At 43.7% G+C, this 60,964-nt stretch overlaps 2 pseudogenes; one reads left to right on the top strand and one right to left on the bottom strand.

Annotated features, from left to right (window-relative positions):
- Positions 1 to 8,431: 8,431 nt before the first annotated feature.
- On the bottom strand, positions 8,432 to 9,310 carry LOC138096102 (histo-blood group ABO system transferase 1 pseudogene; annotated as a pseudogene).
- Positions 9,311 to 29,879: 20,569 nt separating this feature from the next.
- On the top strand, positions 29,880 to 31,031 carry LOC138096101 (histo-blood group ABO system transferase 1 pseudogene; annotated as a pseudogene).
- The last annotated feature ends 29,933 nt before the right edge of the window (positions 31,032 to 60,964 follow it).

Raw genomic sequence — 60,964 nt, 5'->3', positions numbered from 1 at the left:
GGTAGCATCTATTCATTCTCGTTAGTACATGGAACCCCAAATATGGGTTGGAATCTGAAGTGAGAAACAGCAGCAACAGCAAAAGAAGGAGAGTTTGAAATTGTGCATCTTATTTCATGACTGATATCTGGTGTGGGGGATAGGCGTGGGAGCAGACAGGTCAGTCAAATCAGCGGTTACTAATGGGGTAGTCTCTGGAATCTGCAAGGGGAGAGTGGCCAGTGGCAATGGAACTACAGGCCCTGGCAACTACCAGGGCAAAGGAACAGGCAGGTTGAGTGGCACCGCTATCAGCGGTGGCCTCAGTTTTATCCTCTGACCTATGGTTTTGTTGGTGCTGCATTCTTCTCCAAGCTCAGGTCTTCAGCAATGACCTTACTGGAAGGTAGGATGCAGTGACATCCCATGACATGTCATGATCCCATGACAGCGGTAGTAGCAACAGCGGTGGCAGCAGTAGTGGCATTGCTGTGTTCTGTTTACAGAGCCCACAACTGACAGGTGAGGGAGGAGAATTTTTCCTTGACAACGTATGTGATAGTCCTCCTCTCTGAGTCTACTTTTGCTTCGGTAAGGCTGAAGAACTGAGTCAGTGGTCTTCATCAAACTCTTTCTCAACCACTCCAACTGTAGGAAGCAGACTGTGGCTGGGCCAGACAGGCCGGCTGCACTTGCATCACACTTGCAAAGAGGCCAGACGCCTCCAGTAGGGCTGTGTGAGCTGCTGATGGTAGGGCCTTTGGGAAATGAGCTCATAAAGCCTCTGGTGATATCTTACCTAAGCTTTCTTCTTGAAATAGAGGTTTCCCTTCAGAGGCTCAGGACTGCTCCCAAATATGTGACAACTTGTCAGCAGGAGCCTAGGTCCTGGTGGTATAATTTCATTGCTTTAAGGACCCCTTTTCTGAAAGTCCTGCATTTTGGAAACTTTGTGACTCCTTCCTCCTTAGATATTCCCTTCTTTCACATTCCCAGTGTCTTCAGCTCAGTCTTCTCTAAGTCAGGCTTTGGAGGGTGATTGGATAGCCCAGAAGGAGTGTAAGTTTGTGCCCCTGAGGGAGAACATTGACCATTTCTCAGTGGCTAGACTCTTTGAGATACAAGCGGACACCAGAGGCTTCTTCAGAGAGCCCTCTCCCACCCAATTCAGGACCCTCAGAGAGGAGCACTCATGCTGTCTCATCCGATACTGCCTCTTAAGTAACATGGATGGGCAGAGGCACTGGATCCACATAGAACTGCCTAAGAAAAGGGCCAGGAGAGAGACAGGGCAGTGGGATTCCCTCAGCCAGAAGGGAAACACAGGTGTAACCAGGGGTGGGGAAGGGGCTAGAGTGAAGCTTGCTGAGCAGGTTGCACACAAGGGGCAGTTCATGCACTGTCTGATCCCGAGAGCATAGAGTTGCGACTTGGGAGAGTTCTCTTAGCGACCTGCTCCTCCAGCGTAAAGCATGCACTGTTTGGCCTGATGCTTGAGACATAGCATTGGAACATGTGAGAGAGAAAGAGCACCAGCTGGGCACACACCAGCAAATGGCATAAGGAAAAAGTGCCAAAGGCAAAGGATGAGGCCCAGAGGCCAAACCCCAGCAGGACCTTCTAGCACTTTCCGACTTTCTGCTGCTGGTTATGAGTGTTTGGTTTGACAAGATTGTTCAGTACTGTGACTTCCAAGAGCCTGCATACCTGTCATCCCTAGGTATGTGTCCCCACGTCTGTGTGCACTTCAGTGCCTGACTCGAGGGCAGCAGAGGCCGCCTGTGCCTGAAGGTCCACCAGCCCTTTCTCTGTCATCACTAGTGGGTAGAGTCTGCTCAAAGCCAGAGCAGGAGAGGAGCCTAGATCCTGCCAGCGTGGGGGCCTTGTTTGTGGGAGGCTGGGGGAGAGAGACCAAGGTTGGGGAGATGGGAGTGGGGGTAGGGTGGGAGGGTGGGATGCTCAGCCTTAGCCTGGTCTCATGTGGTTACTGTGTACCCAGACATTGTGGGACAGCTACAGCAGGGCACATGCTGAGATGTGTGTGTGTGTGTTGGGGGGGCGGTGAATTTAACCCAGCTTCTTCCTTTTGGATGCCCCCAGTTAACTCCTGCAACCCTGCCTGCCCCCTCTGTGATGGTAGGTCAAGGCTCCGAATACGGCCTCCTAAGAGGCCACTCTGGCTCCATTCTAGCTCCTGGAGTCAGGTGTGCCTTTCCTGTGGCCATCCTGGAGAGGCAAGTGTCATGAGCCTCACCAGCTGGACTATGAAGGTTTCTCACACAGAAATGTGGCTGTTGACAACACATTCTCTCCTGGCAGGCAGTTTCTCTTAGTTTTACAAATTTGGCAAAACAGCATTTAAGCCTTAGACTGTTTTGCAAGTCACACAGGTGGTTAGTAGCTCAGCCAGAATTTGAGCTCAGGCTGTTGGATTCCAGAGCTCACAAACTTAAGCACCAGCCTATGATACCTCCTCTGCAGGTACGCATCATATATTTCCATTTTTGATACTTAATGTACAGTTACATCCCAAATGAACACCGTCACTGCCTATAACAAAGTCTTCTTGGGCTCACCTCATATGTCAGCCATTGGCCACACTGAGCTCCAGTCTCTCAGATGTAGGACAGCTCCTGTCAGTTGGTAACACATCCGCATGATGAAAGTTGTCTTTTATATGAGCCTGCCAGCAAACTCTACAACTGTGAGAGATCTCCCATGTGCATGGACACCGGGCACACCAAGTGGGTGGTGGATCCACCCTGGCCACCTACAAGCCTTAATGCCCCAAGGGAACCAGTCACTCTTATAATTTATGATTCCATACGCTAGCTTTCGAAGATAAGTTATGACCAACCTAGATAGCATATTCAAAAGCAGAGACATTACTTTGCTAACTAAGATCCGTCTAGTCAAGGCTATGGTTTTTCCTGTGGTCATGTATGGATGTGAGAGTTGGACTGTGAAGAAGGCTGAGCACCGAAGAATTGATGCTTTTGAACTGTGGTGTTGGAGAAGACTCTTGAGAGTCCCTTGGACTGCAAGGAGATCCAACCAGTCCATTCTAAAGGAGATCGGCCCTGGGATTTCTTTGGAAGGAATGATGCTGAAGCTGAAACTCCAGTACTTTGGCCACCTCATGTGAAGAGTTGACTCATTGGAAAAGACTCTGATGCTGGGAGGGATTGGGGGCAGGAGGAGAAGGGGACGACAGAGGATGAGATGGCTGGATGGCATCACCGACTCGATGGACATGAGTCTGAGTGAACTCCGGGAGTTGGTGATGGACAGGGAGGCCTGGCGTGCTGTGATTCATGGGGTTGCAAAGAGTCGGACACGACTGAGCAACTGAACTGAACTGAACTGAACTGAACTGAACTGAACTGAGATGAACAACTTAACTAACTTTTCTAGTCCACAAGAGTATGGTATAACTTTCCCTATACTTCAGTTCAGTTCAGTTCAGTTGCTCAGTTGTGTCCAACTCTTTGTGACCTCATGAATTGCAGCACGCCAGGCCTCCCTGCCCATCACCAACTCCCGGAGTTCACTCAGACTCATGTCCATTGAGTCGGTGATGCCATCGAGCCATCTCATCCTCTGTCATCCCCTTCTCCTCCTGCCCCCAATCCCTCCCAGCATCAGGGTCTTTTCCAATGAGTCAACTCTTCGCATGAGGTGGCCAAAGTATTGGAATTTCAGCTTCAGCATCAGTCCTTCCAATGAACACCCAGGACTGATCTGCTTTAGGATGGACTGGTTGGATCTCCTTGCAGTCCAAGGGACTCTCGAGTCTTCTCCAACACCACAGTTCAAAAGCATCAATTCTTCGGTGCTCAGCCTTCTTCACAGTCCAACTCTCACATCCATACATGACCACAGGAAAAACCATAGCCTTGAGTAGACGGACCTTTGTTGGCAAAGTAATGTCTCTGCTTTTGAATCTGCTATCTAGGTTGGTCATAACTTTCCTTCCAAGGAGTAAGTGTCTTTTAATTTCATGGCTGCAGTCACCATCTGCAGTGATTTTGGAGCCCCCCAAAATAAAGTCTGACACTGTTTCCACTGTTTCCCCATCTATTTCCCATGAAGTGATGGGACCAGATGCCATGATCTTCGTTTTCTGAATGTTGAGCTTTAAGCCAACTTTTTCACTCTCCTCTTTCACTTTTATCAACATGCTTTTTAGTTCCTACTTAGGTCTTTTAAAATACTTATTTTGTTGCACAGAGTCTTAGTTGCAGCATGTGAGAGAGTCATTTCCTAGGCAGGTTGATAAGGCTAGGGGTCCCCAAGGAGAGAGGGGTCTGGAATTCTCAAGGAGGAAGAAAGGACAAACTTTTTTCTTCTCTACATTCCTTAGGATTATATAACAACAATGTATTCTGCCTGAGGACAGTCTCTGGATTAAACCTTCTGGCTAATTCTGTTATCTTAAAATGTAAATTATGGGAGTAGGTCTGGTGAGGTCTTTACAACATCCAGACATTCTTTGGATTTACTGGAGAGTATATAACTTCATTGCCAACACTAACAAGTGGGTACTCTTTCTACCCCCTTCTGATGCCTATGTCAGAAGCTTTCTCTATCTCCTTTATACTTTAATAAAACTTTATTACACAAAAGCTCTGAGCGATCAAGCCTCGTCTCTGGCCCCGGATTGAATTCTTCTCCTCCGCGGGGGCCAAGAATCCCGGCGTCGTGATTCAACAACAACCTTTCACATGTGGGACCTTAATTCCCCAACCAGGGATCGAAACCAGGCCCCCTGCATTGGGAGCATGGAATCCTAGCCACTTGACCACCAGGGAAATCCCTCCCTATATTTAGGTCTTTTGAAAACATTTTTTTCTCAGATATTTTGTAGCAGGATTCCATAAATTACAGCTTGTGGGCCAAATTTTATCCACAGCATGTTTTGTTGTCCCAAAGAGCTTAAAATGGTATTAACATTTTAAAAACATTGTGAAAACCAAGCAAAACAGAGGAATGTGCAACAGAGACCATGCATAAACTGCAAAGCCTATAATTCGTATTTGGTCCTTTAGAGCAAAAGATTGCCAACCCCTGTTCTGTATGAATAGTTTTGGGTGCATAGTCTTGTACAGTGTTTGCAAATTTGTACTTTAGTACTTCATGAGGTCTTAAAAATGCTGTTGTAAATGGTATCTTTTAAATTTTAGTTTTCAATCATTTACTGGTAGTGTAGAGAATATAGAATTGGTTTATTTATTGCCAGAGTCCAGCTCCAGCAGCCAGGGATTCAACCTGAAGGGGTGAGCGGTGTTGGCGAGAAACTGAGGCAGCCTCTCAGTTTTTTTTTTGGACTGCCTCTTTATTTCAAGCTTATGATTCTCTTTTATACTTTTACAAAAGCATTAGGTCAGAAGTTTGATATTTTTAGTTCCCATAGACCCAGATTTATTTTTCTCCAAAAATCATTGTTGCCCCTCAAAAGGAGTTCCTTCCTCAGCAATTCTCTTATCTACTTTTTCTCATGTGTCCTTGTGGATACACTGTAACTCATGCTAATGTCTGGGCTGCATACCATATTCCTCAGTTAAATTCTTATCTTTCTAAGTCCTGTTTGCCCCTAGTATCCTAAGCTCACTATTTCTAAGAAAGGGCTTCTAGCTATAAATATCTCTAAAGTCCCTAATCTCTATAAGCTATAGTAGAATATGCTAACATTACAGCATCCCTTAAATCTTTAGCTTCTAACTATTTTAATTATTCCTAAACCTTAAATTCAGCGAACTCCTTTGCCATAAACACTTTCCTCACAAATAGGCTTCAGATAGGAAGCCCTCCCATGGTCTCAAGCCTCTGTGCTCACCCTGGAGCACTCTTTTGTAAAAGTCCTTGAACAAATGTCAATGATTAACTTTATGAATTATTCTTTGGGCACAGCTGCAGAAGGCTTTATGCCTTCTCATGCTCCTCTCAAAAACAATAAGCACCTTAATATTCTCTTCAGTCAACTCAGGCGAAGAAAGGAAAAAAACAAGTCAGAATCACAAACCTTAACTCCTTTATTCCGGGTCCGTGCCTACGGAACAAAGGGAGGGGGTTTAGGGCTGTGCCTCCATTTTTTTCAGTAATGCCTAATGTGGCTCCCAACAATATATTGATTTCTGTATGCTGGAAACTTGTTAAAATCACTCTGTACTTCTGGTAATATCTTTGTAGATTTCTCATGATTTTCTACATACACGTTCATGACTTCTGTGAATAAAGAGAGTTTTTAAAATCTTTTAAATCTGTATTTTATTACCTTTATGTTTTTTTTCTGACACCTAGTAAAATATCAAATACTGATGGAGAACAATGGACATGCTTTCCAGGTCCCGGATCTTAAGGGAAAAGTGTTCAATATGCTGTTAGCTGGGCTTTTTGTATAGTTGCTTCATCACATAAAGGAAATTCCTCCAATGTATGTCTGGCTGAGAGATTTTTTTGATAGGGGTTGGTACTACTCTGCACACACATTTGAAATAATCATATGGCTTCTTCCTCTTTATTCTCCTAATATGCTGAATTACATTGACTGGTTTTTGAATGTTAAACCAACCTTGATTCCTGAGACAAACCCCATCCAAAAGGCTGGTCATGCTAGATCACCCTCTTGTATTTGGTTGGATTTGATTTCCTAAAATTTAATTGAAGATTTTATGCCTATGTTCCTGAGAAATACTAATTTTTACATTTCTGTATTATGTTTTTATTTTAGGGTAATGCTGTCTTCATTGAATAAGTTAGGAAAAATCTCTTCCATTTTCAGAGTTTGTGTAACATTGGAAAAATATCTTAATTTTGTAATAGAATTCATGGTAAAACCCTATAGCAGTGAAATTTTCTTCATGGAAAAATGTTCATAGTCACTTGTTATCCCTCCAGTGACTGTCCAATCCATAGTAGTGATGCCTCCACTTATACCTGATAGTGATAATTTCAGTTTTCTCCTTTTATTTCCTGGTCAGTCTTTCTAGAAGTTTGTCAGTTTTGTTAATCTTTTAAAAGTCCATTTTTGGTGTTAATTTTTCCCTACTGTATATTTCTATTATCATTTCTTTAGTTCTGTCTACTTCAGATTTATTTTTCTATTGCTATACCCTTAAAATGGAAAATTAATTCACTGCTTTACAATGTTTTAAAAAATTTTGTAGCCCTATTTAGTGTGAAAAAAGCCCAACACTTCCTGACAGACAAAACTGGGCCTGTTCTACTTAGCTATTGATGAGGTACATTCTCTGCATCTGTTATTTGAGATTTATAATTGAAAGCAAAGAATCATACTCCTGCCAATTTAAGTAGAAAGATAATTTATTGGAAGCCTATCAGAATCCCTGGAAAGCTAGAGGACTGAATTCAGCAAATAGGAATGAGGGAGGCCAGGCAGCCAAAGCATGCTAAAAAACTACTTATTGGGTCTCTACTGTCCTTGCTTCTCTGGGGTAAGGTCTGGGTCAAGTCTAGGGCAGAGGTATCTGGTCATCAAATATAGGTCAAGTGCCTACATCCACACCAAAGCAGAGCCTGGACATGATGAATGACTAACACTCACTTTTTAAAAGAAAGGGATAGTACTGTGATGATATTTGATTTGGACTAAACTGTGAAATCACTGATTGTTGAAATTAAAGTTTTCTGGTGGTAGAACACATAGGTTGCTAAGTGCCAGGAAAGAGGACCTTGATTTTGGCATTGTGTTCTCCTCCTACCTCACACTACAACTTATTTTCAACTTCTGAGAATTGTTAGTTGCTCAGTTGTATCTGACTCTTTGCAACCCCATGGACTGTAGCCTGCCAGGTTTCTCTGTCCATGGGATTCTCCAGGCAAAAATACTGGAGTGGGTCGCTATTCCCTTCTCCAGGGGATCTTCCCAACCTAGGGGTCAAACCCAGGTCTCCCGCAATGCAGGTAGATTCTTTACCATCTGAGCCACAGGGAAGCCTAGAAGAGGAAGGAATTTGGCTTAAAGCTGAAGACTTTTTGCATCTGCTTGGCTAAGGCTGAGGCAAGTCCTGTGAGCCTCTTTGTGACAGCAAACAGGAGACTGTGTGCCTGGGGCCACCTTCCTTGTTCTGGAGAAGATGTCATCTCTGATCCCTTGTTTGGCAGGATAGACTGAGATTGCATGCCTCCTCCTTCCTGAAGGGTGTTAGGAGTACACTGTGAGAAGCTAAAGATGGGGGCAGCTCTGGGAACTTACCTTAACCCAGGAACCAGGCCAGCCAAAATGGTGGTTGGTGGTGGGAGGGAGGGCGAGGAGATGGCACTGGGCCTGAATACACTTGGGGAGGTGGTGCTAGGCTTCAACCAGACAGTAAAAGGAAGCAGAGTTGTACCTTTTCTGCTAAAACTGGTTTTAATGAAGGATGGCATGCCAAGAAGACTCAGGCTAGCTGAGCATGGCCCCTCTCTGAGCCATTCCTGGAAGCTTTGCTCATCAGTTTTTCTTCTTCATGACCCTAAATCTATACTGATGTATAGTGTGGACCAAATTCCACACCTGACTTGACTCCAAATAATTGAGTATTTGACTATTGCAGATATACTCAGGGGAAGGGATCTTGGTGGGTTTGTGATAAAGCAGGTATTTGTTCAGGTGGCTCTCATCATTTCACATGGCCTCGATGTGATTGGCCTGGTCAACAATCATCGCCTCATGGCAGGCCTTGGCAAGTCTGTAAACCTCTGGCATGGACTCCCCAAATAAGGCCCATATGTAACAAAAACCCTCCTTATCTTCAGGAGTATGGGCCTGTGATGGAGGCCGGCGTTCATATTCAAAGTATTTCTGAGTCAATCTGTAGAAGCCAGGATGGAGGGTGCCGAACAAGGAGGAGAGGATCTCCATGCCCACATCATCACTAAACTTCATGTCCACATTTGCACACACAAGGTAATCCACCTCCTGGTGGAAGCGCTGCTCAATAAAATTGCTGATCACCTCCATGCGGTGTATGGAAATCTTCTAACAGCGGGCATACCTCTGGACCTTGAAGATGACCATCTGCCGTCCTTTCTGAAGGCGAATAAGAGGAACGTAGGCTGGCCGATCAGTGAAGATATAGTAGTTCACCCTGTGTCTCACCATAAAGTACATCTCTGCCATTTCCAGGAACAGCTTCAGGTGGAAAATGTATTTTTTTTTTTTTTCCACAACAAACACAGTTAATCCAATGGTGATGTTCTGAAGCCAGAACTGCTCATTCAGGATATCAATGTTGAAAGTCCCATTCCAGATGATGCGAGCCAGCCAGGGGGTCATAAGAAGGACATCTTTCCTAAATGGTACAAGCATATCTGGCGGGGGATACACCATCCTTGATAATTTTACACTTTGTGGTGTGTGGTGTTCTTTAATAGTTATGCTTGCCTCAGTTGGGATGTTTTCCAGTTTCTGGTTTCTGGGTTTCAAGCAACAATAGCCAAGAAAGGCTATGATGAAAACTGTTAGAAGAAAGTTCACTCAATGAAACAAGTAGCATTTTTGTGTCCCAGCCCATATTTGTAGTACCTGAGCCATGCCTGCACGGCAGAAGAATGTCACCTCTTGTCCTCTCCACGATACGGGGGCACTCATCCCTCCTGACCTTCCACCCTCAGTGTTCTCCCCAGGGCAGGGTGAGGCGGAGTGGCCCCCACTCCCTGCTCACTACTCCAGCAGTGCAGTCCCCCCTGAGGCCTGACACCAGTGCAAGGGGGCACCTTGACCCAAGGGCATTTTTTGTGGTGCCCTGTGGAGAAAGATGGGATCCTGGCAGGACCTTTATAGACTCAGTTTCTGTCTGAGGTGCTGTCAGAGTAACCAGGTGGCAGGAATTAGTCTACAGACTGCTGGAACTTTCCTGTGTGTAGGAGAGAAGTCTGGGCATGTGAAGCAGCTTCAGGGCATTGGCTCAAGGCAGTTCATTGAGTAGGTCAAGGACAGAGATTGTGATGAAAGTGAGGCAGAACAGTAGCCACCAGAGTGCCTGGCCAGGGGGTCAGGGCTTGTGCACTGGCTTACCATTGACACTTACTGTCCATGAGCTAAGCACGGGGTTTCCTAAAGTCTATTAAGTCAAGATCAGACTGTCTTCATGATCACATCCACATAGGCTAACATGGACCAGCCTTTGGGAGGCCTGACTTGGGGACACATGATTCAGATGGAGAGGAAAGAAGACCTATAGATCAAGGATTGTTTTCCTTTATCCCCTTTATAATGACTTAAAATCCATTGAGTATTTACTTCTTTTTTTGATACCTACCTTCCACTAGTGTTAGAACTACTAAGCTTGATGAACATTGTCTTGTTTAATCCTTTCAGGTCTAGAGGATAGATGCTACATTATCCTCATTGTACCAATGGAGAAATAGGCTCAGGGAGGTGGGTCTTGGTCCACAAATACAAAGCAGCTGTACTCCAAATTATCCTGCGTTTTTACCCTCTGACTCATTTGTGCCTTCTCTGAGGTTTCTTTTATTGAGGTGGTTTTTGTTTGTTTTGTTTTTGTTGGGTTCTTTTGGTTTTCTTCCTTAGGGTTTACATGCAGCTGTCCCTCAGACTAAGGCCTGAAGACAGTGAAGAGAGGCTAAGATAGTGCTCCATGCTAACTCAGGCTCTGCACATTGCCATTTCACACACCTCCTCCCTCTGATATCCTAGGCAGCTCCAAATATATACCTCCCAGAAAATTAAGCTTCAGACACACTGTGGGACCAACCACAGGTTAAAAAAAAATGGTCTCATGGCCAATGAGGAGTACCTGCCACCTGACCATGGAATGGGCTGGCGCTCCTATATTGTTCTGTGATACCTTGCTCCCACCTTCCTTCAGAAGTGGGTGGCTGGGACTTCCCTGGTTGTCCGGTGGTTAAGAATCCACCTTCCAGTGCAGAGGATATTGGTTCAGTCCCTGAACCAGGAAGACTCCTCATGCCACGTGGCAACTGAGCCCGAGCTTCTCAACTACTGAAGCCCACGTGCCTAGAGCCTGTCCTCCACAACAGGAGATGACACCACAACAAGAAACTTGTGTGCCCCAACTAGAGAGTAGCCCCCACTTGATGCAACTAGAGAAAGCCCAGGCTCAGAAAATGAAGACTCAGTGCAGCAAAAAATAAATAATTTTAAAAAATTAAAGAAGAGATGTAGCTGGTTGGAGATGGGAGTTGTCCGGGTGTTATGAAGTCTTCTCAGTAGAGTTCTGAACATATTGGGAGGAAGAGTGTTCTGATTAGTGTCTTTTAATGGAGTCATCTCTTTATGATATAGATTGTGACTTTTGCTTTACTGTGCATAGAGATATAGCAGATTCCTGATGAGCACTCCTGACTGGAGGGCCCTCCCTAGGAAGTTTCAAAGAGGGTGCAGTGTGGCTTGTTTCTTTTATCCCTTGAGGCTTTGAAAGGTTGTTGTTGAACCACAAAAAGATACTGGGATTCCTGGGCTCCAGAGGAGAAGAATTCAATCCGGGGCCAGAGACAAGGCTTGATCGCTCAGAGCTTTTGTGTAATAAAGTTTTATTAAAGTACAAATGAGATAGAGAAAGCTTCTGACATAGACATTAGAAGGGGGCAGAAAGAATACCCCTCCTGCTAGTCTTTAGCTGGAAGTTATATAGCTGCTAGCAGTCTGCTAATTAAAGGAAGGAAATGTCTCAAAACTCAGAGAATGGCACCAGGCCCTTCACCCACAAGACACATTTTGAGATTATCTTGGTGAGTCATCCCGGGCCATAAAACAATTGATATGAATCTTGAAGAAAAGCAGATTCCCATACAAATATATAGTTTCATTAACATAGATTAAGAGAACAATGTATGAGTATAACATACTGGTTTGTCAAGTCAGTTCCGAGCCTTTAGTCTAATCAACTTGAAGACAGAGTCTGGGGTAAATGCATAGTACATTAACATAGCTTAAGACAAATATTTCCATAAGAAAAATGCATTGGTTAGCTCAAAGTTTAAGAATAGTTAAGTTCAGGTGGAACCAGGTGTCATGGCAACACAGAATTTTAAGAGAAACCTCTTTTAAAATTTGTATCGAGAAGGGAAAAAAAAAATATATACATATATATACATACCACTAGTTTGTTTCCTCCTGCCGCTTAAGAGAGAGATAAAAACATGTCTGACACTTGCAGCCTGTTTCCTCCGTTTGGAGACCCCTGGCCTTCCTGCCTGTTACCCTCTCAGCTTCACCAGGTTTACTAACCTCCTTTCTGAAGAATAAACGGTACTCAAGTGCATTTGTGTTAATGGAGCCACACTTGCAGGCATCCCAAGGAAACCACTTGACTGAAAAGAAGTTGTCTTAGCCATGTCCACATATCTGACTGAAGGATCCCACCAATAAAGCCCTGCAGTTCATTAGGAGAGAGCTTATTCCTTGAACTGGAGTTGCAGCATTCTGGAGAGGTATGAGGTACACTGGGGGTACAGTCTCTACCTGTGATTTTTGACAGGGACTGAAAGCCCTCAGGATGCTGTTTCACCTCTGAACTAGGTGGTGGTCTTATGGCATTGGGAGGAAGACAGCACAGCAGATGGAGTGTCTGCGCATTTCTGTAAACCATGATCTACAGTCACAAGCATTATCTACCATATTTCAGCCTCCTGGCAACCTTGAGAGATGAGAGGAAAACCTAGCGTCATAGATAAGGAAACTGAGGTTCAGTGTGTTACAGTGTATGCTAAAGACATACAGATGCTGGTCAGCAGAATCTGCTCCCACTGCCCATTGCTGGGGAGACAGGCTTGGCTAATTCACCATGTGCCTGCGTACATATTACAGTCACTTTCCTCTGAATTCCTCTGAATCCTATCTAAGGAGTGGGAACAATGCCCCACCCCCTTACACATTAAATATAATTATTTTAAATGAAAATGCCACTATCTGAAGTATTTAGGGACCTGAGTTTTTCCCTTTTCTTCTGTTGATTCTTGTTCATGGTGCCTTATTTAATTCTGTGTTTTGTGTTTTAAGTTTTTCTGAGCTCCTGCCATTGCAGAATTCCTTGGTAATTCTTGAAGATTTCTCTTGAGGCTGGATTGAGAGATTTCTTCCAGATTTTATACATATGCTTCTCTCAGGTGCTTCCAAAACCAGCGTCACCTTAAACTGAATTCTTAGCTTGAAGTTTGATTTTTTTTTTTGGGGGTGGGGGGAGGTTCCTCTCAGTTAATTTGTATTCAGATTCCAAATTCATCTGAAGTCCTACTAATTGAATTTCAAGGGAAATGTTTTCCACTATACTTAATATTACTTATGAAACAAAAGATTGGGGACTTTTTTGTCTCTTATTTTTTTCATTTTATTCTTAGATTAAGGGTATTGCATGCTGGGATTAGAATTTTATTAGATTTTTATGTTGTTGGATTTTCTACCTTGATGAGGCCCTAAGATGTCTGGTGCTGCCCATACCCCATTAGTTAATGCAAAGTAAAATCAGTTTCCCTGAAGCTTGACAAATTCCTCCTTGGAAGAAGTTATCCTACCTCTGTGGGTTCATGCTTTCTTTAGATTTTGGCTTCCTTCCTGTACGTCTTATCTTTTTGCGAACTCAGTGATGTACTCAAAACATGGAGAATCTAAATTATTAGCTAAACTAACAGTTAAACTAAATTAATAGTTTTCAATGGGAATGATATTCAAGGTAACCAGATAATCATAGTGCTGAAATCCAAATTCAGTACTGAATACTCTGATGTTTTCACTGTAGATAAGCATAACTTTGTGACTAACACTAGTTTTCTTCCAAGAGTAATTTTATTTTTTATCTTACTGAGCTATTATAATATTGACTATAAACAGTGATGCCAACAACTTACTTTGTTTCTGATTTCAAAAGGACTGCTAACGTTTTACCATCAAGTATGATGTCTGATATAGCTTTTAAATTAATTTATATTTTGTGGTAAAAAACATGTAATGTAAAATTTCCCATATTAACTACTTGTAGGTGTACTGTTTGGTAATGCTAAGTCTATTCAAACTATTGTGAAACAGATCTCTATAACTTTTTCATCATACAAAACCAAAATTCTATCCATTGAACAACAAATCCTGATTTCTCTCTCCTTCTGGTCCCCAGATAGCACCATTCTATATTCTGTTTCTATGAGTTTGACTATTGGGTTCATAAAGACTGGGAGAGATGACTGTTTTTTCATTGCCCAAATTTCAACAGAAGGTCACAAAGCATACAAAGAAAATACAGATCCTTGAATTACCTGACAAGGAATTTAAAATAACCACCTTAAAGGTGCTCAATGAATGAAAAGAGAACACAGAAAATTAAATGACATCAGAAAAATCGTGCATGAAAAAACAAGAATAGCAACAAAGAGAAACTCTAAAAAAGAACTATCAGTAATTCTGGAGCTGAAAAATACAATAACTACAGTGAAAAATTCACTAGGGAATTTCAACTGCAAACTTGATAAAGCAGAAGAAAGAATTTGTGAACTGAAACAAGTCATTTGAAATTATCAAGTCAGAGGAACAAAAAGAAAAAACACTGAAGAAAAGAATTGCCTAAGGGATTTAAAAGATACCATCAAGTGGAACAATACATGCATTATGGGAGTCCTAGAAGAAGAAAAGAGAAATAAAGGCACAGAGAGACTATCTGAAGAAACTGGCTAAAAACTTTCCAAATCTAGGGAAGAAAATAGACATATAAATTCAAGGAGCTCAACAAATTCTAAGTGGAATTAATTCCAAAATATATGCACCAACATATGTTATAACAAAACTGTCAATAATCATAGACAAAGAGAGAATCTTCAAAGCAGTATGAAAAAAAGTGACTTGTAATGTACATAGGAGCTCCCATAAGATTATCCGTGGATGATGAAAGAAATCAAAGATGACACAAATAGATGGAAAAATATACCATGTTTGTGGATTGGAAGAATCAACATAGTGAAATTAAGTATACTACCCAAATCAATCTATAGATTCAATGCAATCCCTATCAAAGCTACCAATGGTATTTTTCAAAGAACTAGAACGAATAACTTCACAATTTGTATGGAAATACAAAAAACCTCGAATAGCCAAAGCAGTCTTGAGAAAGAAGAATGGAACTGGAAGAATCAACCTGCCTGACTTTGGACTATACCGTAAAGATAAGAAAGCCTTCCTCAGTGGTCAATGCAAAGAAATAGAGGAAGGCAACAGAATGGGAAAGACTAGAGTTCTCTTCAAGAAAATCTGAGACATCAAGGGAATATTTCATGCAAAGATGGGCTTGATAAAGGACAGAAATGGTATGGACCGAACAGAAGCAGAAGATATTAAGAAGAGTTGGCAAGAATACACAGAAGAACTGTACAAAAAAGATCTTCACGACCCAGATAATCACGATGGTGTGATCACTCACCTAGAGCCAGACATCCTGGAATGTGAAGTCAAGTGGGCCTTAGAAAGCATCACTATGAACAAAGCTAGAGGAGGTGATGGAAGTCCAGTTGAGCTATTTCAAATCCTGAAAGATGATCTTGTGAAAGTGCTGCACTCAATATGCCAGCAAATTTGGAAAACTCAGCAGTGGCCACAGGACTAGAAAAGGTCAGTTTTCATTCCAATCCCAAAGAAAGGCAATGCCAAAGAATGCTCAAACTACCACACAATTGCACTCATCTCACATGCTAGTAAAGTAATGCTGAATATCCTCCAAGCCAGGCTTCAGCAATACATGAATCATGAACTTCCAGATGTTCAAGCTGGTTTTAGAAAAGGCAGAGGAACCAGAGATCAAATTGCCAACATCCTCTGGATCATGGAAAAAGCAAGAGAGTTCCAGAAAAAAACATCTATTTTTGCTTTATTGACAATGCCAAAGCCTTTGACTGTGTGGATCACAATAAACTGTGGAAAATTCTGAGAGAGATGGAAATACCAGACCACCTGACCTGCCTCTTGAGAAACCTATATGCAGGTCAGGAAGTAACAGTTAGAACTGGACATGGAACAAGAGACTGGTTCCAAATAGAAAAAGGAGTACATCAAGGCTGTATATTATCACCCTGCTTATTTAACTTCTATGCAGAGTACATCATGAGAAACGCTGGGCTGGAAGAAGCACAAGCTGGAATCAAGATTGCCAGGAGAAATATCAATAACCTCGGATATGCAGATGACACCACCCTTATGGCAGAAAGTGAAGAGGAATCAAAAAGCCTCTTGATGAAAGTGACAGAGGAGAGTGAAAAAGTTGGCTTAAAGCTCACATTCAGAAAACTAAGATCATGGCATCTGAGCCCATCACTTCATGGGAAATAGGTGGGGAAGCAGTGGAAACAGTGTCAGACTTTATTTTTTGGGCTCCAAAATCACTGCAGATTGTGATTGCAGCCATGAAATTAAAAGACTCTTACTCCTTGGAAGAAAAGTTATGACCAACCTAGATAGCACATTCAAAAGCAGAGACATTACTTTGGTAACAAAGGTCCATCTAGTCAAGGCTATGGTCTTTCCAGTGGTCATGTATGGATGTGAGAGTTGGACTGTGAAGAAAGCTGAGCACCGAAGAATTGATGCTTTTGAACTGTGGTGTTGGAGAAGACTCTTGAGAGTCCCTTGGACTGCAAGGAGATTCAGCTAGTCCATTCTAAAGAAGATTGGTCCTGGGTGTTCTTTGGAAGGACTGATGCTGAAGCTGAAACTCCAGTACTTTGGCCACCTCATGTGAAGAGTTGACTCGTTGGAAAAGACTCTGATATTGGGAGGGATTCGGGGCAGGAGGAGAAGGGGACGACAGAGGATGAGATGGCTGGATGGCATCACTGACTCGATGGATGTTAGTTTGAGTGAACTTTGGTAGTTGGTGATGGACAGGGAGGCCTGGTGTGCTGCAGTTCATGGGGCTGCAAAGAGTTGGACATGACTGAGTGACTGAACTGAACTGAACACTATGGTACTGGCACAAAGACGGAAATATAGATCAATGGAACAAAATATAAAGCCCAGAGACAAATTCTCGCACCTATGGACACCTTATCTTTGACAAAGGAGGCAAAAAAATACAATGGAGAGAAGACAATATCTGTAACAAGTGGTGCTGGGAAAACTGATCAATCACCTATAAAAGAATGAAACTAGAATGCTTTCTAACACCATACACAAAAATAAACTCAAAATGGATTAAAGATCTAAATGTAAGACCAGAAAATATAAAATCTTAGAGGAAAACATAGGCAGAACACTCTCTGACATAAATTACAGCAAGATCCTCTATGACCCACCTCTCGGAGTAATGGAAATAAAAACAAAAATAAACACATGGGACCTAATTAAACTTAAAAGTTTTCTCACAATGAAGGAAACTATAAACAAGGTGAAAAGGCTGGCTTCAGAATGGGAGAAAATAATATCAAATGAAACAACTGACAAAGAATTAATCTCCAAAATTACAAGCAGCTCATGCAGCTAAACAGCAGAAAAATAAATAACTCAATCAAAGAGTGGGCCGAAGAACTAAACAGGCATTTCTCCAAAGAAGACATACAGATGGATAATAAACACATGAAAAGATGCTCAACATCACTCATTATCAGAGAAATACAAATCAAAACCACAATGAGGTACCATCTCACACTGCTCAGAACGGCTGCTACCAAAAAGTCAATAAACAATAAATGCTGGAGAGGGTGTGGAGAAAAGCGAATCCTCTTACACTGTTGGTAGGAATGCAAAATAGTAGAGCCACTATGGAGAACAGTGTGGAGATTCCTTAAAAAACTGGAAATAGAGCCTCCATACAACCCAGCAATCCCACTGCTGGGCACACACACCAAGGAAACCAGAATTGAAAGAGACACATGTACCCCAGTGTTCATTGCAGCACTGTTTACAATAGCTAGAACATGGAAGCAACCTAGATGTCCATCAGCAGACAAATGGATAAGGAAGTTGTGGTATATATACACAATGGACCATTACTTGGCTATAAAAAAGAACGCATTTGAGTCATTTCTAATGAGGTGGATGAAACTGGAACCTATTATACAGAGTGAGGTAAGTCAGAATGAGAAACACCAATACAGTATATTAATGCATATATATGTAATTTAGAAAGATGGTAATGATGACCCTATATGCAGGACAGCAAAAGAGACACAGATGTAAAGAACAGACTTTTGGACTCTGTGGGAGAAGGTGAGGGTGGGATGATTTGAGAGAATAGCACTGAAATATGTATATTACCTTATGTAAAACAGATGACCAGAGCAAATTTGATGCATGAAGCAGGGCACTCAAAGCCAGGGCACTGGGACAACCCAGAAGGATGGGATGGGGAGGGAGGTGTGGGGGGGCAGTTCAGGATGGGGGGGCACATATACACCCATGGATAATTCATGTTGATGTATGGCAAAAACCACTACAATATTGTAAATAAATTAGCCTCCAATTAAAATAAATTAATTAATTTCTCAAAAAGATTATCAGTGAAATTCTCAGCAAAAATCTTTCAGATGAGAAGGAAGTGGGATGATATATTCAAAGTGCTGAATGAGAGAAAAAAAAAAACAAGCTGCCAAACACAAAAGTTATATCCAGAAAAACTGTCCTTCAAAACTGAAGGAGAAACTTAGGTGTCATTGATAAACAAAAGCTGAGGGAGTTAATCACACTGGACCTGAATTAAAGAAAAGTAAAGGGGATGTCTTTATATTGAAAAGAAAGTTGATGACACAGCAATAGAAAACCATATGAAAGCATAAAGCTTTCTGATAAAGAAAAACTCAGACAAATATAGTCTTTTAGTATTATAATGATGTGTAAATAACTTTTAATTTTGGTACAGAATTTAAGGGACAAAAGCATAAAAAACTATAAACTTATATTAATAAATATACACTATAAAATATATAACTGTGACCGCAATAACATAAAATGGGGGTGGAGAAGCAAAGGAGTGAAGTTTTCGTGTTCAACTGAGATTATTATCATTTCAAAGTAGATTGTTATAACTTTAAAATGCTTCATCTTATCCCTATGGTAGCGAAAAAGAGAGTATCTACAAAAGATACTTGAAAGGAAACAAGAAGGGAATGAAAGCATGTTACTACAAAAAAAAAATCAATGAAATGCAAAAGAAGACAGTAAGAGAAGAACACAGGGAAAAAATGGATGGAGATTAACAAAATGGTAATTAAATTCTCTGTGAGTAACTAAGCGTAAATGGATCTAACACTCCAATCAGAAGATACAGATTGGCTGAACGAGTTTAAAAATAAAACAAGCAATCCAACTATATGCTGCCTACAAGACTCTCTTTAGATCTAAGGAAACATGTAAACTGAAAGTGAAATAATGGGAAAATATAATCTATACATATAACCAATAGACAGCAGGGTGGCCACACTATACAACACAAAATAGGTATTAAGTAATAACATGGAGAACAGTGGAGAAATAACTCCAAAAAGAATGAAGAGACAGAGCCAAAGCAAAAACAACACCCAGTTGTGGATGTGATTGGTGATGGAAGTAAAGTCCAAAGCTGTAAAGGACAATATTGCATAGGAACCTGTAATGTTAGGTCCATGAATCAAGGTGAATTGGAAGAGGTCAAGCAGAGGATGGCAAGAGTGAACATCGACACTTTAGGAATCCCTGAACTAAGACTGGGATGGATGAATTTAACTCAGATGACCATTATATCTACTACTGTGGGGAAGAATCCCTTAGAAGAAATAGAGTATCCCTCATAGCCAACAAAAGAGTTCAAATGCTGTACTTGTGTGCAAGCTCAAAAACAACAGAATGATCTCTGTTCATTTCCAAGGCAAACCATTCAATATCACGGTAATCCAAGTCTGTGATACTGTGATATCACAGTATATACTGTGTATCACAGTATAATGTATACTATATCGCAGTATATATTGTATATTGTATATATACTGTATATATTGTATATTGTATATATACTGTGATACTGCCCTGACCAGTAATGCTGAAGAAGCTGAAGTTGAACGGTTCTATGAAGACCTACAAGACCTTCTAGAACTAACAGCCAAAAAGATGTCCTTTTCATTATAGGGGACTGGAATGCAAAAGTAGGAAGTCAAGAGATACTTGGAGTAACAGGCAAATTTGGCCTTGGAGTACAGAATGATGCAGGGCAAAGGCTAATAGAGTTTTGCCAAGAGAACGCATTGGTCATAGCAAACACCCTCTTCCAACAACACAAGAGAAGACTACACATGGACATCACCAGATGGTCAATACTGAAATCAGATTGATTATATTCTTTGCAGCCAAAGATAGAGAAGCTCTATACAGTCAGCAAAAGCAAGACTGGAAGCTGACTGTGGCTCAGATCAACTCCTTATTGCCAAATTCAGACTTACATTGAAGAAGGTAGGGAAAACCACTAGACCATTCAGGTATGACCTAAATCAAGTCCCTTACGATTATACAGTGGAAGTGAGAAATAGATTCAAGGGATTAGATCTGATAGACAGAGTGCCTGAAAAACTATGGACGGAGGTTTGTGACATTGTATAGGAAGCAGTGATCAAGACCATTCCCAAGAAAAAGAAATGCAAAAAGGCAAAATAGTTGTCTGAGGAGGCCTTACAAATAGCTGAGAAAACAAGAGAAGTTAAAGGCAAAGGAGAAAAGGAAAAATATACCCATTTGGATGCAGAATTCCAAAGAATAGCAAGGATAGGTAAGAAAGACTTCCTCAGGGATCAATGCAAAGAAATAGAGGAAAACAATAGAATGGGAAAGACTAGAGATTTCTTCAAGAAAATTAGAGATATCAAGGGAACATTTCATGCAACGATGGGCACAATAAAGGATAGAAATGGTATGGACCTAACAGAAGCAGAAGATATTAAGAATAGGTGGCAAGAATACTCAGAAGAACTATACAAAAAAGATCTTCACGACCCAGATAACCATGATGGTGCGATCACACACCTAGAGCCAGACATCCTGGAATGTGAAGTCAAGTGGGCCTTAGGAAGCATCACTACGAACAAAGCTAGTGGAGGTGATGGAATTCCAGTTGAGCTATTTCAAATCCTAAAAGATGATCTTGTGAAAGTGCTGCACTCAATATGCCAGCAAATTTGGAAAATTCACCAGTGGCCACACGACTAGAAAAGGTCAGTTTTCATTCCAATCCCAAAGAAAGGCAATGTCAAAGAATGTTCAAACTACCACACCATTGCACTCATCTCATACGCTAGCAAATTAATGCTCAAAATTCTCCAAGCCAGGTTTCAACTGTACATGAACTGTGAACTTGCAGATGTTCAAGGTGGATTTAGAAAAGGCAGAGGAACCAGAGATCAAATTGCCAACATCCTCTGGATCATAGAAAAAGCAAGTGAGTTCCAGAAAAATATCTATTTCTGCTTTTATTGACTATACCAAAGCCTTTAACCATGTGGATCACAACAAACTGGAACATTCTTAAAGAGATGGGAATATCAGACCATGTTAGCTGCCTCCTGAGAAATCTGTATGCAGGTCAGGAAGCAACAGCTAGAACTGGACATGGAACAACAGACTGATTCCAAATAGGGAAAGGAGTACATCAAGGCTGTATATTGTCACCCTGCTTATTTAACTTATATGCAGACAATATCATACGAAATGCTGGACTTGATGAAGCACAAGATGGAATCAACCTTGCCAGGGGAAATATCAACAACCTCAGATATGCAGATAACACCACCCTTATGGCAGAAAGTGAAGAAGAACTAAAGAGCCTCTTGAGGTTGAAAGAGGACAGTGAAAAAGTAGGCTTAAAACTCAACATTCAGATAACTAAGATCATGGCGTCCAATCCCATCACTACATGGAAAATAGATGGGGAAACAACAGAAACAGTAACAGATAGTGGAGACAAAAAATAACATAAGGATTAGAGTCAACTTACTAGGAAGATATAGCAAATATAAATATATATGTATCTAATATAAGAGGTCTCTAACATGAGACAACAGACAGAAATGAAGAGAGAAATAGTAATGCAGTCATAGTGAAAGTGTTAGTTGCTCAGTTGTGTCTGACTCTTTGCAATCCTATGGGTTACAGCCCACCAGGCTCCTCTATCCATGGAAATCTCCAGGCAAGAATACTGGAGTGGGTTGCCATTTCTTCCTCCAGGACATCTTCCTAACCCAGGGATTGAACCTGCATCTCCTGAGTCTCCTGCATTGGCAGGAGGATTCTTTACCACTGAGGCAGCCAGGAAGCCCAAGTCAACAGCTACGGATTGGGTAAAATAACTTGCTTGTCAAAGAACTATAGCAACAAAGTGAATGCCCTATCAAGAAAAAGTCACTCTCTGGGAATTCCCTGGTCCAATGGTTAGGACTCTGTGTTCCCATTGCAGGGAGCACAGAGTTCGATTCCTGGTCAGGGTAGGAAGTTTTGTACCATATGCTTCTGACTCTTATACTGTCTCCTCCCTAGCACATCGCAATGCACTTTGAGGAAGTGATGGTCAGCTTCCAGTTTCCTTGTGTGATGCACAGAGAATAGAGTGGATCAAATAAGCAACATTCGAACCTATCTGGGAATTGCCTGACAGACTATTTTCTGGGTCGCCTAACTCAGACCTCATACAGTCAAAAATGGCATAGCTAATACCTCAGGCTAGAGGAAGCATAGGGAATCAGTGGGCATGGCCTGCGAAAACCACAGTGACTGCAGACCTGCAAGCACTTAGGGCAAGAGATTATTAATTGATGGATACAGTAGAGTAGATAAGAACCCAAGAAGAAGCAGGAGTGAGAATCTCAGGGAAATTAAGACATTGAGATGCAGCTACATATATCGAGCAATCAGACAAAAAGCATACAGCCGAGCCCAGAGAGGGTACAGGCTTTGAAAAGGTTTGAGAACACCTTAAATTTTTATACCAGGCTGATTGGAGGTCTTACCCAATACCTGACAAACTGCCAACACAAATGGATGTGACTATTTTTACAAATTAACATTTTTCAACAAAAGATCACGAGGCATACATAAAAAATGAGGAAACACAAGCTTATTCAAAGGAACAATTTAAATCTCCAGAAACAGTCCCTAAAGAAATACAGGCATCAGACTAACTATAAAAAAGACTTTATAACAATCATTTAAAAAAAAATAAAAGAGCTAAAGAAAGACACAAAAATTATATTTTTAAAATGATATATACACACAATTGGAATACCAAGAAAGTATAAAAAAAGACCTAAACAAAGTCTTGAGTTAAAAAATAAAGGCATTGAAAAAACGCACAGATGGTTTAATAGTAGACTCCTTTCTACGGGGGAGAAGGCAATGGCACCCCACTCCAGTACTCTTGCCTGGAAAATCCCATGGACAGAGGAGCCTGGTAGGCTGCAGTCCATGGGGTCACGAAGAGTCAGACACGACTGAGCGACTTCACTTTCCCTTTTCACTTTCATGCATTGGAGAAGGAAATGGCAACCCACTCCAGTGTTCTTGCCTGGAGAACCCCAGGGACGGCGGAGCCTGGTGGGCTGCCGTCTGTCTATGGGGTCGCACAGAGTCGGACACGACTGAAGTGATTTAGCAGCAGCAGCAGCCTTTCTAAGGAAATAAAGAATCAGCAAACTTGAAGATAGATAATTTGGAATGAATAAGTCTGAGTTATAAAAAGAAATTTAAAAAAAATTAAGAAGAAATTAAAAAAGAAAATTTAAGTGAACAGAGCCTAAAGGTCCTATGGGACTCTGTCAAGTGGAATCATGTACATATTATGGAAGTCCTAGAAGGAAACGAAAAGGACAGAGGGTTCATTTGAAGAAATAATGGCTAAAAACTTACCAAATATGATGGAAGTCCTAATCTACAAATTCAAAAAGCTCAACATATTCCAAATAGGATAAACCCAAAGAGAATCACACTGTCATTACAATCAATTGTCACATATTATAAGCAATCACACATTATAATTAAGTTGGTAAAAGACAAAGAATTTTGAAAGCAGCAAGACAAAAGAAATTTTTCTTGTACAAGGGATCATTAATAAAATTATAAGAGAATTTCTCAGGAGAAACCTATCCAGCAAGACTGTCCTTCAAAAATGAGAAATAAACACATTCCAAAATAAAGAGAAACAGAGAAAGTTCATTACCCTTAGATCTGCTGTATGAGTAATGTTAAAGGGGGTCCTTAAAGTTGACATATAAGAATGTAAGACTACCTAGAAGACATAAAAAATATAAGGTTCTTCTATAATGATGAACAGACAAATATAAAAGCTGGTATTATTAAAGTATTAGATTATAATGCCAGCTTTATTTATTTATGTATTGAAGTGTAATTCATTTACAAAGTTATATTAATTTCAGGTATACAAAAGAGTGATTCAATATTTTTATAGATCATGCTTCATTTAAAGTTATGAAATATTAGTTATATTTCTTGTCCTGTAACATAACTTCATTTTATCCTATGTATTTTATACCCAGTAGTGTGTACCTCTTAATTCCCCTTCCCCTATCTTGCCCCTCCCCACAAACCTCTCTAGACCAGTAACTGCTATTTTGTTCTCTGTATCTATAACAGTTGCTTCTGTTATATTAAATATTATATTTAGTATTATATTAAAGTTGCTTTTGTTATATTCATTTGTTTTATTTTTTATATTCCACATATTAGCAAAAACTGTGTTTGGATTTCTCTAACTTACGTCACTAAGTATAACACTCTTCAGGTATATCCATGATGTTCCAAATGACAAAATTTCATTCTTGCTTATAGCTAAGTAATATTCAATCATGTGTGATTGTTATATCTTTCTTATCTATTCATCTGCTGATGGGCCTGGTTGTCCATATCTTGGCTATTGTAAATAATGTTCTGAATGTTGGGGTGCATATATCTTTTTGTATAACTGTTTTTATTTTCTTAGAATATACTCAGGAGTGGAATTGCTGGATTGTATGATAGTTCTGTTTTTATTTTTTAAGGAACGTCCATACTGTTTTCCATAGTGGCTGTACCAATTTACGTTCTAACCAATTTTGTTTCCTTCATTGTAGAAAAGCTTTTAAGTTTAATTAGGTCCCCTTTGTTTATTTTTGCTTTTCTTTCCCTTGCCTGAGGAAACAGATCTGAAAAAAAAAAATTACTAAGACTTATGTCAAAGAGTATACTGCCTTGTTGGCAGGTAAGTATTGGAGTCACATTCATTAAAACAGCTCCAAATAGTAGCAGATGCTTCTTGTAGTTTACCAGATTATCCTTCTTTAGTCTATCAATTCAAGGAAAATATCCCCATTAACCTTGGGCGATGGGATGGTTGTAGGAGAGTTAGATGCCCAGTATCCCTAAAAGATGATGCTGTTAATGTGCTGCACTCAATATGGCAGCAAATTTGGAAAACCTAGCATTGGCCACAGGATGGGAAAAGGTCAGTTTTCATTCCATCACAAGGAAAGGAAATACCAAAGAATGTACAAACTAACAAACAATTGCACTTATTTCACATACTAGCAGTATTATGCTCAAAATCCTTCAGGCTAGGCTTCAGCAGTATGTGAACCAAGAACTTCCAGATGTACAAACTAGGTTTAGAAAAGGCAGAGGAACCAGAGGTCAAATTGCCAATGTCCACTGGATCATAGAAAAAGCAAGAGCGTTCCAGAAAAACATCTACTTCTGTATTACCGAGTAGGCTAAAGTCTTTGACTGTGTGGATCACAACGAACTCTCCAAAATTCTTAGAGATGAGAATACATACCACCTCACCTATCTCCTGAGAAACCTGTATGCAGGTAAAGAAGCAACAGTTAGAACCAGACCTGGGACAACAGACTGGTTCAAAATTGGGAAAAGACTACGACAAGGCTGTTCATTGTCATCGGACTTAGCAACTGAACAACAAAAATCTCCCTCATGGCAGACATTGCACCCAACCACTAGGTGGTAGTGCAGCCACACCTCTTCTCATTCCTCCTGAAAAAGACAGAAGCTCAGTAACGTGTTCACATCTATTCCTTCACAGCTTGTCTAACACAGTGACTTGACCAAGCCCTTCCTTTCAAACTCCACCCTTACCGAATGCCCCAGTCACACGAACCAAACTCTCAGTGACAAATTAACATACCACACATCTCTGTTAATAGATCTCATCCTTGTTGTGTCATCCTCTGTGCATTTCTCTTGCTTTTAGGACTCTTCCTTTATATGCAGAGCTAATTTAAATCCTGCTCTTCTGCAAGATTCAAGCCCCAACCCATCAACCTACTCCCATGTGCCATTACCAACTAGGCTACCAAGGCAAAAAGCATTATGGTTGGCAATGCAGCCACAACACAATTATTGGGCCAATAACACATGATAGAACTTTTAACGTATTAATACTGTAAATGAAAAGTATGAATAAATATTATGGGCTATTTGAACCCAGGAACGCTTTTTAAGCATGGATATTTTGGACCAAGGACCATTTGGTATACAACAGAGACGCTCACGGACACCTTCAACAGGTCCCACTTCTGGGTATATATCCAAAGGAAATAAAAATAGGATCTCAAAGAGCAATCTCTACTCATGTTGCAGCATTATTCACGGTAGCCACAAATGAAAACAGCCTAAACTGCTCCTTACTGTATGAATGGATAAAGAAGATGTGATACACACACACACACACATAATGGGATGTTATTCAGCCATGGAAAAGGGTAGTAGGGTAAAGAAACAGGTGTTTGAACAATGAAAGTGGCCAGTGGTAATGGCTTGAGTAAGATCCAGGTACTTGTGTTGAACAGGCTGGAGTCAGCGAGGCTACAGCCCAGGGCCTGACACATGGGCCAGTGGTGCCGTGGAGACAGGAAAGCCTGGAGGGTCTCAGGCTAGTGCCCTGGCAGATCTGTTAAGTAGTCAGGACCTACTTAAGTGGTCAAAAGCTACGCTGAGTCTCTCCCTGGTTCTATACCATTGGTGACTGCTCCATCTTCTCTACCTCTTTATTCTGTAATGTTCTTTAACCTCCAGGATTCCCAGAGAAGTGCTATGATGAACAAACTCATGGATTCCCTCTTCCACTGCCCTGGGATAAGCATATTTCCCAGACAGTCACCAAAGCCACAGATCCAGGGATAGACCCACAAGCACTTGAAGCCCATGCTCCTTATGATTAGACTGTCATAACTAGACAGGCATAGAGACACTGCAGAGTGTCATTTCTTCATCAAAGCGCTTGTTCAGTTTTCTGGCATTCACAACATCACAGTGTGGTCTTCAGGGCTGCCACTACATCAGCATTATGGCTAGGCATGACAATCAAGATTGTGCGTTAATGTTCCTATGCACAGCTGGGCAAATGTCGCAATCTGAATCACAAAGGCAACGTGTCAGTCCCTTAAAAGACACTCATTAAAATTCGCTCATCTTTTCCTCTTAAAATGCTAAGAACAGCCCTGAGAAGGTTTCAGAAACCATGCCTCCAGCCACCTACTTCTACGGGAAGGCAGAAACAAGGTATCACAGAGTAGCACAAGAACACCAGGCAGCTTCAGGGTGCAGACGGCAGATGATCCCTACCCACCATGGGACTTTTATACCCACCGTTAGTCTCATAGCAGGCCGGTAGGAGTGTGTTTTAGAGGAGACATATGCTTGGAGCAGCCTAGGACTGCAGAGCGAAGTACATGTGTTGGCAACACGATAAGCCTAGAGTCAAAAATGGCACTGGATCAGGTTCCCATACCCATCTGAAGGACTCTGCCTCAACTGCTATTGGAAGCATATGGGAGAGACCCAAAGGCACTTGACTGAGAAAAGAGCCCAGAAAAAGGAAACTGCAAAGAACACACAAATGAAGTCAAGGATCAGAACAAAGAGCAGCCAAGAACCCAACCCTGGAGTCTGGCTACTTAGCTGGCTTCAGCACTTAGCAGCCAGTCATGCGATCATGGGCTAGTCACCCACCTCTCTGAACTTGTCTTACCATCTGGACCACGAGGATAATGTAGCATCTACCTCCCAGGATCACTGTAAGGAGTCAGCAATATAATGTACACAAACTTCAGCAGCATAATCCTAACTGTAATGCAAGACCTAGGATCTCCATAGTAAATGTTCAGTGTAATTTTAAATGATTATTAGAGTGATTATTAGAGTAAATGAAGGCTGTATATTGTCACCTGCTTATTTAACTTATATGCAGAGTACATCAGGCAAAATGCCAGGCTGGATGAATCACAATTTGGAATCAAGATTGCTGGGAGAAGTATCAAAAACCTCAGATATGTAGATGATACCACTCTAATGGCAGAAAGGGAAGAGGAACTTAAAGAGCCTCTAGATGAGGGTGAAAGTGCAGAGTTAAAAAGCTGGCTTAAGACTAAACATTCAAAAAACTAAGATCATGTTATCTGGTCCCATCATTTCATGGCAAACAGAAGGGGAAAAAAGTGGAAATGGTGACAGACTTTATTTTCTTAGCCTCCAAAATCACTGCGGATAGTGACTGTAGACGTTAAATTTAAAAGACACTTGTTCCTTGGAAGAAAAGCCATGACAAACCTAGACAGCATATTAAAAAGCAAAGACGTCACTTTGCTGACAAAGGTCTATATAGTCAAAGCTCTGGTTTTTCCAGTAGTCATGTATGGATGTGAGAATTGGACTGTAAAGAAGGCTGAGTGACAAAGAATTGATGCTTTCTAACTGTGGTGCTGAAGAAGACTCTTGAGAGTCCCTTGGACTGCAAGGAGATTAGACCAGTCAATCCTAAAGGAAATCAACTCTGAATATTCATTGGAAGGACTGATGCTGAAGCTGAAGCTCCAATACTTTGGCCACCTGATGCAAAGAGTGGACTCATTGGAAAAGACCCTGATGCTGAGAAAGATTGAGGGCAGGAGGAGAAGGAGGTGACAGAGGATGAGATGGTTAGATGGCATCACCAGCTCAATGGACAAGAGTCTGGGCAAACTGAGAGATAGTGAAGGGCAGGGAAGCCTGATGTGCTTCAGTCCGTGGGGTTGCAAAGAGTCAGACACAACTTACTGACAGAACAACACAGAGTAATACAGGAAAACAATCCTTGATCTAAAGATCTTTTATCCGTTCCACTACGATCACTAAATGAGGCCTCCTGAATGATCGCCCACAACAGCCTGTATGCATGTGACCTTGAAGACAGTCTGTTCTCAACTTTATTGACTTTTCAGGAAATTAGAGCTTATGTAAATTTCTCACAGTCAGTAAGTATCAAGAGAAGGCCAGAGCACAAGCCCTCTGAGGTCCTGGTCAGGTCCTCTGGTGGCTGATGCCCTGCCCTGCTTTCATCACAATCTCTGTCCTTGACCTGCTCAGTGGCTGCCCTTCGGCTAGTCTCCTGAGCCTGTTTCAGGAGCCCTGCCTTCTCTCCTACAAGCTGGCCTGGAAGTTCTAGTAGACAGTCGACTGAATCCTACCATCTGGTTACTCTGACATGATCTTAGAACAAACTTGAATTTATCAAGATTCTGCCAGTCCAGAAGTCTTACTCAGTTTGGTGGTCCTAAACACCCAACTCCCAGGAGCCCCTGGCAGGTAGAATCTCAAGAGGACCAGGCAACATAAGCACCTTGTGGTCCATGCATTCTGCCTTCCTGTGCCCAGGAGAGACCACTGTGAGTGGAAGAGTGAGACGGGGCAGCTTCTCAGCAGCATCTAGGTGATCCTGGCTTTAACAGTCTGAAGTGGAGGCATGGCCCAGCTGGTCAAGACATTGTCAAAGAACCCAATATGTTACTTACTTCATCGAATGAACTTTCATCTTTTAATAGCTCTTGCCTTGGCCTTCTTTGGCTATTGTTACCCAAATTCAAGAAGCCAGACATTGGAAAGCATCCTAACCTGGGCAAGCAAGGTTCTTAGAAAAACCCATGGTGAACAAGGTGTAAGATTATCCAGCATGTTGAATCTCCAGCCAGATGTACTAACACTCCCTAGGAAAGATGTCCTTCCTGTGACCCCCCCTGGCTGGCTCCCATCATCTGGGACAGGACTTTCAACACCGACATCCTGAATGAACAGTTCCAGCTTCAGAATATCATCATTGGATTAACTGTGTTTGTTGTAAAAAAAATACATTTCCACCTGAAGCTGTTCCTGAAGATGGCAGAGATGTACTTCATGGTGGGACACAGGGTGAACTACTATGTCTTCACTGACTGGCCAGACTATGTTCTTTGCATTCCCCTTCAGAAAGGACGGCAGACTGTCATTCTCAAGGTCCAGAGCTGTCCCAACTGGCAGGAGATCTCTATGCACTGTATGGAGGATATCAGAAATTTTACTGAGCAGCGCTTCTACGAGGAGGTGAATTACCTTGTATGTGCAAATGTGGACATGAAGTTTAGTGATCATGTGAGCATGGAGATCCTCTCCTCATTTGGCACCCTCCATTCTGACTTCTCGGAGAAGGCAATGGCACCCCACTCCAGTACTCTTGCCTGGAAAATCCCATGGATGGAGGAGCCTGGTAGGCTGCAGTCCCTGGGGTCACTAAGAGTCAGACACGACTGAGTGACTTCACTTTCGCTTTTCACTTTCATGCATTGGAGAAGGCAGTGGCAACCCACTCCAGTATTCTTGCCTGGAGAATCCCAGAGACAGAGGAGCCTAGTGGGCTGCTGTCTATGGGGTCGCACAGAGTTGGACACGATTGAAGCAACTTAGCAGCAGCAGCAGCAGCATTCTGACTTCTATGAGCTTAGTCAAGAAAAATTCCCCTATGAACGCCGGCCTCAGTCACAGGCTCATATTCCTGATGATGAGGGGGACTTTTATTACACAGGGGCCTTATTTGGGGGGGTCCGTGCCAGAGGTTTACAAACTCATCAAGGCCTGCCACGAGATGATGGTGGTCGACCAGGCCAATCACATAGAGGCCACGTGAAATGATGAGAGCCACCTGAACAAATACCTGCTTTACCACAAACCCATCAAGATCCTCTCCCTTGAGTACATGTGGGCTGAACAGAAATCAAAGGGCATCTGGGGTGAGCAAAAGCCAGGCTTGCCTTACAACATAAAGAGGGTTAGATTTAAAACTGTCAACTAATTGCCATGAAATCAGGACTTACCAAAGGAAGCTTCCAGAAAGGACTCAGAGAGAGGTGATGGCCAGGCAGTCATCTTCCTCCGGACATTAAATTAAAACCAGTTTTATGAGAAAGGGTATAACTCTACTTCCTCCCCCACCCCTTTTTTTGAGAGAAACTGCTAATGCCTCTCACCGTCCCCTGCAAATTCAGACAGGCCTGTCCTCTCTCCCTAACTCTTCATACATCAGACACACACCTTTAGGCTGGCCTGATTCCAGAACTCAAGCACAGTTCCTGAGTTGGCATCGCCTTTAGCTTCTGTGTGCTCCCGGCACCCTTCAGGATGGAGGAGGCTGAGGTCAGAGGCTGGGGCAGAGGGAGCGGGGAGTCTTAGCCTGCCCTGGTGTTTCAGGGATCAGAGATGAGATTTTTTTTTTTCCAGGGCAAGTGAAAATGCTCCTAGACACAAAGGCTCTTGTTTGTGTCTAGACAGGAGTCTGTTGTGGTCTGTGTGTGAGTTGGAAAATAATTTCTAGACATGAGGCAGAATGAGAGGAGAATAAAGTTTATTAGAGTGGGAGACACAGAAGAGTGGGCCAGCTCAAAGAGAGCTGAACCCTTTTGCAGGCTAGCAGCCAATTTTTATGGTCTCAAGACAGAGAAAATTCCTATTGGAATGGTGGCATTAGGTGATTGGTTAGGATGCTATAAGGTGGGTAATACAGTAGGCATTTTACCTAGTGTGGGGTCAGGGAACTGGCTGGTTTAGATCCAGAGGCTCATGGCAATGGTTGCTATGGGGCTTGGTCAGTTTCAGAGATTTTTATCCTGTGACCTTTGCATAGGGCTCCAGACACCCCTCTCTGGCTACTGCTCTGGTCCGGATCTCATGGTTATGCTTGGATACGGGCCAGCAACTTTCTCAAGATCTCCCACCTTCACTCTCATTACCACCCCCATGTCCACTCTACCCTAAGCTGCCTTTGGGAAGCTTTTATTTTTTTTAATGGGGTTCCCCCAAAATGTTTTAATTTCTTTTATAATGAGAGCTGATTTTTACTGTATACTTTATTGCATTTTCTTTTCTTTTTTAAAGAAAAAGAAGAGAGTGAAGTCGCTCAATGGTGCTCAACTCTTTGCAACCCCATGGACTGTAGCCTGCCAGGCTCCTCTGTTCATGGGCTTCTCCAGGCAAGAATACTGGAGAGGGCTGCCATTTGCATCTCCTGGGGATCTTGACCCAAGGATCGAACCGGCCTCCCGCATTGCAGGCAGACTCTTTACCACCTGAGCCACCAGTGAACCCTTTAAAAAAATAGTGTATAAATGCATTACAATGTTGTGTTAGTTTCTGCTGCACAACGGAGTGAATCAGCTACATGTATACATATATCCCTTCCCTTTGGGACCTCTCTCCCACCTTTGGGAACCTTTTAAAGCCCTAGCTCTAGGTCCAAAAGCCTCCAGGTCTACCATCACATTCAGATAAAGCCCTAACTGCTCAAGCTGCCAAGCCACTCCAAATCTGTTTCCTGTAGACAGGAGACTAGATAGGAGACTGGCCCCAGGTTTCCCAAATACTCCACTCAAATGCATGTCCAAGCCTTTGCACACAGTGGTCCCTCTGCCTGTAACATTATTTCACTTTAATCACATCCAAGTATCTGAAATGGGGGACACCCCTGCCCCCAGGACCACCCCCCTCCCCACTCCCACCACCACCATGTGTCAAGTCCTGCAGAAATGGCCTGACTTGAAAGTGAAGGGGCAGGCATCACCCATTTGGGTCCTTAGGATTCAGAGGTGGCAGTTCCCATGGGTGAAGGTTTGGAGAATGCAATTTATGCGATTTCCATCAGGGAAAACACCACCAGCCAAGCCCATTGGCAGAGCTGAGTGGGGAGGGGCGGGTCACCAGGCCTGGGTGCTCAGCCAGACTCTCATCCCGGTCTGCCTCAGGCAAGCAGCCACCACAAGAGGCACTCTCACTAAGCCTCAGAACCACCTCTGTCAGAGGGGACACATTCATTTTCATATCTCGAGTTCACTTTATCTTGGGCCCCACAAAGAATGCTCAAACTACTGCACAGTTGCACTCATCTCACACTCTAGTGAAGTAATGCTTGAAATTCTCCAAGCCAGCCTTCAGCAATACATGAACCATGAACTTCTAGGTGTTCAAGCTGGTTTTAGAAAAGGCAGAGGAACCAGAGATCAAATTGCCAACATTCGCTGGATCATCAAAACAGCAAGAGAGTTCCAGAAAAAACATCTATTTCTGCTTTATTGACCATGCTAAAGCCTTTGACTGTGTGGATCATGAAAAACTGTGGAAAATTCTGAGAGATGGGAATACCAGACCACCTGACCTGCCTCTTAAGAAACCTGTATGCAGGTCAGGAAGCAACAGTTAGAACTGGACATGGAACAACAGACTGGTTCCAAATAGGAAAAGGAGTATGTCAAGGCTGTATATTGTCACCCTGTTTATTTGACTTCTATGTAGAGTACATCATGAGAAACACTGGGCTGGAAGAAGCATAAACTGGAATCAAGATTGCCAGGAGAAATATCAATAACCTCAGATATGCAGATGACACCACCCTTATGCAGAAAGTGAAGTACTAAAGAGCCTCTTGATGAAAGTGAAAGAGGAGAGTGAAAAAGTTGGCTTAAAGCTCAACATTCAGAAAACTAAGATCATGGCATCCAGTCCCACCACTTTGTGGCAAATAGGTGGGGAAACAGTGGAAACAGTGTCAGACTTTATTTTGGGGGGCTCCAAAATCACTGCAGATGGTGATTGTAGCTGTGAAATTAAAAGATGGTTACTCCTTGGAAGGAAAGTTATGACCAACCTAGACAGCATATTAAAAAGCAGAGACATTACTTTGTCAACAAAGGTCCATCTAGTCAAGGCTATGGTTTTTCCAGTAGTCATGTATGGATGTGAGAGTTGGACTATAAAGAAAGCTGAGCACTGAAGAATTGATGCTTTTGAACTGTGGTGTTGGAGAAGACTCTTGAGAGTCCCTTGGACTGCAAGGAAATCCAACCAGTCCATCCTAAGAGAGATCAGTCCTGGGTATTCATTGGAAGGACTGATGCTGAAGCTGAAACTCCAATATTTTGGCCACCTGATGTGAAGAACTGACTCATTTGAAAAGACGCTGATGTTGGGAAAGATTGAGGGCAGGAGGAGAAGGGGACAACAGAAGATGAGATGGTTGCATGGCATCACTGACTCAATGGACATGAGTTTGAGGAAACTCTGGGAGTTGATGATGGACAGGGAGGCCTGGCAAGCTGCAGTTCATGGGGTTGCAAAGAGTCTGACACGACTGAGCCACTGAACTGACCACTTACCATATACTCAAGAATCATATCAAGTTAACAGAATGAAGATCAACCAAAACCACCGCTGATAAGAAAATGCTGGAAATCCCCTCCAGATGCATTTCATGCGCAGGCAGAAAGCCGTCTCTCTAAGGCCTTTATTGATCCGGCGCCACAGCCCAGCGATGCCGGGGCATCTGGGTAATGTTCTCAGCAGGCCTTGGGCCTGTGGAGACATGCCCACCATAGGTTACTGGGCAGGCGCCAGGGGAAAGGCAGGGTGCTGGGAATGATGCTCAGAAACTGACATCTGGAGGGGCTCTCCTTTCTCTTAAAGGTACACACCCAAATTTCCAGGAAATGTAGTATGCAAATGATGACAGAAATCTTTAGCGACCTTACTTAGATGTTTTCCAAAGCTGCAGAATCAAATAGATGCACAATAATACCACAGTGTCAGTCTGATAAAGTGTCCTCCTATTAGCTGGGAACTAATATGTTTCTTTTTGAATATACATAGACTAAAGCATGCAGGTCAAGAAGCAACAATTAGAACTGGACATGGAACAACAGATTGGTTCCAAATTGAGAAAGGAGTACGTCAAGGCTGTATGTTGTCACCCTGCTCATTTAACTTATGTGCAGAGTTCAGCTCAGTTCAGTCTCTCAGTCGTGTTGGACTCTTTGTGACCCCATGAACCGCAGCACGCCAGGCCTCCCTGTCCATCATCAACTCCCAGAGTTTACTCAAACTCATGTCCATTGAGTCAGTGATGCCATCCAACCATCTCATCCTCTGTTGTCCCCTTCTCCTCCTGCCCTCAATCTTTCCCAACATCAGCGTCTTTTCAAATGAGTCAGTTCTTCACATCAGGTGGCCAAAATATTGGAGTTTCAGCTTCAGCATCAGTCCTTCCAATGAATACCCAGGACTGATCTCTCTTAGGATGGACTGGTTGGATTTCCTTGCAGTCCAAGGGACTCTCAAGAGTCTTCTCCAACACCACAGTTCAAAAGCATCAATTCTTCAGTGCTCAGCTTTCTTTATAGTCCAACTCTCACATCCATACATGACTACTGGAAAAACCATAGCCTTGACTAGACGGACCTTTGTTGACAAAGTAATGTCTCTGCTTTTTAATATGCTGTCTAGGTTGATCATAACTTTCCTTCCAAGGAGTAAGCGTCTTTTAATTTCATGGCTGCAATCGCCATCTGCAGTGATTTTGGAGCCCCCCAAAATAAAGTCTGACACTGTTTCCACTGTTTCCCCATCTATTTGCCACAAAGTGGCAGGACTGGATGCCATGATCTTAGTTTTCTGAATGTTGAGCTTTAGTACATCACGAGAAATGCTGGACTGGATGAAGCACAAGCTGGAATCAAGATTGCTGGGAGAAATATATGCAGATGACATCACCCTTAGGGCAGAAAGTAAAGAGGAACTAAAAAGCCTCTTGATGAAAGTGAAAGAGGAGAGTGAAAAAGTTGGCTTAAAGCTCAACATTCAGAAATCTAAGATCATGGCATCCAGTCCCATCACTTCATGGCAAGAAGATGGGGAAGCAATGGAAACAGTGACAGACTTCATATTTTGGGATTCCAAAATCACTGGAGATGGCGACTGCAGCCATGAAATTAGAAGATGCTTGCTCCTTGGAAGAAAAGCTATGACCAACCTAGACAGCACATTAAAAAGAAGAGATATTACTTTGCCAACAAAAGTCCAACTAGTCAAAGCTATGGTTTTTCTAGCAGTCATGTATGGATGTGAGAGTTGGACTATAAAGAAAGCTGAGCACTGAGAATTGATGCTTTTGAACTGTGGTGTTGGAGAAGACTCTTGAGAGTCCCTTGGACTGCAAGGAGATCAAGCCATTCAATCCTAAAGGAAATCAGTCCTGAATATTCATTGGAAGGACTGATGCTGAAGCTGAAACTCCAATACTTTGGCCACCTGACGCGAAGAACTGACTCATTTAAAAAGACCCTGGTGCTTGCAAAGATTGAAGGCAGGAGGGGAAGGGGATGACAAAGGATGAGATATTTGGATGGCATCACCAACTTGATGGACAAGAGTTTGAGCAAGCTCTGGGAGTTGGTAATGGACAGGGAAGCCTGGTGTGCTGCAGTCCATGGGGCTGCAAAGAGTTGGACACAACTGAGCCACTGAACTGAACTGAGACTAAAGCTTAGAGTTCAATTTTGTGAGCCTCAATTTATTTGGTCAATGACAAGAGAAAAAGAGCTCCAGATAACGTCAGGAAAACATTTTTAATTTAAGCACACCAAATTAAAACTTGTGGGATGCGGCCCAAGCAGTACTTAAGGGAATGTTGCTGATTTAACTGCCCTTATGAAAAAGGAGGTGAGCTTGGAAAATAAGGATTTAATTTTCAATTATAAGATTAGAGACAGGAGAACAAATTAAATCCAAAATAGAAATAAATAATAAAGGAGTAGAAATAGAAAGTATGCTTTAGAGAAAATTAACAAAGTGGATTTTAAAAAATATTAATAAAATTGATAAAACTACAGCAAGTTGGATCAAGAAATAAAAAGGGAAAAAATCAAATGGCCAGTATGAGGAATAAAGAAAGGACTTCACTACAGTTTTGACAGATAATTAAAAGGATAACAAGTGGCCTTAAACTCCTTTTGTTGACGAAAATTGCAGATCCTGATGAATTTCATCAAACATGTAAGGATGATATTTTCAGTTCAGTTCAGTTGCTCAGTCATGTCCAACTCTTTGTGACCCCATGAATCGCAGCATGCCAGGCCTCCCTGTCCATCACCAACTCCCGGAGTTCACTCAAACTCACGTCCATCGAGTCGGTGATGCCATCCAGCCATCTCATCCTCTGTCATCCCCTTTTCCTCCTGCCCCCAATCCCTCTCAGCATCAGAGTCTTTTCCAATGAGTCAACTCTTCACATCAGGTGGCCAAAGTACTGGAGTTTCAGCTTCGGCATCAGATGCTTTACCAGTGTTATATAAACTCTTTCAGAGAGTATAGGAATAAACATTTTCTAACTCATTCTACAAGGCAAACATGACACTAATACCAAAGCCCAACAGTAAAGAAATTCACAGTTTAATATCCCTCATGAACACAGACATTAAAAATCTTTAACAAAATTTTAGGAAATCGAATCCAACCAGAGAGGAAAGGTTGACCTAGGGGTACCAGTGGGATCTGTCCCAGGTTGGTTTAACACTCAAAAACCAATCAAAGCAATTCATCATATTAAGAAAATAAAGAAGGAAATTCATGTGATTATCTTAAAACTGTGGGCAAGGTAATTGACAAAATGTAAGGGCCTCTTCAGAAAAATCTTTCGACAAAATAAGAATTGGAGGAAATTTCCTTTAAGTGATAAAATGCCTCTATTAATATAACAAACTTCATTTAATAGCATACTGAACACTTTCCTCTAAGACCAAGAAAATGATGTCTCTTTTTTCAATATTTTAGGTTGTAGCAAATGAAGACAGTAAGCAAAATAAAGGCATACAAAGTAAAGAGGAAGAAACAGAATTATCTTTATTCATTGACAACATGATTGTGTAAATACAAAATTCTAAGGACTCTGCAAAGAATCTCCTAGAAGTAAAGAATAAATTTAGTAAGGTTTCCACATACAAGGTAAACACACAAAAGTCAATTGTATTTCTGCCAATGAATGACTGAAAATTAAAATTTAAAAGATAAAATTTATGATACCTTATAAAATACTTAGGAGTAAATTAGCCAATGTTGTATAATACCTATACACTGAAACTACAAAAGAGTTGTTGGCAAATTTTTCTGTAAAGGGCAAGATAGTAAATATTACAGGCTTTACAGGTTACATCTTGTTGTATCTTCTTCTGTTTTTATTTTTAAATGTAGTAATTGTTAATACTATTCTCAGCTCACTGACATTACATATCCACGTTTTACATCCACAAAAACAGACTGTGGACAAAACATGTCTCATGGGCTATCACTTGTCAACTCCTACTACAAAATGTTCTGTAAGAAAATTTAAAAGTCCTAAATATAAAGAAAATATGTACCCATCTGGTAGAGTGGAAAAATTAGTATTGGTAAGTTATCAATTCTGATCATGATCCTTAAAGTGAATCTATAGGATTATTACAAGAGATTCTGTGTCCTTGAGTTATAAGACTTTTCACCCAAGGTGACAGCTCACAGCTGCTTAGTTTGCTGCATGGCTCACTTAGCAGAGAGATGCCTGAGGGGTAATTCTGACAATTTCTGCTCTCTGTCCTTCTCTCTGGTCTCCCAGAAGATTCTGAAGATACCAGAGCCCACTGTCGCCTGTGGGTACCTTGAGCTGAACCAATTCAGACCTCCTACTATGCATCGCATGTGCTCATCAGAGGTGTGCCATGGTGCTGAGTCCCCTAAGGACTATAAAGATGGTCACCCACGATGCCTACATGAAGAGGAGGCACCACAGTCAAGTGGATAACGCATGAGCTCTGGAATCAGACTGAGTTCAAATCCTGGCTTCTCCACTAACATGCATGTGAGCTGAGGAAGGTTCTAAGGGTTAAATGTGGTTTGCAATTTGTAAAGTAAACAAAAAGAATTGAAGAGAATTTGCCTGCCTGGAAAGTTATGCTGCAGGGTGCAGCGTCTATCTGGTCAGGTCAGGTCTGGGTGCCCCATCTCAGAAAACTCCCCAGATCGGGATGCTAGGGACTTGCTCCTTTCCAAGGTGGCCACAGAGAAGGCATGCCTGCTCCTGGACTTGGAACAGTGATAGAGGGGTCCTCCAAGGAGGCACATCTGGTGGCCCTGAGCTACTAGCATGAAAAGTGGAGAGTGTGGAATAAACTGTGGTGGGTGGTGGCCACCTGAAAGGAAGAGGCTGGGGACGGAAGCTGCTCATCCTTTCCTCTGCACCTTAGCACCCATTTTCTGGCAGCTATCCCAGGCCTCCTGGGCAATGACTGGAACAGAGCTGAACCCTGGTCCCCCAAACCCCCTTCTTTTACCCTGACTCCTTCCTGCAAGCTAGCTCTGACCCTGGCAGGATCCAGGTTGCTCTGGCACTTTGGCCTCTGGCTTTGGCAGGCTCTGCTCGGCAGTGACCATGGGGAAAGGGCTGGGGGACTCATAGGGACTGGTTGCTGAGGCTCGGGGTGACAGTTGTGCAGGCTCTGAGAGTTCACAGTCCTGACTAGTCCTCCAGACCACAGGGCGCATGTGGTGTCAAACACTTGCAAAGGGCTGCCTTGAAGAGTTAGAATACTCCTCTGGGACTGGGCAGCTGGGCTTCACCCTTTGCCCTCTCGTGGTTTTCCATCACTCCCCTTTACTGGAGGGCCCTTTCTCTGTCAATGTGTTCCAACACTATGTCACAAGCATCAGGCTGATCTGTGCACACTGTACCTTGGAGGAGCTGGTAGTGAGGAGAGCTCAAGTTGCGTACTATACTCTCAGGTTCAACTGCCCTCCATGGGCAACTTCCTCAGCAAGTTTCCCTCCTTCCTGTGCCAGCCCAGCTCGCCCTCCCCATTCCCCCTTTCAGCAGGGATCTCTCTGGAGCACCTGTGCCCTTCCCCCACCCTGTTCCCAGCAGGTTCTACCCAGATCTAGGGCTGTTATCGCCTCAAGTTTTCTATCATCCTTAAGAGGTGTTATCCAGTCCAGTAGGCTTGGGGCTCCTCTCCAAGATCTTTCCCTTGGGATTCTGGTGGCGGTGGTCTGTGGTGGTTTAGTTGCCAAGTCATGTCCAACTCTTGTGACCCCATGGACTGGAGCCTACCAAACTCCTCTGTCCATGGGATTCTCCAGGCAGGACTACTGGAGTAGGTTGCCATTTCCTTCTCCAGGGGATCTTCCTGATCCAGGAATTGAACCCGGGTCTCCGGCTTTGCAAACTCTTTTTTTAAAACTTTTATTTATTGGGCTGTATGGGGAGTCTTCTGTCTTCCCTGTGGCATGCAGGATCTTCAGTTACAGCATGTGGGATCTAGTTCCCTGACCAGGGATTGAACCCAGGCCCCGTGCACTGGGACTCGGAGTCTTACCCTCTGGACCACCAGGGAAGTCTCTGCAGACAGCTGCTTTACTGACTGAGCTGTGTCCTGCTAAGACTCTCCAAGTGACAGTATTGTGTGCTTACAGCTCAAAGATGTGTAGCCACTCAAGAATAGTAAAGAGCCCTCCTCCAGGGCCAGAGGACTCCCCTTGCTTTGCTCCCTGAGCAGGCCTGCCTGTATGAGGCCTGGGCCATCCAATCCATCCCTAGATCCTTGCCTAAAGGAGATCAGGTTGATGGCACTAGGAGCTCACGGAAAAGGGACAGCATAGGAGGATGATCAAACAGTGATCAAAAGGCAGGACTGTCAGGGAGGAGCCACAACAGGGGGGATATCCTATCAGCATGTAGACCCCTTTGGGTTGTGGCAGCTTTGGGGTCACTGTGTTCATCCCAAAGGCCAGTACCATATCTGGGGCAGGCACCCAGGTTTGGAACTAGGCTTGGGAGAACACCCAGCACTACAGCTCACATTGTATAGGCTTAGACCTGCTACCTGTCAGCTTACAGCACCCGCCACTGAGTTTAGAGCGACCAGGTTGTATGGAGTGAAAACTGTCCTGGGAGACCTTTCCTTCCTGCCTACAGTCAGAGCACCTGAGGCCCACTCTGCCCAGTGCACCTGTTCCTACTGAAGGAGACAGCAGCCCTGAGAACAAACTCACTCCTGAGGCATGGCTGCTCCTGCTGAAGTCTGGGTCACCTGGGTGCTGGGCTGCTGGAACACAGCAGATGCAGTAGGAGGGGCCGGCATCATAACAGTGCTTGGGAGATGCCTCTGTTCCCACCCACAGTCAGACTACCTGGGACACACCTGACCAGAGGACATCCATGGTGCTGAAAGGTCCAAAACCACACCTGTGTCGGAGGCCCTTTTGTTCCCACCTACAGTCAGAGCACCTGGCCACTACCTGTTCAGAACACACGTGTCCAACAGGCCGGGGCAGCACCATACCTGTGATGTAGGATGGTCAAATAAATGACCGAAAGGCAGGACTATCAGAGGGTGGGGCACCCCATCAGCATCTAAGCCCCTTTAGGAAGTGGTAGTTTTGGGGTCACTGTAGCTGTCCCCAGACCCACTTCCATCTTTGCGGCACCTGCTTCTCTTCCTGCAAATGGACAGAGCACTTGGGGCCCACTGAGCCAGTAAACACTTCCAGCCTTCTGAGAGACACCTAGGGGAGCCTGGCTGTTACTATCCGAGGGGCTGACACTGAACCTGTGGCTGGAGATACTGCTGTTCATGAACCCAGTCAGAGCACGAGGGGCTTTCCAGTGCAGAGTACAGGTGCTGCAGTGGGAGGAGACAGAGTCATACCTGCGTTTAGAAACACTTCTGGTTCCACCAATACTCAGAGCACCTAAGGTACTGATGGCCAGAGCATGTCTGTGACAGCCAGAAGGGACAACACCGTACACTTTTAGGAAGATTCTTCTATTCTCGCCTTCAGTCAGAACACCTGGGGCCTAGCCAGCCAGGGTACCCACTTTTGACTTTGTAGGAGCTGACACCACTCCTATTATGAGAAAATACCCGTAATTCAGGCACGCTTGTTCCTACCTAAATGTGCCTCTGAGGTGGGCAGAGTCAACAGCGGCCTGCCTTTGAGGCTTCCTCGTCACCTGCCCAGGTCTTCACTGGAGATGCAAAGTGTTGAATCACCAACCTATTCATTTTCTTCTAGTGAAAGAGCCAGGAACTCAACAGCCAAGAGGCCAAAGCTTCCTCTGGAAAAGGCAGCAGACGACCACTGTCCACCATGAGCAAACCTCCCTCTGCTGGGAAGAGGCTCAGCACAGACCGTGCCAGTGATGATGGCAAACACATGGAACAGCCGGCTCTTTTTCCTCCTACTGAAAGCTGGAGGCTCATTGCCTCCAGGTGCTTTTTGTACAAGCCATAAGGTATGGATTCAGAGGAGCCAGGTCGGAGGTCAATTCTGGCCTGAGAAGTTCACTGGGGAGAGGAGAGAGAGATCTGTAAGTTTCAACTATGCTGCATTCCACTGTTAGCCTGGAAGATCCAAGCCCTGGGCCAGTTTTCCTCTAGTCTTGATACTGGTGAGACAACCCCTTCCCCTGCTGCCTACAGCTGTCCCCTTTCCCTTTGCCCATTTTGCTTCATGGTTCTTCCACTTTTCTTTCCAGATTAAATATATAAAGTCTTCTTTTAAAACTCATTTTTTTAATAGGAGTATAATTGCTTTACAATGTTGTGTTAGTTTCCGTTGTACAACTACATGAATCAATTATAAGCGTATACTTATCCTCTTCCTCTTGTGCTTCCCTCCCACCCTCCCCCATCCCACCACTCTAGGTCATCACAGAGCACCGAGCTGAGTAAAGCCTTCTTCATATTAATTTATCCCATGTCTATGAGTCTTTGTTCTTTGACTAGTCTGTGGAAGAACTGACTTGTATGAGTGGCAACAGGTGGAGCCTGACTTAACTTTTTCAAGTTTTCTGGATCTCAGCAAATACAGCTACATTTATGACTTAATGTGTTGACTTCTGAAGTCCCAAGGGGAAGACAGGGTGACTCACCCTTGCTTCTTTCCTCTATGCTTTTCCCTAACATCTGGCCTGTTTGCCAGATCATCCCCACTGTGCAAAGCACATTTTACAATTCTAGTCTTTTTAAAACGTTTGAATATCTCTTTAGTATCTTTTTCTTTAAATTAGACTTAGGCCAGGCATTCTACCACATTCAGACTTCTCAGAGAGGATGGGCTTGGCATCTACCTTCTTGGGGCTGGAATGGAAGAAGGAATTCACGCCACTCTGTAATTACTGAAAATGTTAAGTCTAGGATAAAATATGTAACTCATCAATGATTTTTGGTCACTGGAACTATGGAAACAAACTAGGGAGGAATTCACAGAAGGGGAAGATAACAATGGAGAATATAGAGGGATGATGGAATCCCAGTGCATATGGTTGAGATCGCTGGCTCTGTGCATGGGGGTAAATGCTGACATCCTCACCTCAGATCATCACAAAAAAACAGATTCTAGAAGGATCCTAGATACCAGATATTAAAAGTGAAGTTATGAATGTTTTAGGACAAAATGTAAGAGACCCTGATCATAGCCTTGGGATATCAAGGAGTTCCTTTTAAAAATAATTTTCCAATTTTTGATTGAAGGATAATTGTTTTACAATATTGTGTTGGTTTCTGCCATACAACAGCAAGAATCAGCCACGGGTGTATGTATGTCTCCTTCCTCTTGAAGCTCCCTTCCATTTCCCATCCAACCCTCTAGTTTGTCACAGAGCACTAACTTGAGATCCCTGTCTTATACACAAATTCCCACCAGTGATCTATTTCACATATGCTAGTGTATATGTTTCTATGTTACTCTGTCCAGGAGTTCTAAAAAAATTTTTTTAATGTATTTACTTTTTTTTTGGCGATGTGAGCAGCAGATGGGATCTTAGTTCCCTGACCAGGGATCAAACCTGACCCCTCTGCACTGTAACCTTAGAGCTTTAACCACTGGACCACTTCAGGGAAATCCTGAAGGAGTTCTTAAGAATAAAAAGATCATAAAATAAACCAAGAAATAAAATTTAACCAAAACAAAAACCTTTTATTTAAAAACCATGTGTTGTTGTTGTTTAGTGGCTAAGTTGTATCTAACTCTTTTATGACCCCCTGGACTATAATCCTCTGTCCATGGGATTTCCCAGGCAAGTATACTGGAGTGCGTTACTACTTCCTTCTCCAGGGGATCTTCTCAACCCAGGGATCCAACCTGTGTCTCCTGCATTGGCAGGTGGATTCTTTACCACTGAGCCACTAGGGAAGCCCTTTAAAAACCATACACAAAACTAAAAGACAAAACATAGACTTAAAACTACTTCTCCAAAAAGATATAATTCAAAAGATGAAAGAGCAGGGCACAGATCAGGGGAAATATTTGTAAAATATATATCTAACAAAGGACTGGTATGAATAAGCATATGAAAAGATGTTCAACATCACTTATCATTAGGGAAATTCAAGCCAAAACCAGAATGAGATATTTCACACCTATTAGGATGGCTATAACCAATGAAGCAGAAAATAACAAATGGTGGCAAAAATGTGGAGAAATTGGAATGCTTGTACATTGCTTGTGGGAGGGTAAAATGGTGCAGCTGCTATAGAAAACATTACGGAAGTTCCTCAAAAATTTAAACATATAGTTACCTATGATTTGATAGCTCAGTTGGTAAAGAATCTGCCTGCAATGCAGGAGACCCCGGGTCGATTCCTGGGTCAGGAAGATCCCCTGGAGAAGGGAAAGGCTACCCACTCTGGTATTCTGGCCTGGATAATTCCATGGACTGCATGGGGTTGCAAAGAGTTGGACAGAACTGAGTGACTTTCACTTTCACTTTCTTTCAGCAGTTTCACTCCTAGATATATACTCAAAACAATTGAAAGCCAGGACTTAAACAGGTATTTGCACACCCATGTTCATGTGGCAGTAGTCACAATAATCAAAAGGTGGAAGCAACCCATGTCCATCAACTGATGAATGGATAAATAAAATGTGGCATATACCTCCAATGGGATATTATTCAGTCTCAAAAAGAAATTCTGATACATGCTACAACATAGATTAACCTTGAACACCTCATGCTAAGTGAAATAAGCCAGACAGAAGGACAAATGTTGTACAATTCTACTTATATCAGGTAGCTAGAATAGGCAAATTCATAGACAAAATAGAAAGTGGTTGCCACGGGCTTGAGGGAGTAATGGGGAACTATTATTTAGCAGGGACACAGTTTCTGTTTGGGATGATGAAAAAATTCTAAAGATGGATAGTGGTAATGGTTGTACAACAATGTGAATGCACTGTGTTATGATTTGTTAAAATGATAAAATTTGTTATTAACATATATATATATGTTAGTACAATTTTTAAAAAGCTTTATGGTAAATGAGACAATTCAAATACGAAGAACCACATATTCTATGATTCCATTTACATGAAATGTCCAGAACTGGTAAATCCATAGAGGTTTTCATCCAGAAAGTGTGTTAGTGTTTTTTTGGGTCAGGATCATTGGGAGGTAATAGGGGTACAATGTTTCTTGGGGTGATGAAAATGTTCTAAAACAGATTCTGTTGATATTTCCATACCTGTGGATACCTTTATAGCCCTTGAATTCTACACTTTAATGGGTGAATTTTTTGGTACATAAGTTATATGTTTAAAAAGCTATGACAAAAATCAATGTAATTCATCATGCTCAGAAATTAAAGGAGGAAAGCAATGCAATCATCTCAATAGCTGTGGACAAATTAACTAAGTTTAACATTCCTTTCAAAAAATCTTTTAACAAAGTTGGAATTTGGAGTGAATTTCCTTCCAATGGTAATGTGTACATCAAAACAAAACACAACAACCTCAAGTAACAGCATACTGCTCACATTTCCCCAGAGACCAGAACTGGAAAATTGTCTGCTACATTTTATGGGAGGTTGTGACAAATGTAGCTTGTAAGAAAAGTAAATAAAATCATACAGATTAAAAAATAAGAAGTAAAATTGCCTTAGATTCAGAGAAGTCATGATTATGTGTGTAGAAAATCTTATGGAATCTAAAAAGGAACCAGAGGAAGAAAGGTGTGAATTTAGCAAAGCTCTGGCATAGAAGATATATACATATATAAAACATTTTTTTTTCCTGCCTACTACCATATGCCAGTACATGTATGTGTTTGTGTTATCTGTGTGTATATGAGTGTATGTGGGCTGCTGATGCTGCTGCTAAGTCGCTTCAGTCGTGTCTGACTCTGTGTGACCCCATAGATGGCAGCCCACCAGGCTCCCCCGTCCCTGGGATTCTCCAGGCAAGAATACTGGAGTGGGTTGCCACTGCCTTCTCCAATGCATGAAAGTGAAAAGTGAGAGTGAAATCACTCAGTCGTGTCTGACTCTTAGCGACCCCATGGACTGCAGCCCACCAGGCTCCTCCGTCCATGGGATTTTCCAGGCAAGAGTACTGGAGTGGGGTGCCATTGCCTTCTTCGGTATGTGGGCTAGTGCAGTGGGCTAGTGGAGTGGAAAACTAATATTGATAAACTGTCAATTCTGATCATGACTCTGAAAGCTGGTCTATTATATTATTCAAAGAGATATTGGTACCCTTTGGGCATAAGACTTTTCTGCCAGGGTGAACCTTGCACCCACCTGATATGCATCTCCTGTTCTTGCACCTGGGAGAAAAATCACTCACAGACAGCTGTGTGGTCTGCAGCAAGACAGCAAGACAGCAAGACTCGATCACCTGATGGTGCTATGCTGACCATTGGTGCCTGAAAATGTAAAGGTAAGGAAGAGAAATTCAAAGACATGCAGATTAAAACAGAAGAAGTTAAAATGACTTTAATTCTATGAATGCAATCATAGAAAACCTTCTTGTGGGTGTAGAAAATCCTAAAGAATCAAAGAAGAAGCTATCAGAAGTGAAAAGAGAATTTACCAAGTTCTCAGCATGCAAGTCAATATATTTTTAAATGTATTTTCTATATACCATCAAAGAACTACCAAAAGCTAAAATTGAAAAGATATAGTATTTGCAAATCTCATAAATTTCTTGAAGATAAATTAACAAAATCTCTGCAAGATCTACTTACAGAAAACTACAGAACAGCGGTTGCAAATTTTCTCTTCAAGGGCCAGATAGTAAATATTATAGGTTTTGTGGAACTGATGGCCCCTTTCAAGTATTCTTTCATTTTTAAAAACCTCTTTAAAAATGTTAGCACTATACTTAGTCATTGGCCTTATTACAACAAACGGGGGCCTAATTGAGCCTGTAGGTCATAGCTTGTGGACACTGATTCAAAACATTGCTGAGAGAAATATATATATATGTATGTATATATATCTACCAGCCTCCTCCCTCCATGGGATTCTCCAGGCAAGAGTACTGGAGTGGGTTGCCATTTCCTTCTCCAATAGATACACACACACACACACACACACACACACACACACACACACACACATATATATATATATATCATGGTGCTAGCTGTGCTTAGTCACTCAGTCATGTCTGATTCTTTGTGACCCCGTGGACTGCAGCACGCCAGGCTCCTCTGTCCATGGGGGTTGTTCAGGAGAGAATACTGGAGTGAGTTGCCATGCCCTCCTCCAGGGAAGCTTCCTAACCCAGGTCCTCACACTGCAGGTGGCTTCTTCACTGACTAAGCCACCAGGGAAGCCCCCGTATATCGTGGTACTCTACTGTAAAAGTTAATATTGATAAAGTATACATTTTGGCCAGAACCCTGAACAACAAGAGATACTGGTGCCCTTAGGGCACAAAACTGTTAAGGCAAGATGGACCCTGGACCCACCTCATGTACCATCTCCTGTCCTCGGCCTTAGAAGAAGACAGGTCACAGAGATCTTCACTGTTTGCAGAGCAAACACTTAGAAATGTCCTAAGGAAAGGTGCCAACAACAATGATGCCAATTCTACAGCTTCTGGGGAGACTGAGGTCCCCTTATAGCCAATGGTGACATCTGAGTTGAACTAAAAGAAAGACTTCCTAGTAAACTCTGTGTGTGTGTGTGTGTATTCAGTCATATCTGACTCCTTGATACCCCATGGACTGTAGCCCGCCAAGCTCCTCTCTCCATGGGATTTTCCAGGCAAGAGTACTGGAACAGGTTACCATTTCCTGTTGATGACTCCTCCTTGCAGGGTGCAAAATAGCTCTTGAGCAGGCCTCTGTGAAGCCTGGACCATCCAGTTAGCCCTAGATCTCTGCCTGAAGGAAACTGAACTGAATGCCCTAGAAAAGGAAGGGCGGAGGAGGACACAAAATAGCACAGGACAGAGGATCAGAGAAGGGCTCCCGCCCTGGCCCAAAGCCGTGGGAGTGTACCAGCACCACGCAGGGCCCTGGAGACCAAGAGGGTCCTCCGCCGCTTCTGGTAGAGTCCTGGGCTTCCTAAGGGAAACCTCTATTCCCAGAGCCCAGAAGACAAGTTGAGTAAGAAAGTGAAGACAGGGACTTCCCTGCTCATCCAGTGGTTAAGAATCCACCTTGCAATGCAGGGGCTGCGAGTTTAATCCCTGGTCAGAGAACCAAGAACCAACATGTCATGAGGCAAACTCAACTGCATGCTGCAACGGCTGAGCCCAGGCTCTGAAACGAAAGATCCTGCATGATGTCAGGAGGATCCTGCATGCCTCAACTAAGACCAGATGCAGCCATATAAGAAAAAAAAAAAGAAAGTGAAAACACCTTCTATGGGTCCATCACCAGAGGTCATCTCCAGCTCTTACAGCCCTGCTGAAGACTTTATCTGTCTTTGGAGGACTGATCCGGGTGCAGCAGGGCTGTCTGGCCCACTTTCATCCTGCCCCTGCTGCCAAAGAGGTCAGCAAAGAAAGAGCGTGATGAAGGCCTTACACCCAGATGTCCAGGCTCTCTGGAGTCAGAGAAGACACAGGGAGGAAAGCTTCCAGATGCTCCATCCAAAAAAACCTCTTTACTCATATCTGCCAGTTTTAGGCTCTGTACACAAAAATTCCCACACCCCTGCTGATGCCACTGCCACTGCTTTTGGAAGAAGGAGCACTGTCTCTCCCTCCCAGGTTCCCTGCATACTCATTGGTCAGGTCCTAGGCTTTTAGGAGAAAGCTGAGCTCCAATAGAACCACACGGTGTCTGGAGATAAATTTGAGGCCACTGCAGACTGTAGTGCCACCCAGCCTGCCTGTTCTCTCTTCCTTTCAGTGGCAACTGCAGACACACCTGCCGTTGGTCACTTTCACCTTGCAGATTCTAGCTATTGCCTTATTATGAGACACTGACCTACTGTCTCAACTGCCAGGCTTACACCTGTCTACCCCTGTATCTGTCTTCACAGAAAATGCTGATCATGAAATGAGATGCCTAAATCCTAACTCATTTTACTTTTCCTGCTGAATCTCTTTTCCCCTTAAGGATAATAATTTAAAATAATAATAATAAGACAAACCACTCACTATAAAATGGACAACCATTTGAACAATCTCTTTCCAAAAGGTGATTCACAAATGTTCAATAAACCCTTTAAAAAACTGTTCAACACCATTAGTCATCAGGAAAATTAAAATTAAACCACAGTGAGAGATACCATTACACAATCATCAGAAAGGATAAAGGTTACAAGTTGAATACCTCCAAATGTGCTCAGGGGTGTGGAGCAGCTGAAACCCTTCTCACTTCTAATCAGAATATAAAATGGTACAACCACTTTGAAGAAAAAGTCATGCAGTTTCTCATAAAACTAAACATACACCTATTCTGACATCACAATTTCACATCTAATAATTTAACCAAAAGAAAGGAAAACATGTATGCACAAAAATGCTTGCACTTTTGCAAAGAGCTTTGTTTTTAATAAAATCTGGAAATACCTCTGGGTGCCAACCCACAAGAGGATAGAAAAGCAAATCATAAAGAATTCATACGGTTCAACTATCAAGGAAAGAACTCCTGATAACAGGCAGCAAACAACAGGGATGAATCAAAATAACGGTTTACTAAATGGAAGAAGCCTTACATAAGAGTCCATACTGCATGTCCCCATTCATGTGGAAATCTAGAGCAGCTAAAACTAACTTAGTGAAAGTGAAGTCGCTCAGTCATGTCCAACTCTTTGCGACCTGTGGACTGTAGCCCACCAAGCTCCTCTGTCCATGGGATTCTCCAGGCAAGAATACTGGAGTGGGTTGCCATTTCCTTCTCCAAGGGATCTTCTCGACCCGGGGATTGAACTCAGGTCTCCCACATTGCAGGCAGACGCTTTAACCTCTGTGCCGCCAGGGAAGCCCAAAACTGACTAACTTATATTGGAGCAATTTCTGAAGGACTAGGATGGGAGGGGTTGACTGAATCCAGAGACACAGCAGTGAGCAGATCGGGGAACTGCCAGCCATGGGGAGCCAGGATAGCCCACCTATGAGTGATCTTCCCCAAGGGCTGAACTGCTCTTTCTCTGTGCTGACCTGCTTGCTGGTAAGGGAGGGGTGTATGTGTGTGTGTGTGTGTGTGTGTGTGTGTGTGTGTGTGTGTCTGATTGACCTGGCTGAGATCAGATTCCCAAAGTCCAGACATGGGTCCTAGGAGTTGCAGGTCTCATGGCCCGAGAAGTTTTTATTAGAGGATGTTGGCATTGCTCTAAAAAGAGCCTGTGCCTCTTGCCTGTATAGTCATTCACCAAGTCTTTCATCCACTCAGGATTGCTTGCTGATTTGCTTCTTTCTTGCCTTGTTTTCCCCTGCTTTCCATCTTCCTATTCTCTGCTACACCTCTACATGAACATTATTAACTTCATTGTCTCAATAATTTTTTAATGTTTGAAAACTTTTGTAAAAGTTATGAAGAAAATTTAGCCTTCTCTGCCACGACAATGGTCGATTTCATCTGTGTAGTAAAAATCTACTCATAAAACAATGACTTTAGGATGATACTCCTTACTCTTGCTTCAATTTTTTTCAGTTAAGTCTTTGAGGAAAAATGTATATAAAATAAATTGTAGTTATTTTAAATATAGAGTATGGTAAGTTTTGACAAATATATTCACTGGGATAAATAACAGAGTATTTAAGATACAGATCTAGTAATGTTTCATCTTCTTAAAAATTCTCTTTTGCTCTTTTACTATCAGTCCCTCCACATATCTAGCTCACCAAATGGATTGATCTGATATCTGACATTATAGTTAGTTTTTCCATTTCCATTTCATACCAATGGAAGCATACGTTAGGTAGCCTTCTGTGTGCCTCTCTTTTGGGTCAGTATAATGATTTTTAGATCAGTCTAAGTTGTTACCTAAGTCCATCATTCATTCCATTTTATTTTGTTCTGGTGACTCATTGTATGGATATACCAGAGTTTGTTTATCCATTTTCCTGGGAGGAGGAACCAACTGCCACAGGAGTCTGTGAGGAGTCCCAGCCCTGGAATCACAAAGCAGATTATAGAAAGGAAAGTTGGGAGGCCCACAATAATAAGTAAATAATTAACACGACAACTTTAGAGGTTTCTTGTAACCTCATTTTTGTAAGGTGTTTTCCTTTGCATTATTTTGTTTGGTTTGCACAAAAAATTCAATTTAGGAATTTCCCGTTTGATCTGGAGGTTGTTCCTGAGTGTTTAAAAATTTCCAACTGTGTGGATCACAACAAACTGTGGAAAATTCTTAAAGTGCTGGGAATACCAGACTACCTTATCTGCCTCCTGAGAAACCTGTATGCAGGTCAAGAAGCAACAGTTAGAACTGGACACAGAACAACAGACTAGCTCAAAATTGGGAAGGGAGTATGTCAAGGCTGTATATTGTCACCCTGCCTATTTAACTTATATATATACATATATATATACAGAGTTGCTGCTGCTGCTGCTGCTAAGTCGCTTCAGTCGTGTCCGACTCTGTGCGATCCCATAGACGGCAGCCACCAGGCTCCCCCATCCCTGGGATTCTCCAGGCAAGAACACTGGAGCGGGTTGCCATTTCCTTCTCCAATGGGTGGCCTTCACCAAATGAGCTGGGTGGCCTTCACCAAAACTTCCCTCCAATGCATGAAAGTGAAAAGTGAAAGTGAAGTCGCTCGGTCGTGTCCGACTCTTAGTGACCCTATGGACTGCAGCCCACCAGGCTCCTCCGTCCATGGGATTTTCCAGGCAAGACTACTGGAATGGGGTGCCATTGCCTATACAGAGTACATCATGCCAAATACCAGCTTGGATGAATCACAAGCTGGAATCAAGATGGCTGGCAGAACTATAAACAACCTCAGATATTCAGATGACACCACTCTAAAGGCAGAAAGTAAAGAGAACTAAAGAGCCTCTTGATGAGGGTATAAGAGGACAGTGAAAAAGCTGGCTTAGAACTCAACATTCAAAAAACCAAGATCATGGCATCTGGTCCCATCACTTCATGGCAAACAGAAGGGGAAAAAATGGAAGCAGTGACAGATTTTGTGTTCTTGGGCTCCAAAATCTCTGTGGAAGGTGACTGCAGCCATGAAATTAAAAGACACTTGCTTCTTGGAAGAAAAGCTATGACAAACCTAGACAGTGTATTAAAAAGGAGAGACATCACTTTGCTGACAAAGGTCTGTCTAGTCAAAGCTATGATAGTCATGTACAGATGTGAGAGTTGGACCTTAAAGGAGGCTGAGTGTGGAAGAATTGATGCTGTTGAAATACAGTGCTGGAGAAGACTCTTCAGAGTCCCTTGAACAGCAAGGAGATCAAAGCAGTCAATCCTAAAGGAAATCAACCCTGAATATTCATTGGAAGGACTGATGCTAAAGCTGAAGCTCCTGATACTTTAGCCACCTGATGGGAAGAGCCAACTCATTGGAAAAGACCCTGATGGTGGGAAAGATTAAGGGCAGGAGGTAAAGGGGGCAACAGAGAATGAGATGCTTGGATAGCAGCACCATCACCAAAAAAACAAAACAGTAGCAGAGACAGCAGTAGAGGCATGGGGATTTTTGTTTACAGAGCTAACAACTGGCAGATGTGGGAAAAAAGTTCCTTCTTAACAAAGCGTCTGGAAGCTTTCCTCCCTGTGTCTTCTGACTTCAGGGAGGTGGGAGAGCTGGGTGGCCTTCACCAAAACTTTTAAAAATACCTGTTTAGCAGTATGGACAGGATGCACGTGTGCTCAGTTGTGTCCGACTCTCTACAACCCCATGAACTGTAGCTCACCAGGCTCCTCTTTTCATGGGATTATTCCAGCAAGAATACTGGAGTGGGTTGCCATTCCCTTCTCCAGGGGATCTTCCCGACACAGGAATTGAAAAAGCATCTCCCGAGTATCCCGGGTTGCAGGCAGATTCTTTACCACTGAGCCACCTGGGAGGCTGAGGGCAGGCCAAACAACCCTGCTACATCCAGATTGTTACTGACTAGGGTTCTTGGCCTTCTTCAACCAATAGAAATTGACTAGAGGCCAGACAAGTAATTCAGGCAAGGCTTTACTGGGCTACCACTGTAGGAGAGTGGAGTGAGAACAAAGAGCAGGTCCCCTTGCTTGCTTGCTCCCTGAATTTGTTCCTTATATGGGGTGCAGGGGACCTGGGTTCAATCCTTGGGTGGGGAAGATTCTCTAGAGAAGGGAATGGCTACCCACTCCGGTATTCTTGCCTAGAGAATTCCGCGGACAGAGGAGCGTGGTAGGCTGCAGTCCATGGGGTCGCAAAGGACACGACTGAGCAACTAACACTTTCCGTTTCACTGAAAGTACCCTGCTTTTGCTACCGACTCCCTGCTTTTGTTCCAGGCTCTTCAAAAGTGGTGAGTTTTCTTGCCGCTCTTTTTATCTTTTGCCACGAATTTGTCCCAAAGGTGCGTGCATGAAGTTGTTTTTAGTCCCATACTGTTTCTTTGTATTTTGTTGCTTGAAGAGAGCTGTGTCTAAGTTCAAGCATTTCAGCAAAGAGTCCCAGGTCCTAGCCTGTCTCAAGACCAGTCCTCTAAAGGAGAGGGCAAGCCTCCAGCAGGGCTATAAGAGCTAGGGATGGCATGACCTTTGGTGATGGGCTCAGAGAAGATATTTTCACTCTCCTACTCAGTGTCTTCTGGGCGCTGGGAATGGAGGTTTCTCTTACGAGGTGCAGGACTCTACCAGAGAGAAATGGTCTCCAGTCTCCAAGGCCTTAGATGCTGATGGTACTCCTCCTGCTTTGGGGCGGGAACGCTTCTCTCACCAAGCTTGTCTGTCATTTTTCATTCTCCTCCTTATACAACCCTTTCCCCCCCCATCCCTGGGCTCTCAGGTCAGTCTCATTTGGACAAGGTCTGGAAGGGTAACTGGATTGCAAAGACTTCACCTGCTCAGGTGGCAAACAGGAGAGGATTTGCGCCTTTCTGGAAGGATCTTTATCCCTCCCATGTGACTGAACATGTGGGTGGTGCAAGTAGACAGCGGCTGCTTCTTCTGAGAGTCCGGACCCGGAGGAAAGCGCCCCAGGGAGGAGCGCTGAGGCTGTGGAATCGGACACGGCCTCCTAGGGGCGATTAAACACCAAGAGGTGAAGACCTGAAATTGCCGTAGATGAATCTGCAAGCAGAGCCGAGGTGAGAGACAGGGACGCGGTGGGGGTAGGGGGGTTGATCCAGGCCAGATGCGAAACACCGGTGAGCAGTGAGGGGAGGCGGGGAGCGAGGCTGGCTAAAGAAGTTGCCCTGAAGAGCACTGTGGCGGCCGGCAAATCCTTGGAGTGGAATAAAGAACTGCGAGAGGTTTCCTAGCTTCAGACCCCTCCGCGGCGAGGCACGCGCCCAGTGCTTATGAGACACCACTGGAAAGCGTGGCAGCGGCGCGCGAGCCGAGCGCACACGAGCCACGGGCTCGCAGAAAAGATGGCAAAGGGCAAACGGTGAGACCCAACGGCCCCAGAGGGACTCGCCGTCGCGTCAGAGTTCCAGTACGTGCTTGCAGGTCTCTGGCACTAGATGTGCCCCGGCGCTATATGGGGACTGTTCAGGACTGTGGATGCTCCGACGCCAGCGGAACTGGGCCCGCCCACCTACCGGGGCCCGGGGTTCGCAGCCTCAGCGATTGGCCAGGCGCATCACTGCCTCTGGATCTTGCAGCTCTTTCCCTCCGGGTAGCGGGACGGCAGTGTCAGCTCCGAGCTAGTCGTGGAGCCGCCCAGACCCTCCTGGAGTCGGGGACCAGGCTCACGGGGAGGGCTGGGTATGGGTGCCCGGATGGGGAGGGGGAAAGGGCCGCGTTGGCTCCCTTCGACTGATGAAAGCAGGGGGCAGGGGAGGCTGCCGCAGAGCAAGTGCTCAGGCGTTGAGAGACGCTGGACAGAGTAGCACCGGGCGAGAGACCCCCCGCCCCCCAGCCTCCTCATTGCAGTCAACCGCCACAGAAAACCCCAGTTTATGTCAACATCCCACACACCGCCCCCAAGCTTGCCCCCCACCCACATGCAGGTAGCTTGCGCTCAGGACACCAACCTCTAGGAACCTCTGCATGTATATGTTAGTCACTCAGTCATGTCTGACTCTTTGCCGCGCTATGGACCAGCAGCCAGCCAGGCTCCTCGCTGTCCATGGAATTCTCCAGGCAAGAATACTGGAGTGGGTAGCCATTTCCTTCTCTGGGGATCTTCCCCACCCAGGGATCGAACCTGAGTCTCCTGTACTGCAGGCGGATTCTTTACAGTCTTTCCCCACCAGGGAAGCCCTAGGAACCTCTGCAGTGCCCCTCCAAACCCTGAAGGTGAGCAACTATGTGGCCACCCTGGAAAGGTGCCAGCCTAGAGTAGCATCAGCTGGGCTGGGATGGTTTCTGAGGCAGGAACCAGGTACTCTGACCTGCCGCGATGCCGCCCTCCACACCAGCCCTTCCTGGAGGGCAGGGTTTCTTATTTTTACAAATTGGATAAAACTATTTAAATCCTAGAACTTTCTTCAGCTCACATAGATGGCAGTAACCCTGGCAGGACTTCACACAAGCTGACTAATTCTATACATCATAATACCAACCATCAGACTAGGGTGCCTCCTTGTCATGTACATGTCATGTATTACTTTTCACTTTTTAAAATACTTTTCTGAGACTTATTTATTTTTTGATTGGACTGTGAGGCATGTGGGATCTTAATTCGCTGACCAGGGATTGAACCCGTACACCCTGCATTGGAAGGCAGAGTCATAACTACTGGACTGCTGGGGATATCCCATATATTATTTTTTAAGTAGTCCTTTGGATGCTTAGCACTATGATTCACCTGTAACAAGCACATGCACTACCCACTAGGAGGTCAAATTTGGTTCAACTTGTGAGTGAACCATTGGCTACACTGGGCCTCAGTCTCCTCAGATGATGTCGTGAGGGAATACCAATTGTCAGCGCCTCTCCATGGCAAATTATTTCTTCTAATTGACTCTTGCAGGAAATCACACAGCTGTCTGGGAGTTATCCTCTTCCAGGAGATGCACATTAGGTAGGTATACGATCTACTTGTCTTAAAAACCCTTATGCCCCAAGGGCACCAATATTTCTTGCAATAATCCCATAGACTAGATTTCAGAGTCTTTGTCAAAATTGGCAACTTATCAATATTAACTTTTCTGGGGCACAAGGATGGTATATGTCTCCATATATTTAGGTCTTTTATCTTTCCTCTCAGCAACATTTTGTACTAGGGGCTCACACCAAGGCCACTGGGCCAATTCAACACATAGCCTGTTTTGATAAGAGCTAAGGATCGTGTCAAAATTTGAAAGAGTTTTAATACACACAGAGAGGAGATTATGTGACAGAGAACATGTGACCCATGAAGCCTATAATACTTACTATCTGGCCTTTTAAGAAAAAGTTTGCAAACACTGTTTGATAGTTTTCTGTCTATAGCTCTTCCATGGTTGTTGTTTAGCCACTCAGTCATGTCCGACTCTTTGCGACCCCACGGACTGTAGCCCACCAGGCTCCTCTGTCCATGGGGATTCTCCAGGCCAGAATACTGGAGTGGGTTGCCATGCCCTTCTCCAGGAGATCTTCCCAACCCAGGGATGGAACCCCAATCTCCCTCATTGCAGGTGGATTCTTTATTGTCTGAGCCAGACATGTGTATGATCTTGTATACTGAGACCTTGCTAAAATCACCTCACTTCTGTAGTTTCTTTGTGGATTTCTTAGGATTTTCTACAAACCCAACAATTTTTTTCTATGAATGAAGCTAGTTTCACTCATGCTTTAATCTCCATGCCTTTTAAATCTCTTTTTTACCTTCACATTTGCAGAGGCCAACAGCTGTCAGCACAGTACCATCAGGCATTTTTTTTTTTTTTCTAATTAAGACATGCAGCCGACTCTGTGAGTGATCTTCTCCCAGGTACTTGGACAGGAGACACACATCAGGTAGGTATGGGGTTTAGCGCAGGATCATTGCAGGCAGATTCTTTACCATCTGAGCCACCAGGGAACCCCGGATATATATGAATACATATAACTGATTCACATTGTTGTACAGCAGAAACCAACACAACCTTGTAAAGCAATTATACTCCAATTTTTAAAAAAGAGCAAGAACACCTGAGTTGAGAACCAATTAACAAGAACAATTTATGTATAACATTATATCTGGGAAAGAAAGATAACAACCCGTTGAAGCCAAGGGTAAGAGGAGAGGGGGATAGTTGTAGGTAGCAATGGCTGTCCTGTCAGTTCCAAGACTAGAGGAAAACTGACCTAGAGCTGAAGTCTTCCAGGCTAACAGTTGAAACCATTGTTGCATAGTTGATACATACAGATCTGTCTCTTCTTTCTAGGGTGGAACTTCTCAAGCCAGTGTGCTGACTTGTAATCAGTACACCTGGATCCACAAACCTTTGATACAGACACAGACATCACCCTGAGATGTCTGGCCTCTAGCTGGTTCTCGGAGAACACAGAACAGGTTAAATTTGTTTGACATAACTAGAAGGACTGAACCCACTCCAGTGTTCTTGCCTGGAGAATCCCAGGGATGGGGGAGCCTGGTGGGCTGCCGTCTATGGGGTCGCACAGAGTCGGACCCGACTGAAGCAACTTAGCAGCAGCAGCAGCAGCACTGAGAATGTTCCCGGCAAAGCAAGATCCATTTATGGGGCACAGAGTTCACCTGCCATTCTAGAGGAAACTTTCACTTCCTAGTTGCTGAGATCCTAGTTCTTGCACAAGAAGAAATGGCTTTGCCCACCACACTTCTGTTCCCAGAGATCCCTGGGTAGGTGATTAAGATGCCCCATAGGCAAAGCGACTGCTTGCTGGATCCACCAAAGAGGCACATTTGATCTGGTCAGAAGTAGGTGAAAAAAATGCCTGAAATTGGTATCTTCTCAGTGATTTCAGCTCCTACAAAGTCAAAGGGTGTACCCTGGCTGGATAGACCCCTGGTGTTCTGACTGAGGGCAAGACTAGAGGTGTCTTTCTGAAGGTGTATGATGTTGTCCCATCTGATTGCAACAGATATGCTCTGGTCAGGAGTATACCACCCTCTCCCCACCCCCCCCCCCCCCCACTACAGCTCTGAATGATGGTGGAACTAGAAGTGTGTCCAAATGCAGGTATGGTGCTGTCTCCTTCCATTGCACCACCTATACCCTGGCCTCATGCACCCCACATGCTCTGACTGTATTCAGGGACAGTGGTTTCTTCAGCTACAGATGTGGCGCCAGCCCCTCACATTGCAATGGATATTCCGTGGCCATTGGCCCTGAGATATCTGACAGAAGGCATGAAGAGAAGTACCTCTGGGTATGTGTTTCTTCTCAGTGGTGCAGGCTTCTCCAGGAGGAACAGGTTTGCTCTGGCCCTATGGGTCCCAAGCACTCTGACCAGACACAGCAAGAGAAGGCTGACTGCATCACAGTTACTGTCCTGGCCTCTTCCATTGCAACGCTTGTGTTCTGGACAAGTGGAACCCGAGTGTTATTGTAGGGAAATGTAGGGCCTCCAAATACAGGCAAAGTGCTGACCCCACCCACTGCAACTGATGTACTTTGGCTGCGTGGTTTCTGGGTGACTTGAATACAGGAAGGAGGCTGATACATGCTCCTTCTCAGTGATGCTGTCTCCTCTAACAAGAACAGGTGTGCTTTGGCGGGGTGAGTCCCAGGTGGTCTGACTTTAGGCAAAAAGAAAAGTGTCTCCCAGGAAAGTTTTGCTTTCAGTAGTGCTGGCCTCTCTAACTGTAACAGAGGCGCTACAGGCTGGCAGAACCCTGGTGTTCAGGTCCTAAGCCTCCCCCAACAAGAGTGGTGGTGCTCAGCTCTGTCCTAAAGCTGACATGGAACTTCAGACATGGAGCTGGGGCCTGTGGCAAACACACTGACCCCTGAGCTGTCATTACCCAAAAGAGCTGTATGTGCCATGAATAGATTTGAATCTGGAGTGGTGTTAACTAAAGGTGAGCTGTGCCTGGTGCTGGGCATCCTGCTGATGGCTTGGGGCAAGAAGTAGCAGGTGGGCAAATGGGGAAAAACACCAGATGTACCAGCAAAGGCTGGTTGGGTGTTGACAGTGATGCCACAGGTGGAACATAGGGATGTCATATATGCAAAAACTGAGTTAAGTCCCCATGGGGTACCTGGGCTGCAGTAGAGGTTAAGTTTTGAACTTGTACTGGGATTTCCATGTTTCCTAAAGGGGAAATGATATCAAAACTGTTCAGGGGGCAGTCTGTCAGGAGGAGACTGGGAAGGGGGCATTGTAGCCATACCAATTTCATCAGAGTCAAAGGTGGGCTCGGATGCCCAGTTGGCTAACTCCTTGTCTGCTGGAAGAGCAACTGCAAAAGCAGTGATGGATAGGCTAGTAAAGTCAGAGCCAATGGGGAGAAGGACTCCCTGCTGTAGCCTGTCAGAGACTTCAGATGTGAACGAGGTGACTCCTGAGCTAAAGGAAAGGTTCAAATTTGGGGGCAGGGGTCCTGGCGGAAATGCAGGTGAACTGGTAGAGGCTAGAACCTGTTCCACACTGGGTTGGGCCTGGTCGAATGGGAGGGAGCTGGCACTGGATCCTGGGGGCAACCAGGAGATAAAAGCCTGGAAGAGGAGAGCGGTGCCCTTGTCGGTTACATCCAATCGCAGAGCAGGCTGAGTCTGCAGAATGGCTGACTCCAGCGGAGGAAGTGATGAAGCAATGAGTGGCTGGCCAGTGGAAGTGAGGGAGGAACATGGTTAGCTGGGTGACAGCTAGTCTGGAACAGGAGTTTACAAAGGGGAGGGCAGAACTATGCTAAGAACGTTACTCTTGGAAAGCGCTGTGTTTGCTGTCTGATCCTGGGAGTGCAGGACTCAGTTTGGAGCTGCCTGCTAGATATTTTCCCTACCAAGGCAAACCGTGCAACGTTTGCCTTGATGCTGTGACACAGCATTGGAATGGGTAACTGAGTGGGGTCATGCCAGCAGAGGATGGGAAAAAGGTGCCAGAGGGCAAAGGGCAGGACCCAATGGCCCTTCCCTTGTCCCTTTGAGATTCCCATGCCTGGTTGCAGTTGTTCGGCACCAGATGCCCCCTGTGCTAAGTGGGAACTGCTCAGGACTGCTGATGCTTGATGCCAGTAGAACGGGGACCACCAGGGCACAGGGTCTTCAGCCTCCTCAGCACTTGACCTGGGACAGTAGTAGCTGCAGTAGTCACTGCCTCTAGGTCTTCTGGCCTTTTCTCTGTGAGTCACAGGAAGGCAGAGTCTGTGTAGAGCCAAGTGCTGGAGCAACCTGGATCTTGCCAAAGTGGGGCCTGGGTTACTTGAGGTCAGTGTAAGAGAGACAGTGATAGAGAAGACAGGGGTGGGCTCTGTTTCCTGCAGATACTGCTGCACCCAGGTGGCCCAGGATGGCTGCAGCAGGGCACATGCTAAGATGGGGAAGGAGTGACCAAGCAGCATGGGGTGCAATTAACCCCGGTCTCTTCCTTTCAGGTGGCCACCACTAACCACACAGTTTACCTCCACACCCTCCCAGTCTCATGCTAGTAGCTCAGGACTACCAGATACCACCCCTTCCTGGGACCTCTCTAGACCTCCATGGTC

The sequence above is a fragment of the Capricornis sumatraensis genome, chromosome 20, assembly GCF_032405125.1.
Source record: "Capricornis sumatraensis isolate serow.1 chromosome 20, serow.2, whole genome shotgun sequence".
Lineage (NCBI taxonomy): Eukaryota > Metazoa > Chordata > Mammalia > Artiodactyla > Bovidae > Capricornis > Capricornis sumatraensis.
This window is presented reverse-complemented; position numbering and strand designations above follow the sequence as displayed.